We start from the raw sequence: 71,177 nt of genomic DNA on the forward strand, positions 1-71,177 counted from the left end.
TGAACTTGCTGAAAACAGCAAGTACCTTGAATTGCTTCAGTTCTAGATACACTTGTGGAAATCAAAAAGGAAGCGCAGCCTGTGGGGGAATAAGTCCATTGCTAGATTGAGGAAGAACAGCTTTCTTCCAGTGTTTTCTTTAATGGAAAGTATGACACCATGCCACTGAAATTCTGCACAGTACCAACTTTTAAGTGGCAGTCAGCTGGTGGGATAGAAACCTACTCTGAAGACCTTTTGGACAAGTGCTCCAACAGGAACTCAAATCAGCTCTGGTGTCTGGGGACCGAAGTACTGCACGCACCTGCCTGGCTGCCGGAGCAGCCTAGCCACTTAAAAGCAAATTTAACTAATGATTTCACAAAATCATTCATATCCAAATACGTCAATGTGGATATCAAACATACCTGTTTATGTAAAGCACCTGTAGGAGGAAGTAGTACCTTTCCTTGTAAGTCCCCTTATACGAAATGCCTTTTTGTCTCCAAGGGCTGCCCTACCTCTAACAACTGTCACCTCCTTCCACTCCAGCCCCCCTCACAAAACCTGCAATATGTGCCTTTCAGCACATCCATGTTGCACAGCAACATGAAATGAAATACAGCCAGCAACTCAGGACTGAAGGCTTCTTAAAAGCGGACTCTTTGACACTGGAACTTTTGATTTATTAGTGGGTTATGCTGTGCTGTGAAAAGAGTCAAGTAGTTTCAAGTTCTTCTATAAAGTTTCTTTGGTCAAAGACTTGATACCTCTTGCAAGCAGATACTCTGAGACTTGTATTTGCTCACTAGAGGGCCAAAGATGGTTACAATAAGGAGAAAAGTTGTGTGTTGTGTTTGCTCTTTCATTATTCAAGATGAAGCAAAGCATGTCCAATTCCTCAAGTGTTTGCTGGTGTTGTATAGTTGATGATGTTCAGGTAAAGTTGTGCTCCAACTATAGGTACCCTTCCTATTGTGATACTCAAGAGACCCAGTTTGACACATTATTATTGGAAAAAATTATATTTTGGAAGAACTCACTACAGAAGGTGACAGAATTCCAAAAATCAAATTACATGAAAATATACATCGCAATTTTCTTTGTACATTAGGTGAGGAAAACTCTGAAGTAGAAGGCAAAGCAGATGAAGGGCCACAGAAGAGAGTAAAGGAGAGAAACTATTTTTGATACCAAACCCAGAAGTTAGTCATTTGAAAGCCTACAGATGTGCATGCTTGAACTCAACCTTGAGAAAAAACAAGCCTCCCCCACACACACCCCACCCCACAAACAGGCAATGAAAAAGGCAAACCAAAAATTTCACCCATAAGAAGCAGCTCATTCCTATCTTGGACTAACTTAAGTCAACCAAACTTCCAAGTGAAAGCACTCAAGTCCTTGGAAGTTAAAAAATCCATCAGGCTGCTCAGGGGTGCTCCATGGCCAGTTTTATTGCTATACCCAATTCAAGAAGGATGAGTAATTGGGTTTAAAAAAGGGGTGGGAGGGGAAAAAAAGCACCTTTGAGACTACAAAGGTCATCATAAAAGAAGACACAAGTAATTGATAGCAAATCCTTTCAGGGTTTAATTAGGAAAATTTTAAGTTTTGATGGGGGAAATAAAAGGGAGCACATTTCCAAAAACCAAAAAAAGAGATACTAAACTTCAATAAGCAAGAAATTTTAATTAAGCCTCAGTGGGTCAAAGGAAATTTAAACTGGGAGGAAAAAAAACCAAAACCAAAAAACCAACTTAGTATCCTAATTGGTTTTGACATGCTTCACAAGTTGTTGTTGTTTTTTTTTAACTCAGGAAACAATGAATAGGGAGAGAAAAAACCTGCTAAAATCTTTAGAATTTACACAATTCTATCCCTAACTACAGACAGCATTATTTGGTACAATGTGTATTTGTGGATGTACATGAACAGTATATATATTATCCGGATCATGTTGTGCTATGTACACATCTTTACAATTCTTCCTGAAGGTTAAAGCAGTTCATTAGATTTCAAAATGCGTAATCATCTTGTGTTGGCACTTGTTAGGCTCTTGTCAGCATTGATAACTGGCATGTTTTATTGCAGCCCAGTTCCAGCCAGTGTTTGCCAACTTGTAACAACAGAAGTCCAGCAATAGGTGGGTAGAGTGCAGGAAAAAAAACAGTGCCATGTTTCTCAATTGGAGACCTGCAAAGAAATCACAGGTATTAAAATAAAACCCCTCCTCACCCTCAATTATTTTCAATATGTTAATTACTTTTTCAAGCTTAAGAAATAACTATTACTTGTTCAAGAACTTCACATACCTCTGGACAGAAGATGGATAAATCCAAACTCATCACCTGAGAAAGACTGGAGTTAGTTCAGCACACCGCATGTGTATCCAAGCTCAATTATCAGACTTTCTGGCTCCTATTACTCATGTTGCTTGTGGAGTGCATAGTGTGTAAAGCTTTGATTATTCACACATAGGGCTAAACACTGCAGATTTATCACTGAAAAGTCTGTGCATTACTTACTGTGAATGGTAGGTACAAATGGCACAGCAGTGCTCAGCAAGCACTGACACCACAGCCCCCAATCACACTGGGCTGGTTTGAAACCAGCTGTGGCCCCTTCTCATCCAATTCCCTGCCCATCGCTCACTTGGGAGGAGTCACCAGGACTTAGAAAAGCTTTCGCCTTCCAAAAAAGCAACACAGCCAATTACTTAAAATATTTGTCAAGAGCATTGTTTCACTATAGCTAAGTTCAACATGGCAACAGAGCTGAGGTTAGTTAAGGATACTCTGGAGTGTTACTCACAGTTACTCCCTTTCTCCAAGACAGGAAAAAAAGAGTCAGCTGCATTAACAATTCTTGCACTCCAGTTATAGGCAGTTGTACAAGACCTTCTGTTCCTTTGCTTAGTCTTTTGATCAATATTAAGCATTTTTCATGCTTAATCTGTACTGGAAAAAGTTCCTTTCAATCAAAGCATTTCTGCAAAGAGAGACTGCAGAACGAATTTGTCACAGATGGAGCCTTCCCCCAACCCCCCCAGTGCTAACAAAAGGGTAAGAAAGGAACTCTCTCCTGTACAACTGTGATGAAAAAAAACTACCTAGCAGAAGAATGTAGTATGCTGCTCTGGTTCAGTCAGCACAACCCCTCTGAACTACATACAGTGCCATATTTCTGTCCCTGTGAATTATGTATGCTGTAGATAACCAGTAAATATGCATTTGGAGTTTTCTAGCCAAATGGATCAGAGCAGTTTATTTGCCAAACCAACTATTAAGAAAAGGCAGCTTCAACATGAAGCTCTGTTTTGCTTTGAAAAGCAAGAGCAGGAAATTATTAGCTCATGGACGAAGTTTTCCCTTGGCATACCCAAGATAAAGTGACCAAAGGCCAGGGATTTAAGAGCCCTGCTTTAATACAGAGCTTTCTATGAGAGGCTATTAAAAAAAAAAAAGGTCCCATTAAAACTGAGATGGGATTGTGTAAATTAGAGTTAAGTATCTTGAGTCAGAAGCTCTTTAACAAGGTGGCATAAAACGCAAATATCACGTCAGCTACTCTCAGGTCAAAACTTGTCCAAGCTCTCAGATATGCCACAGTTCAGTTTCCAAGCAGAACACAGCTGTTTTTATGACGTTATTCCCAAGCCTTCCTCACTAAAAATGTTTTCTGGGCTGCTGAAGAGAACACCACCTTTCCTGATATTATTGACGGGTAATATCTTAACTTGATGCTTTCTGCTGTGCCAGGAGACTTTCTATGAAAACTCCCATAGATACCTGAAGCAAACCCTTCTCAGTGGTTCCTGACAACCTCACTGAAGTCTCATTTAATACGTAAGTGCAACATGCCACCAACATCTGCAAGATAATCTGCAACTCCTGAGATAACAAGACTTTTAAGATGCTTTTAAGATTCTAGCAAGTGTTCTTCAAAATAATGAATCTCAAAGAATTATCACCCCCTTCTATCAGAGCTCCAAGTAACCTTTAAGTGCCATTAATAAAGCAGGATGAATTCTGATAAAGAGAAGTTCAACTTCTGAACAGCATAAAATGCAAGAATACAAGAGAAGTTCCCCAATTTTGGCAGAACGGGCTGTCTAGTGCACTTAAATTATTTTAGTCTTTAGTACTATATACAGCCAAAGAGCTCCACTGAGATCATGCAGCTGAGAAGAAAGGTTTGCGTGTTTCTTTTGCTTTTGAGGGGCGCAAAAAAAAATAGTTCAGCAACACTTAAGCAGGAAATCCTCAACTCAGGTAACTGACTTGTCTTGAGAAGGATACTTACCCTGAAAAAAGTGAAGCTACTAGCTGCTGAATAAGTGTCACTCAAAAGCAGTTTCTTGGCTTTTTCTTACACAGCGGGCAACTTTTCTTTTAAATTCTCCATTTCTGTCTTCTCTCCATTCTTTCTGTAATTGAATAGACAGCTTTCAGATGTCAGTCCTGCAACAGTGTACAAGCTCTAGGAAGACTCTTGGTGTTTATGTTTTCAGACATTAGCCATCTAGTCAACACCTATATTTGCTTACAATCATTGAGATACTCACTGAAAATCTGAGATATTCAGGACTTTTGAAAGTTTGCTCTGGGTTTCTGTGCCCGCTGCTCACAAGACAGTGAGGATGTAATTTTCCCCCTGGATTTTAGGCATACTCCAAGACTAGCCTGGTGGCTTACCAGTATTTCACACTGTGCTAAAATCTATTTGCTTCAGCCTGCAAAGTAGCAGCAAACTCAACCTGTAGACCACAAGCTGTTATGTGTTAATGTCTTTAACTGCAGCGGTGAAAAAGGTACACAGGTACTGTGGAGCCAGTAGTTACTCTATTTTTTTTTTTTTTAGGACAGTTTTAGTTCCTTTCAATCTAGCCAGGACACTCCAGGACAGAACTACAGAAGTCACAGTATCCAGAAGAGGGACAGCAGTGTCCTTCAAAAGCAAACACTTCCTAGTTAGATATGGCTATAAGATATATTGGCTCTGTGAGAAAGACCTTAGGAGAATACTCAGCTCATCTACAGGGCTGGTGTCTGTGACAGGGATCTGATTTCAGAACTGCAGAGATGAAGAGCAAAGAAAAAGATAAGCAGGAAGATAGGTAAGAGGGTAGTCTGAACCCAGAGATGCACACATCAAGGTATCACAAAAACCTACATGAAAAAGTGCAGCCAGGTTGTTTTGTGCCGTGCTCACAATGAGCTCAGATGAAAGCACAGGAGCATCGTGTGAACTGACATGCTGGGTACTACCTTCCAGTCAGAAGTAGTGGGGAAAATACAAAGAACCCCTCATTTCATGAAGTTCTAAAGTTCTTAGTTTCTGATATAAGCAATATATTCTTACTGCAGGGGTGAGGGAAGGGGTTAAAAACCCCCACATTGTTTTACCTGATGCAATCTAGCATACAACACCTTTTCACCCCCACTTGGAGTGAAGGTTGTAGTACACTTGAGTGAAAAATGGCATACCCTAACATTCATCACCTCCAAGATCACTTCAACAATCAGCACACTGGAGAGCCCAGCATGTCTTAAGTCTCCTATGAAAGCACAAATAAGGCTACTAATTAATTTGTTCTTTTTCAGCAATTCATGCAGCAAACATTTGGTTCCTTGGATTGGGACACAGGACAGCTTACACAAGATGGCTTAAGGCCAAGAAAAGCATTGAATTTGTGCCCTCGGAGCTTCAGAGTCTTAGTTTTGGTTTCTACTCTTTATATTTGCAGTTCTATGAATTGTTCAGATTTCAGTAGCAAACAAAGTTTCCTATTTGACAGCTGAATCTCCAAATATGTAATTTTAGGTCATGAACTGTTCTATTTGCTTTTTCAAAATGTATGTTCAGGTTCCTGATCCTCATTTTTCTCCCACTCCAAGAGACAGTACTCCAACACGCATAGTTCATTTTTCCAGAAAGCTAGCCCCTGCTCCTATAATTCTGTGAACTGCCTGTAACACCTTATTCACTAGACTCACTTAAAAGCAGAAATTAATGACAGCAGACAAAGTATCTTATAGGTACTGCCAAATTTTATTGCTGTAGTAAACACAGGAGCTGCTGATTCTTCATTACCCTGATCAGTATGTTTTTGCTAATATGAAGAGGTCTCTGATCCAACAGGAGAAGCCAACTGCTCAAGCAGCACTTTAAAAGTTCCTTGAAACATGTCATGCCACAGTCAGAAATATAGTCTCTAGCATCCAAAGTGATGACTCACTACTATCTTCACAGGCAAATTTGGATTTTCTTGTTCTTTCATGCTGGGCTAGAAAAAGCTGTTTTCATTTTTGACCTTTACCCTAAGGCAAATTCATTTTGTGTCTAACTTTCCTAAGGAAAAAAATAAAAACCCCACTCCTGAAGTAGGTGTCAGAGTGGGGCAAAATACAAAAAGTCTGATGTCAGGAAGGTGACAAGCACAGCTAAAAGCATGTGCTTTCTCCAGGGTTAGGCCAACTACATTCAACATACATGAGTTTGTGAACTGAGGAATTCTAATTGCACTTTTAGCATTTCATTAATTACTTGCTCCTCTCGGTGCTCTCAGGTTTGCCAGCAGGAAATGTCCATGTTTCCTGGGTGTCTGTTTCCACCAATAAAATGACACAAAAAAGGGGAGGTCCAATACTTAAAAAGGTTGAATGAGGAAATTGTTCACTACAACTTTACTTGTTTTCTGTCTTTTTTCCATTAAATTTGTTCCACATGAGTCTGTTCCCATGATGATTTTTCAGCAGAACTCAACCGCCTTTGAAAATACTCACAACATAGTAAATCAAAGGCTCCAGGAAACTACTAAACTTCACCCGCTTTGGGAAGGCATAGCTCGGCTAACAGAGCAGGTTAACATTCCTTTACAAAACTCTGCATCTCACAATTCCCATCTCCTTTTGCCTCACTCCCACAGTTAAAAGAGCTAGAACATGTCTTCTGTGAGAGGACAACAATGTCCGTGTGCAATTCAACAGCACGTTAGTGTACGTCAGATGAGTGGGGCCTGGAGTCTGTTCCCCTACGCCCTTCCAGAACTGAGACTTCTTTCCTCTCCCCACCACAAACAGTTCTCAGCTTAACTGTTAGTCTGCTCTAAACACAGCTCTTCAAGAGAGCTGATAGCTGTGTTCACACATGCACACAGCACAGGCCATGCTCCAGAACACTGTGCTGCAAACGCTTGCATCTCACTTATGCCTGCAGATTCACCCTGGTCTTTGACTATAAATCAGACCATTCTTCCTCACTCCTCAGCCACTCAGACTAGTCTGGGACAACCCTTCCTGCTGAGTTGAAGGCCAGATGCCCAGTGAAGGCTTTGAGCACCTTCTCAGAGCACAGACCTACACAGTCAAACCTACTGCTCTAATCCATGGGACAAGAAGACTGTTCTAGAGAGGTGAAAAAAGTTCCCAAGGGTAATTAGTAGTTCTGTCTGACATCATCACTGCTTTTCCCAATAAAAAGGTAGTTTTAGCCTGTGATAGAAAAGGTTCTTCCCAAAGTTACTGTCTGCTAAACTAGAAACAGAACTCCATGGCAAGGTTTCTACATTGAAGACAATTGGCAGACCAAGGAAAGTCTTACCGCTGCATCAACATTAGCGGGAGAATCACCATTGGGATCTGCCAGCATAGAAATAACACTAATCATTATAGTTTCCACTGTGTGAATGGGAAGCCAGCGTTCCTCAGGTTTTTCATAGCCATATTTGTCTTCTCCAGGCTCATGAAGAATTGAAATGCAGACATCGCCGTTCTTGTCAACTACAAAATAGAACAAGGCATATTTCAGTAATGAACAACATGCTGGCATTTCTTCAGGACAGTCATGGAACTGTTCATCTTCATTCCAGCTAGTCTGAAACACGTTAGTGAAAACACTTCATAAAGAAGGAAAGTAATTAACTATTGCAGAACTTAAACTGTAATAAACAGGGCTTGGTGGAAGTCTGAATGTGCCTGAACTCCTGACAGAGAGGGTACATGGGGAGGAAGGACTCAGTCTAGCATCATGCTGCAACTCTCAAGACTATTTATTTAGACAGGCTTCCACTACAGTTTTTTCTGTTAAGTTCAGCAAACTAGAGAGTGAGTTTTTTCCACAGCAACAGCAGCAGCTGGATATTACTGGAACATACTGAAATATAATTTAAACTGCTGGAATTAGAAAGATCCTGACAAGTACTCTGATATTTCCAGAGCTGAAACTGACACAGCATTAAAATATTCCCTGTCCTTTTGATGGGAGCACTGTCTCCTCCCACCTTTCAACATCTACAGTTTCTGAAGCTGAAGAGCATTTCTCTTTCCCAGTAAAACCACCTTCCATTTTATTTTATCTTCCCATCTAATCTCCAACAGCCTGTAAGTAAATGAGACATTAGGAGAAGTCTCCTTTGGAGGAACTGAAAGATTTCTTTTCATGCTTCACTAGATGAGGACAACCTTGGGCCTTCTATACTGAACTGCCAAGTCAGTAACAGCAAGACGAAATATTTGAAGGTATAACAAAAGGCAGCTATAGAACTCAAGTTTCTCCTCAGACTAGAATTTTGCACTTAGGAAAACAAATGAAGAAAAAATCCTTTAACAATTACCAAGAATGCAAGAACCTACTCCGACTAGCTTCTGAAAATAAGAGTATTTTATGCTCTCAGAGCAGCACTATTAAAAACTCTGCCATTGTTATTAGTTCTCTATTAAGTGAGGATGGCAAAGTAAAAGCAGGGTTTCATATTTCTAACATGAACAGAAATGTATCTATTTGTCTTCCCTGCATTTTAGTTCTGAACTGCAAAAAGAAATTGAAACTTTGACATTTCTTACCATTCGGATGCCAGATTTCTGTGATGAATTTCATTTTTGGCGGCCTCAGTGGGTAGTCTTTTGGAAAAGTAAGATGAGCCTTGAAAACACCACCTTCACTGGGGAATCAAAAATATCTTAGTAGAGTTTCTTGTAAGCTTAAGCTGAAGATCAGAACTTATTGATGTATCAAAACCTCTAAGTTTACACCTCACACAACATCATGTTGGTAATTAACAGTACCAACACTTCCATATGCAATGTAAAGCATTTCTACATTGAGAAGATCCTTTCACAAGATACTGCCAGTTCTCCAACATGATTTTTTTTAGAACTAGGATGATATTCCAGAGGGGAAAAACCACAGGGAAAAAAAAAAATAATCAAAAAACTGCCAAGGAATTTCCCATCTGGAATCACAACTTACATTTTTTCCCTCCCAGTAAATTTATTAACAGGAAAAAAAAAGGTATTGCCAATAACTGCCTTTCTCATGTCCAGCCCAGAAGACACCCATTTTCCTCTGTTAGAGACCTCAGTCCTAATTTTGTGGTCTCAGTCTGCAGCAGTGAGCCCCAGGGAAAAACTGCAGAAAGCCCTGCCTGTGTCTACAGCATTAAATGTAAAAAGACTTCCAATGCTACCTTTCCAACACTAAGTTAAAGGGACTCAGGCATGACAGTGAGGTGTTCTACATTAGTTACCCACTCAACTGGAAAACAACAATAAACAAGAGACATCCAGGTTTTATGTGGAGTTATAAGCCAGGAATAGTCCCTTTTGAAAAATGTGAAGGCCTGTATTAGATGGAAAGGTTTACAGATGGAATACTTTGCTAATGTCAATAATACAACATTTGTCCTGCTACTGTCATTTCCTCTAACTGAAGGTTGTAACAAAATTTGGAATTGCAAAGGCAGAACAAAAAGAGGAACATAAACCTCTAAAGAAGATGGCAGGAGTTGCACAGTGTGGCAAGCTACTCCTCAGCAGCCACTCGGACAAAAGAATTGCTGTAGAAAACTGCTCAGTGCAATATTTTTCCTGTATTTGTAAAGGAGTAGGAATCTCTGAAGTGCACCGGCTACTGAGAAAATAACATGTTTTACCACCACTAACCAAAGGTGTGCAGTTACAGCAACTGTCTCAAAAAAACCCCCCAAACAAACAAACAAAAAACCAACCTCAAAAAGCACTGCATTTAAGTAACTTGGCTCTTTGAAGCAGCTGAGGGGATCTGAACCCACGGCACTCATTTTTCACAAGTTTTAGAAAAGGCAGGCAGTTTCCAAAGAATCCTTCATCCCAGGAAAGGTAAGAAGTCCAGAATTTTAACATCCATAATGTCAACAAAGGAGAGATAGACTGCATTTGTTGATTTGTTGAGAGCCCCAAACTGGTCAAACCCTTTCTTTGTAACTGAGAAAGTCCTTCTTTCCCTTTTTAAAGAAGCAGATCCTAAAGCTACTAGACTGCAGGGCATCCCTGGTTGCCCCATATCAACTGCATATAAATAAAACTTTTAAACTGGATATACATTAGAAATCAGTTAATGAAATACAGCTGTCAATTAAGGGAGATCAATGCCATTTTTAGCAATATTCCTGATAAAAGGGTTTCTCTCAGTAGACTAATGCACTATGTCTAAAGTATTTTCAAGTAAACTCAGAATAAATGAAGTGGGACCAGGAATGAGACTGAAGCTTGACAGTTGGCTAACTTAAACTATTATGCAAGACCATCCTTATCAAACAGCCCAGGGAAGAAGGATTCAGTGTAATATTACCCTGAAAAAACAGCAACTGGGGACTGGAACAGAAGAGAGTTTCTTATCTAAAAAGCCTCAAAAAAAGCTTGGGACCTGTCTTGAGGTGACTTTATGTTGCATCCCATATCACTGCCCATATACATGCCTTTCTATGCCTTTAAACTGAGCCTGAGAGGGGGGAAGGAGAAACTGAGCAAAACTTCTTCAAAGCAGTTTTGCAGCTTTGTTTTCATGTTTCGAGGACACAGAGACACAGACTCCTCTGGCTTCTAACAGCAGCGGCAGGAGTGAGAGGAAGCAGTTTTGTTTTCCAACCAGCTTTCGGCCAGTTTTTCAGCTTCTTTTTCTCCAGAGAGAGATGGAGAGTTGAACTTTTGTTTTTTTTCTCTGGAATTTCAGATTTTTTTCCCTTTTTCTGCTGGACTGCTTCAATATCAGAACACATCAGGAGGACTTTCCACAGAGCACAGAGGGCCTGGCCCTGGGCCAAGTCCCAGTTCCAAGGAGGAGGAAGACCAAAGGGAGGACTCTAACACTTTCCCAGGTTTTTCTCCACAGTGAGAGGTTTTATTATTTAGCAGTATTATCCTTTTCCCATGTGTTTGTTAAATAAATAGTTTTTATCTCTTTCACTTTCCTTCGAGGAAGAAGGTTTTTTTCCCGAACCTGGTGGGGGAGGGGTGGTTATAACCTGCCTTCTCTCAGAGGATATATTTCTAAACTTGGCCAAACTGGTACAGGACCCTATAAAAGTGGAGCAAAAAAACCACTACTACAACTTTTAACACCTAAGATGATGAACAATTAGAGGCAGCATTTCTTTACTGACAGTATTTATAAAATAGCCATGAGAATATAACAGAACCAACAAGACTGTTCAGAAAAGGTCAAGAGAAGCTGGAGGAAACATCTCATGCAAAACATGAGAACCACAGTGTAGTGAGCTTGAGGAAAAGCCAAGCAATTTGATTGCTGGGTTTAAGTACTTATTCAAAGTCTGCCGACAGACATACACAACTTCATGCTGCAACCAAAACTGACCTCAAGTAAATGTCACCAGGCTTTTTGTATCAGTAATTTACTACTGCAACATCTTAAAGAAGATAACAGAGTTCATGTTCAGGAGTACACTTCAAACTGACCTCTCCTGAGCATAGAACCTTTTCCCAGAAACTGGAGTAGATGATCACCCCGAAGTACTCCAGGTGACACTTGGAAGTTCCCCCATCTCAAACTGACAGGATTTGAAGCTAATTCTATGGACTGCTTCGGCTTCCTCCAACTACATCCCTACATCCCGCTTGAGTTGAATATTTTCCTACCATCACAAACATGAAGTTGTAATGGTTTAGCACAGCACTATCAGCTAAACTACAGCCTCCCAGCAGCAACAGCAAATAGTGGATTTTATCTACCCTACTTACATGTGAAAGAAAACAGAAGCCGCCTCTAGGTGTACCTATTCTTTCTTTTCCATACAAGTACAAAGAGATCAGTGTTGCCTTTTCCCAGGGGAGCAAAGCATTTTAGAACTTCTACATAGCAAATCCAGCTATTTACACATATTCTGCTAGCAACAGAAGAGCACTACCTAATTTAGCACAAAGGTTTTGGTTAGCTTCTATTCACTAGGAGCAAACTAGAACTAGTAAATCCGAGTTCACTTAAGTTTCTGTATAAGTATCAGTACTTACTATAGTGTATCTGGAGGACCAATAATAAGGACTTCCCATCGATAAAGATCATTGTCATCTATTAAGCCCGCTGAAAAGCCTTCCACTGGATTTTTGTTGAGCTCTGTGAAGGGAAAAAAAAAATTAAGAGTAACTTTAAGTGTTTATAATACACACTTGCTGGTTTCGCTCGTGTGTCCATACATGACCAAAAAACCCCGTGACATTTAGTGCTTGCTTATGGACTTATGGCCTGGGTGAGTACCCTCAGCTCCCCCACTGCAAACACTTCTGCCAGTGCTGGGACCATGTCTGACCCTAAAACTCTCTGAGTACACCATGACCAGAAGGGCCAGAACAACACACAACTATGGGACATGGTCTCCTAAACTAGATACCAATGAGTGCTCAAGTCAGGAAACAGGCTTTCTAATAATAAAAAAGCTTTCCAAGAACCCCAATGAGTCATTTTAAACTAGAGTCTGCCTTTAACTCTAGAAAACGTTAACAGCAGACCAAAGTCACACAATGTTTTTATTTTAAAGTAACATTCTACTTCATTTAAATGATTTTTTTTTCCACAATCTGAAAGCATTTGAGACCTGTGCCAGTAAATTATGGAGATAATGATTTACTATACTTTGAACTAGTAGAAGAAAACATAGAAGATAAGCTGCTATGCTGTTCTGGTATGGGGTTGTGTGTTTTTATTTCCTCCTTTTACTTCACAGTTTTTTCCTTCAGTGATAAGCAATACAGCATTCTAAGTGTATAGGCTACTTCATACAGTTATTGCAAGATAGAGGCTTCTCTGGAAATAGCTACACACAAGTCACAGCTAGGTCTAGACTCCACTGAACTTCTGTTTTCAGCCTGCTCCAGGAAAAAGACCTGTAAGATTTGGAATTAAACACTTCAAATGAGTTTTGCCTATAATCCAGTGGTGAGAGTAGGAAGGTAAGAACATCTGTTAACTGACAGCTTAAGGTCAGAAATTACATTAAATGCCATATTTATGCCAAATTCAAATTCTTCATCCAGCATTTCCAACAGTACAGACAAAATCCTGATAGATCTTGGGTACTTAGAATATGGGAAGGGGGGGGAAAAAAGTTATTCTTTCAATTGGTCAGTAATTTCCAGATTAAATTAAGAATGGTAGTTATTGGGGAAAAAAACCCCCATATTTATTTTACAACCTGTCAGACACCATGCAGCTCTCATTGTTCTGTTCCACAGCACAGTTTGTCTATATATTCCCATTTTTTAAACCCAAAAGCTGTACTTTGTGTTGTTTTCTTAGCATTACACAGACTTAAGTTCAGAGGGCCTTATAATGCCCTCAGGTACATGCAGTGGAACTTCAAGTGAGAACCTTGTATCTTTCTGGAGAAAAAGCTGCCAGTAAGTTCAAACTGATTTGCCCATAAGCTTGCAATCACTGGTGGCTAGTTAAGTTCTGAACTATTTAAAGTGTGGTTGAAAAAGGCAAGAAGAATCAATTCAAACCCTACACAGAGGAGTCCAACTCCACATGGGGAAAACAAAGCCCTCAGTTCACATGAGAGATCAAGGTCCTGAAGAGGGAGATAGCAGGAATATCAGTTTTGGTCATTGCTAATTTAGTCAAACTTATCCACAAAGATAACACAATTCTAAAATCCCAAGGAACATATATTGGAAGGGGTTTTCCTAGGAGCTACTCAGAGGGGTGTAATCAGGAGGTGAGGTCAGCCACCCAGTCCCAAAGGTGCAGGACAAAGATTTGGGTATTGAGCCCAACCACGTTTTTTCCAGACAACGCCTGAAAAAAAAAAAGGCAATGTCACAGGCTCTCTAACCAAGATGCCAACTTCAAACCCAAAAGCTACAGCATGGCCATGCCTCCTCCAAGCAAATCAGTTTTCAGACTCTGGCATCTATGAAACTTAGTGGAAACAGTTGCACAAGCCAGAGTAACTATTTAATTTTAGCTGAAAGGACAGATAGCTTGGTGAGCATCTCACATTAAGAGAGCGCTTCACCAGTCCCTTACCTCCTTAATACAAAAATTTCTTCAGCATGGTCTATTAAAGGTTCCACCACATCAGTAGTTGAATATAACCTGCTTTTTCACACAGGATTTCATTTTAAAAATTGCCTATTGCTTATGAAAAAAGCCATCTCTGCTCAGGACACTTACACCACCCTTTCGGATATTATCGGTACTGTAATACAGAATATCCACCATAGTAACTACAGAAGTCAGAATGCAAACACTAGGTTTGAGTATCTCACCTAAGACTTTCCAACATAAATTTAAGCCTGTGAAACACAAGTCCCATCATTTCTGCATTTCCGCTGAGAAAAAAGGATTTGTGTGAATTTTGTGTGAACTGCTGTAACTCAAACTGCTCACATTTAGCTTCTTTATTGTTTGCAAGTTATCACTGCTCACTGATAAGACTTTAAAGACTAACAGAACTTAAGATTGAAAAAATTCAGAATGTTTCTCTCTATTTAAATACGCCACACTATTTCCGAAGCCAATATACACATTTTGTTCTCTATTTCTTAATGTGTGCCGTTTCAATTTCCTTCTACATCTGTCTCAGCATCAAACAACTTTATCCCCAAGTAGTTCAAAACATTTTTCGTGTATTTATTCCCAAAGAAAGACAGCGCTTACACTCCGACTCACACCTAGGACCATGTACCACTATATTGCAAGAGAATTTGAGAGAAGGAGTAAGAGTCCTGGATGCCAACTCCTTTAAAGTGGAACATCTGTAAACTGTATGAAAGGGATAAATCATTAACAAAAATTTTCAGTTTAAACAGTTTGCTTAGTGGACGTTGCCTATAAACGTAATGCACACACTACTTCTTTTACAAGAGGTGGCATCAGTGTCTGCTTGTGAAAAGGTTATTTTCCTTCCATGACAGCAATATTGAAGCACAGCTGAAACAGCTGCTGATTGCAGAAATACTCTGAGGAAAAACAGTGAACATAAGCTCATACACCTTCTCCACAAGAGGTATGCAGAATTACCAACAACTTAAAAATGAGCTTTTCCATCCAGATTATTTATGCTAAACTAAACAACATGGCTGGTAGGCAGACAAAAAAGGAAGTCTCAGGAAAGTTCTGCACTGAGATATGAAAAGCATCATCCTTGGCTGCTTTACCATGGATAGCCAATAGCTGCTACTCATTAAAACTTGACAACGCAGAGGCCCAAGGTTTGTTTGGCTTTGTTTTTTTCCCTGGATATAGTCAGTGCTGTGCATCAGAAAAGTTAACTGGTAATACCACCTGTCTCTTGCCTCTCTCTTCACTAGTTGAGCCTCACACAGTAGTGAAATCCATGCACCGAAATCCATGCACCAGAATCCCAGAGGAATAGCGATGCAGGCAGGGCACAAAAGGAATACACACAAACACAGGGCTCAGTGGCACAGGGCTGGTGCCAGGCTGGTGTCACTGCCCAGCGACCGAGCGACACTGACACTGCACCCAGAGCAGGGGACACCTGCTCCCTGCGCCTGTCAGTCCCCACCAACCACAGCACCGAACTGCTTGCAGCCTGAACAGGAGCTTCCCTAGACAAACATGTGGATAAAGCAAAGGATTCAGTTCCCTTCTCCAGGTAGGGAGAGGGGAACAAACTCTTAGTGCAGGTCCTCTACAAAGCCCTGATGAAGAACTGCCCTACAGGTCCTGGAAAAGCAGAGGAGCCAGACACCTACAAAGAACTGGATCCTTCCACATTATTTTTCCAACAGCTTTACTTTCAGATTTCTTGTTCAGCTAAAGATATGCTGTACTTTTTAAACATAAATGAGTACATTAATATATTTCCATCATGTCCATGCCTAACTAAATGCCACTTACTTGCAACTACTATATATTACAATCTGTGGTTTAGTATTTTTGACAACATTTTTTGCATTTCTGATTATTTAATATAATAGGCATTTTTCTACCCAGTAAAAGAAAAAAAAAACCCCGAAACATTCTTACACTCAGTCTAGAAGCAGTTTCAGGCAGAGCCCTTTGCAAACCAAGCAGCAGCTGACAGCCAAAGCAGCACACACCTGGACAGCTGCCAGGCAGCAACATACTTGGAACGGAATCCAGTGTCTGCTTATAAATTAGACATTCAGTTCCTCTAATCCCAGTCCTGAACCTGGGATTAAATCCAATACCTGATTTGGGAGGTGAGGAAGACTAAAGGCCCATAATCCAGTGGAGTTGTTTAAATCAAGAACAGACTTTAAAGCCCCATGTCTCCCTTTTCACATGATCTGCCACACTGTCTGTCCCTTTAGCTCTTACTAAAACAGAACTAAATTACCACTGCCTTAAACTTGAGCCAACACAGTACCATAGGCTGCACTTCCAGTTTCAGTGTTTAGTTTACATCAAGCTACCGATGTTCCCACACTCACTGAAACTGCCTTTATATAAGCCAAGAGACTTCACCAATCCCAAAGCAAAACAGCATCAACAAAAATGACTAAGCAGAATGAGCCCCATAGTTCCATGGAACAGCTATTTACGGCATCCAAACTTTTCAGCCTGACGTCTCACTCAGCCAGCCACTGCATATGAACTCTGAGTATTTAAAGCTCCATTACAGTACAAAGCTTTCAAAAATATGAACTCCAGTATTTTTTAACAGCAGCCTTTTTTGTAAGTTACACAGTGTTGGAGTTTTGTGCAGCCAGTGGATAGAGTACAGCACAAAAACAGAGACTAGGGAGCCCAAGTCCCAGCTAAGGCTTCTGGATAAACCATCTAGCTGGCTTACACAGCTCTCAGAGCAAGCAGGCCATATCAGCACTTTATATCTGCTGCACCTTAAGCTCATGTTGTCTTCGTTGCTTTTTGTGAGGCTCAGAACTAGTTCAGGAGATTCTAACAGCTGTTCACACCGAAAATCCTCATTTTAGACTCTTCTTTCTGTACCCCACCCTGTGACTTCTGTATAGTCCTATTACTTCACTAAGGCCAGTTACAATTTCCAAAACTTGGTTGCCCATAGACCCTGCTGTAGAATCTCGCCTTTTAGAGAACTCAGGCTGAGATTATGACAAAGTAACATGATCTCTATGTGGAGATGTATTTCCCAAGCTCTCCATACTATCTGCTTTCATCATGTTCTGTCTTGCTCACAAGCTCATCCAAGAAGTTCAGACAAAACGTAGCACAAAATATGCACACGCTCCTGATAGCCACTGTGGGAGTAACAAATAGACAACATTTAAGACAGAACAGATTAAGTCTCTGAAGGACATTGAAATTATTTTGAAGGGAGACTAAAGTGGTAAAGACAAACCTGTCTTAAGCAGAGATTCTACCAACCATTTCAGTAGCAGCTTTAGATTTGACTTTAGCCTGGCAACTAACTAATTTCCAGTGCTCCACAAATCACTCTCTCTTAATAAGGGAAGCATTTCAGACTTCTACAAATCAAATTCTCTGAGTTCAGAAAATATGTAAGAAAGCTTGCACAACTAGCATTAACAGGCAAGTTGCATCTCAGTGCAGTGCTGCGCACCTTCGCATACTGCTTCAGTTGCCATCTCCTCAGCTATACCTGTGAAGTCTTCCATAGATTTGCACATTGAAGCAGATTTTGAAAGGACAGAGGACAAGGCTGGAGGTTTCTTGTTTGATTTTTGGTTTTATTCCCAGTCAAATTCCTAGCCATGGCCACAGTTCAGCTTTGCAAACAAGTAGAGAGCAGCACTAGCCCAAAGTTCCTAGAACTGACACTACAGGTATGAGGATTAAGGTACCAGAGAAACTTGAGTAAATAGAGATTGGAACTCTTTTATGAGTAAGGTGTCACTTTATTCTAGAATTAAGCTAAAAATTGAGTTTCTTGATTCTGTATATTCTGTAGCTCCACAGTCATAGGAATCTCGGCATACCTGGAGACAGACAATTGGAAGTTCAGGTTAGTTATTTAGTGGAAAACTGAGTCTTAACACACCAACCAGGAGCTTGCAGATCTTTGGTACTGACTTGGTTCTTAAGGAGTTCCCTGTAATCCCTTAAACCCATGGAGGTGGGCACCAGTAGACATTGTCAATGCTCCTTTAGATTTCTCTCTCATGGGTCTCAAAACCAGCTCTTAGACAGTCTCAACTAGAGCACAGATTACCAGCAACCCAGTTTACCCAGCCCACAGTCTGTTCCTGCGCACCGTTTCACCTGAGAGTCCTAAAGACAGGCAAGAACAGTCACAACCTATTTTGAGGCATTTCCTTTCTGCAGCACTCTTCATACATGGACCCTTCTGTGTACACAAACTCAAACCAGTCCTTTCCCAACATCCCACACTACAGAAGGAAGGTCTGTTTCCCCCTCCCTCAACGCATTTGCCATTAAGCAAATATCTAAACTCAGTAACTTAAGTTACTGTAGACCACATTGTGCCTACTAAGCCCACAAATATTTTCTTTGAAAACAAACATGGTGTTCAAATTACTTTCCTGTCCAAATCACTGGAAATACAAAACATACTCATCTGATGAAAACCTTTAAATGTCATAGTATTGTCTGAAGTTTTGAAAGTTATGCTTCCAGAATTAAGGTTCTCAGCAGTAAGTTCAAGAATATATGTTCAAATCACTATCAGTCACGTGATTTTGGTAGAAATCAAGATAAAATGTTTCCTGAAGAGCCTTCTTTGACTAGACTGCTAGAAGCATGCTGTGTATCCCATCAGACCAGAATCCAGCACCGTTATACCACCCAGGTTAAAATGGAGGTTGAATAAGGTCGGCTAAAAGACCACAACAAAATCATCCCCAGTAAGTTCTGAATTTTGAGAGGAAGTGTTACGAGGAAGGGAAAAACAAGGACAGTAAAAAGAATTGGAAGAACCCTGATTCTGAAACCCACATGTAAAAGGAAGCAATTATGTCACCAGGGAATATTCAGTGCTTTGCCCATCGAGTCAACTGCAGCACAGGGCCACATTCATCTCTCACACTCAGTGTAACAGAAATGCCACCTCCGCTTTGTCCTCCATGTTTGATGCCTGTTTCCACTCTTAAGAGTTAGACAAGCATTCAATGGCCATCTGCATCTGTCTGTACTTGAGATGGTCACCCTCAGCAGCATTCAAGACATCTTATCAGGCTAAGTAGTTTCGGAGACACCATAATTATCCCAAAGCAGTTGTTGAAAACAGGTCAGATGAATCACACTCTACACACACTTATTTCTCTCACCTACAAAGGAGTTTCAGATGCTTACTGCATGCAACTGCTGGAATTCGGGAAGACCAAATTGTGCCATTCTAGGCACCATTAATGTAGCTGAGTTTTTCATGGACAGGAGAAGTTCATTAACTTCTTGCAAGTTATTTGCAAATTACCAACAGACTAAAGCTAAGAAAAAAAATTCCATCCAAGTATCTTCTGAGCAGTCATACAGACGTTAGTCATGAAACAGCACTGCTGCACAGAGCCAAGGATTCTAGGATGTATATGGTTCACAGACAAGAACAGAACACCATTAGAAATCCACTGAAAAGTCTTTATGGCATGCCTATGCCACACGGAGACGTTAACATCTGAGGAGTTCATCAGTAGCTTTCCTTGTCATACGCGTAAGTTCTTGTGCAAGTCAAGGACAATTTTTCAGCTTGTTTTCTCTCCTGCTTATAATATGAATAACAGGTTTGCATACCCTAACTTGAGCCACATTGTTATTCAGAATTGTTTTAAGACATTCCTTTAAATGACTCTTGACAGCACCATCTTCTGGATCAGCACCAAACGCCAGCTAGCTAAAAAAACAGCCAGCTCGACCTATGAGGTGTGTGATGACAGCACAGAAATAGGTTTCCCTTAACAATCCACACAGAGACTGTATGTGAAAACCTTGACGGAGGATTTCTACCAAAAGTCTTTACTATTATTCTAAACCTGGGCAAAACCTGCTAACATTTCTGTCCAGGAAAGTAATTTTTATGGAACCCTATTTCAATTAGATTGCTATACTTAGTGTTCTTACAAGGTCTGGATATCTGATCTCTGCTCCAGCTGACACGCCTTGAACTTGAGAGTAGGAAAGAAAAGTAAATATGAACATTTACACTTGCACGGTGGCCTAAAGCTCAAGCCTGCTAGAGGCCGTAAGTGAAAGATCTCACCAAGACCAGACACTGACAGATATCCACACACCACTGAAAACTGAAGCACAGAGCAGGCACAGCTTGGTGAGAGCAAAGGCCTGCATGTGAAATGTTGCCCTGATTCCATTCCCATGCACTGGAACAAAAAGTGGACAGGAGAGTTTCAGGAGTCACATGTCCTCTTCCTCACGGAAGCCACCTGCTCTCCTTTTTCCAGGCACCCAAGTCTGCACACTCATTTTAGTATTTGGTTAGTTCTTGATTTCAGAACAGCAGCCATCTTTCAGTTCAGTTCCACTTCATTAGAACCCCATCTCTATGCTGGGAACAAACTGTTTGGTGTATTTTAGATCAAAACAGAGGTTGATTAAACACACTACAGGAAGAGAATTTAGCAGAATGCCTATTTAAGGCAAACAGGTTTCATCTACAAAGGTCATTTATTTCCAAAATGTTTAACATAGGGCTTTGAGGGAACTAAAAACCAACTTGTACCAACCACAGAAGGGACCAAGTAATCCTATGTTAGTTGAATATGCAGATATTGTTCCAAGTCTGCCCTGCATTAAAAGAAACCTCAATAGCATAAAGAAAAGTCAGAGCAGAATCAGTTCTAATTACACATGGTTTCACCTGAAGACCATTCACTCTACATCAGTTTATCTTAAACAAAAAAAACACATATATAGCAAATCAACAAATCCTTAGTTAGCAATTCTGGAGCAAGTAACCCCAATACTGGATTGGAATCAGTATCAATCACACAAGGCAAGACATCTTAGTTGGTTTTGCATGATTTAACATCTCCAAATGAAGCTCTTATCAACAAAGCAGGAATTCTTCTGATGAAAATATTTTCTCAAATGGTATTAATTGTGCTCCTCTCAGAGGATCTCCAGCAACATTCTCCCATTGCACTATTCTCCAACAAAACAGGAATAAATCACTCTACTGCCAGATCCTGATATGCCCTTACTTTGGTGTAACTTACAATGCCTTGTTTGGGGCAAGCAGAGAAGGAAAAGAACTCAGAGTTCATGGTAAGTTTGGTTCTTTCCCTGAAAGATTAGTAAGCTGACTTAGGCAGAGCCAAGGCAGTGACTCCTTGATGAGGCAGCTATAGTAAGTTTATGAAGCAGCTTATTGCTTCATCCTGTTCAAGCAACTGGTTGAGTCATCAAGCCCTTCCATTCTGAGGTTTAGCTAAACCTCACTTTCCAAAACTGCCAGCACCCCTGAAATTTTGCTGGTGGCTGCTGTTATAAATATTCTTTTCTTTGAAGATGCAAAGTTCAGATAATTTCTGCAAGAGAAGCATTTGGAAAACTAACACGTAGCAGGCAAAGTTTGCCATTAGTCACATTTATCATGTTATTTACAGTGCAACAGAAATTCAGGCTGCTTGTGCTGTTGTAGTGACTGGAGTCTGAGCAAGATCTGCGTTTTAGCAATGATATTGTCTATAAAGCCATCTTGAGCAAGGGAGCTTTGATAATTTCTGTCAGCACAACCTCACAAGAAACGGGATTATCTCATTTGCTGAAACAGGGCCCTACACTGCCAGGGGATTAAGGAGAGTGCTACACACATGCTGTACCTAAGTACCCCAAAAAAGCATCAGACCAAAAAATTGATGGTTATCTAAAAACATGAAAGAATCTTCTAAAAAAAATATGCAAGGCTGCTTTTAATTTCAGGAGCACTTCAGATGCTAAGTTTGACATCTGCAGAACCTTGGAGTCTTAATTGTTGGGGATAATACAGAATATTACTGTCCATATGAACAGACCTTCACAATGGAGGTAACACGGAATCTAGTACCAAATTAATACTTTACATCAGTGCCACTCAAATATCTTATAGACAAACTTACTGTAAGCCAGTGCTCAACTGTAAACAAAGGTTTCTTATACACCAGCCACCCCAGAAATACACATCTCAGCTTTGATGTATTAAGCTATCTTCACTCCACAATTCCATCTCCATTTACTATTCAAACAGATTTTTTAGAAAGTAAGTCCTATCTAATTGCCAAAAATTCAACTAGCTCAACATTACATGGCAAGATTCTTCCACAGAAGAAAGTAAAAATTGTTCTACTGTAACATTAAGTATTTAATACAGTTTTCCAACTTGTTAATTTTTAATTAGACATTTCTGCTTTGAAATAGAAGCTGCATACACTTTAAACTGAAATAATGCCATGTTTCTCATGTTTAAGAAAAGCATTAGTGTGACTTTTTCTGTATCCTAAATTGGAGATTATTTACAACCTAGCACAACATCAGCCAACAAAGGCATGGTTATTCCCATTTCCAATGCTCCATGTTTATGTTAAAGAGAACTCGCACTTCTAGTTCCACTGTGCGCTACTGATTTAACTGCATCCTCCCTATGTGATTCTGCTGGTTGAACTAGACATGTCTGCCTACTCTAAAGTCTCTGTGTAAGCAAGAATTTGGCAGAAAGATGAAATAAAAGTATTCAGAGAAATACTTCAGTCTGTAAAACCTTTGGGCTTGACAGCTCTGGAGACTGGAAGAGAAGTTTTACACCCTGTTGTCTCCATCTCCTTTTAAAGAACATAAAGTTTTGGGGCTGTAAAAAGAACAGTTTATCCTCCACCAGCTCCCCTGGGGGGTGAACTCTGCTAACCCAGTGCTACACCAATCTACGTACTTGCTGAAGACTTTTTTTTTTTTTTTTAAGTTCAGAGGCACTTTTTTTTCCTTTTAGTTTTTCCTGCACCTTGCCTGGAAGAAATGGACAGGTCATGGCTTCTATTTCACATTGTTACCAACCCACAAAGTGCCCCTCTCCTTAAGAAAAAAAAAAAAAGTAAGAACAAATATGTTTGAATTTTAAGATATTTCCAGAAGCTGCTACAACTTACAATTAAGTTGATTTGAGATGGAACAGCATTTAGTTTTACAGATATCCATAGATACTGCTGATCCTCCAGCTCTAGTTAGACTACCCTTTTTAAATGGCTTTGGTATTAAGAGATCCAAACCCATCACTTCCTTATCACTTAAAAAAACCAAAACAAAACCCATAAAAACTACCTGAAGTTCTTACTACCTTGAATTGTTCTTGTGCCTAAATGGGGGCAAGCACATGTCAATATAAAAACAGCTACTACACTAAGTCCCTGGGGATCCAGCTCAATATTTCATTAGCAAAGGCACTGTGAAGCCACACAGAATTTGGGAGATTAAAAAAAAACAACCCACATCTAACTTGAAGTTGTATTTTGTGACTGTCATTGAATGTCCCTTCTCTCAGAGCACTATCAGCATCCAGAATATGCCACTGAAGCACACAAGCATGCTGTACATGGTGCTGTGGTACCAGCTCCCTGCTCAAGTTACAAGCCAGCTTGCTTTAGGAAAAAAAAAAATATAGGAGCCTGTCTTCATACACTTATTGGAGCAACTTACTTCAGGTTGTGTTCTGAAGTTTAGCTCTGTTTGATAAGACCCATTGTTTTACATCTCACTGACAACCAGCAGCCTAATCGGCTGACCTATACTTTGACAAAGTACTCAGGAATTAAAACAGCTCATTAAAGTGCTCTGTGTCAGACACCTTCTTTCCCCATAATTAAGAACCAAAGCATATGGGGGACCAAACAGGTAGCCACTCTGAGAACTACTGTTTAACATTCCTCCCTCATCCTGCCATTGTTTTTTCTTCTCAGCATCAAAAAGAGATATCCAGGGTCTTACCATTAAAGACTTTCTATATTCCTCAACTGCTCCACCATTATACAGGTTTCAGATTCTCGCTTCAACCTCCCTCCATTTCTGGATGTCTTGCTTCAACTTCAGATCTCTTGTCATTACTGAAGCACAAGTGAATGATCTAAAGCAATTTAAACTAGCTTAGATCACATGACTCATATCAACTGTTTACTGTCCTCCAAAACCCAACTACCAGGTACAACCCCATAATTCACCACACTGGATATAGGCAATGGGAGCAGAGAGACTGAGTATCAGTCCCACCAGGGCAAATACCAGTGGTGACTCTTGGTTTGAGGTAGAAAAAAAACAGTATGGGTATAAACAAAGGGACACATTGGAGCAGCTGAGACTTGGAAGAAGATAAGTCAGCAGTAGGGAAGGAAGATCATGAACCTCAGTCTCTGCACTGTGACTTCAAGCAGCCTGACACCAGAAAAACCAGTGTCAGTCCAGTGCCAGCTCAGTTCAGATGTCACATAGAAAATAGTTTCTTCCATATGTGATAATTTTCTCAGGTCAGTTATTCCACGTAGGATTTTTGAAGAGTTCAAGGCTCTTCTTCAATGCTCACCACACTTCATGCATGCTCAAAGTCACTTTTAATACCGTTTCAATTTCTTTTAATACATGTAAAGGGATACCACAGGTATTGATATTACTTAAAACACCATCCCCCCACAATAGCTGCATGGTTCAAGCAAATGGCTGCAGTCAGTACAGCTGAATCAGTAACAGGGGCAACTGGAAAAGCTCACCAGTTTTTACCAGTACATGAGAAACCTTAAGAAAAGAGTGAGAAGAAAGTTAAACAGAAGTTAACACCTAGATCTAGACAGAAGTCTACAAATCTACCTACATATCCAACCAGTCTGTGCTTACACAACATCTTAAGACTTCACAAGACAAAAAAAAAAAAAAGAAAAAAAAAAGAAAAAATACACCACAAAAGCTGAATACTTACTATCAAAAGAAACTTCAGCTAAACTTTCAACTTTCTTTTGCAGAGCACAACTAGTAGATTAAAAGAGAAATTTCAGACAGCTGAACAACTATTCTGGATTACCAAATGCTTGTTTTTATCAAGGGAGAGAGCAACTATCCTACAGTATTGTTTCCCTTAAGGGATCATATATAGGAGAGAGAAGCTTCACGTCACATCCAGTCTGCAGCTCCTGCAGTTAAGCTCATACTGAGGCGGTATGAGCTTATCTGAACGTGCAGACACCTCACTGAGTGTCACTAATAACTTCAGCAGTTACCAGGGAGGGCATTAACAGGTGCATGCTGATGTTCAGGACTAAGGCCACAGTACGAGATTTTTAGCCACGGTACTAGGTTTTTTGTTTTGTTTTTAAAGAGCTTCACCTTAAAGGGGTAAAACACTCTCTGCTAGTAATTAACGATATTGAAGTTTCTCAAACTGGTCATCAGCCAAACCCAGAAAACAGTGCTGGAGATGCAGAAACATACCATCCAGCTTGCTATGCCCGGTTATGCAACCTCATCTCCTTACTGCTAACAATGCTGCTTTCCACCTTTAGGCTTTCAACGACATTAACTGAAGTCTCGGGCCAAAATCTTCCTCCGGGAATTCCCGTGCCACTCAGTGACCCTGTCCCTTTGTATGGCTAGTCGGCCAACTCCAGCCAGCGCTGTAATTGCCCGAGTTTAGGTACACCTAGCACACATTTCCTTATCTGGGTACGAAGCAGTTTTTACGTAAGGGGCGAAAAAGGCGACCCGATTCTCATAAGGTACCGGGCGGACCCGTGCGCTTCCTCGAGTGGACCGCCGTATCCCGGCCCAAGAGGCAGAGGATGCGGCGAACATGTGCGAGTGGGGGAGGGAGGAAGGGAGCGCTGCCGGCTCGTTTCCCTTTAAGTGTGGCAGCGCACACATGGAGCCGCATTGTGCGGCCCCGCGCATGCGGGTCCCCTCGGCGGGGCCGGGCCGGGCCAGCTCGGCCGCCCGCCCGCCCGGGGACAAAGGGAGGGGGCGCGGCGACACCGAGCCCGGCTGACACCCCGCTGCCACCCCGCTCCCCTCCGCCGCCGGCTCGGGCCCAGCACCCCGGCCCTCTCCGTCCCCCAGCCCGGTCCCCAACTCCTCCTCCCCCGCGCCCGTCCCGCCCTCTCGCCCCCGGCGGACCCCCCCGCCCCTCCCCGCGGATCCCCCCGCAGCGGTCCCACCCGCCGCCCCCCGCTGCTGCCCGGTCCTCTCCCCCCTGCCGGTGCCTGCGGAGCCCCCGGCGCTTCTCCTGACAACAAAGGGGGCAGCGGCCTCCCCCTCCCGGGCACGGGAGGTGAGGGGGAGCCGGCGAGGGGAGGCGGGACGAGGGCACCGCAGGTCCCCGCGGGAAAGGGTGCGAGTGCGGGGAGTCAGCCTGGGCCCGGAGTGCCTCGTCGGGAGGTGGGGGAACAATCCTCCTTCCTCCCCTTCTTTCCAGCGCCTCACAAACACCCCCAAACATCATCCCGCATCCCCCGCGCTGCGGGACGAGCTCCGGCTCGGTTCTCCCCCCGCCCCAGGGAGACGGGGCCGCAAGGGGAGGGGACGAGGAGTCCTCCAGGCTTGGCACCGGGGGGGTGGTGGGGGTGGGGGCCGACGAGCGCGGCTGGTGCCACCCCGCGCTCCCCCGGCGGGACGGGGGCAGCCGAGGGGACGCTCCCCCGCCGTGCCTGCCCCGCTCCCCTCCCCCGGCTCCCCTGGCAGCAATCGCCGGCCGGGCTCCCCCTCCCCCGCTCGGCCTAGTTCCCTCGGCTCCCGGCTGGGCACAGCACGGCGAGGGGGGGCCGTAATCTCCCCTTCCCCCTCACACACACACACACACTCCCGCCCGCCCCCTCCCCGAGCCGGCGCCCCTTCCTTCCCCCGCTGCGGGCCGCAGCCCCTCCGAGGCCGCCCGGCCGCTGCTCCCCCGCGGCGGATCACCCGCCGCCCTCCCTTCCTTCCTCCGCCGCCAGCCCAGGTACCTGCTAGTTGTCTCCGCAGTAGCAAGGCGGACTGGAGCTCCGTCATTCTCCCCCGCTCTGCCCGGGGAGGGAGTCCCAGCGGCGGCGGGGACGGCGCGGCTCCTGGCGCTGCAAGAGGCGGCGGCGAGCGTCCCTCAGCCCGTCCGCTCCGCGCCCGCCGGGGGTCTGGCTCGGCGCCGGCCGCCACAGCACGCAGGGTCCCGGGCAGGGCAGCGCGGCCGTGGCTCCGAGCCGCCCTCCGCCTCCTGCTCCGAGCCCTCAGCGCCGCCACCTCCTGCTCCCCCCGCCAGGAATTTCACCGCACTCGGGCCCGCGCAGGCGCACCCGGGCCGGCCGCCGGCCCTTCCGCGCCGCCATCTTGAGAGCGGCTGAGGGGCGGGGAGGAGGGAGTCGCGCTTGGCCGCCATGTTGGGAAGGTCGCTGCCGCCCCTCCCCGAGTCAAGCCTGAGTTAGCGGGGAGAAAGGGAGAGCGCTTCGTGAGGGGAATCTCCTCACGAAGGACATTCAGGGCCATAAACTAAAGCACAACAAGTTCCACCTCAACTTGAGGAAGAACTTCTTTACGTGAGTGTGGCAGAGCACTGGGACAGACTTGTCCAGGGAGAAATGCCGACCTCACCTGGACCTTCTTGTGTCACCTGCTCCACGTGACTCTGCCTTGGCAAGGGGTTAGACCGGGCGATCTCCAGAGAGCCCTTTCAAACCTAACAATTCTGTGATCTGCAAAGGCCCTCATGAAAGACATTATTAGGAAGGAATGCTTTCTTCTTCAAGTGGTGATGCCCTGGCCCAGGTTGCCCAGAGAAGCTGTGGCTATCCCATTCCTGGAAGTGTTTGAGGCCAGGTTGGACAGGGTTTGGAGCAACCTGGGATAGTGAAAGGAGTCCCTGCCCATTGCAGGGGGTGGAATGAGATTCTGCTGAGATACAGCAGCCCCCGAGACACATCTGCCCTCATCACCAGGCTGCACAGGACTGTCAGATGCAGGCAGTATGTAACAACAGTGTCTGTGCCCAGAGCTCTGCTGGCCCTCAGGCTGCTGCCGTCTTCCAACCCACTAAAAACAGGAGGTTTTGAGGAGCAGCTAAAAAGAACAGCTAAACAGAACAGGTAAAAAGAGTTACCAGCTGCTGGGTAAATGTTGCTCACACAGGATTGCTGCAAAATGTACATTTTTGTCTGTGCGTGTGGTGGGCATGCTTTAGAGTTGTGTGCCACTGCACTGAGGATGTGCCCAGGGAAGAAGAAGGGAGATAAAAGGCCTAAATCAACCCTTACACTTATGAGGCAAAGGGATTTTCCTGCATTAGTGTATCCCTGAAGGGCAACCTAGGCTTGGGTTTGGATCTCCAGCAAAAACCTTCAGAAAAAGGGCTTTTGAAGGATGACTACAAGTCTGAAGACAGGCACTGCAGAGGAAAAGAGCTAAAAATTAAGATAATTTATCCCAAGGAACTAAATAAATGGCCAGGAGAAGCCTGACAAAAGTATGAGTTGTCTGTAGGCTCACGTGTTGACTGTGAAAAATACACTGTGATAAATAGGTGTATGCAACTCTAAAGTAAAAGGTATGGGCTGCTCTGCTCCTCTGGCTTTAAGCATTTCATTGGATTCCCTAATTTTACATTTCAATTCACAAGTAAACGCAGTTTCTGGCTAATTGGATGAACCGTTATTACCAGTAGTAGAAAGCAGGAAACTCCCTGCTCTATTGCAGAAATAAATTACTACAAAGGGATTTATCCTGTATCAGTTTGCCAAAATGTTCAAATCCTTTATAAAAAGGAATTGTTTTAATTTATTTTTTCTACTACAGGGGCTTTATTTTGTGAACACCAAAACTGGCTTGCAACAAAAGGAAAGAGAATGAGCAATGGTAACGTCATTTCCTGTGCTCCAACTTGGAAAGCCCAGTATAGTCTGAGAGTTTCATTACTGTGCTAGTACAATTAATCAGAATACTATTCCCAGATATTCTTGCAGTTCTGATTAATTATGTGTCCTTTTCAATGATTAAACTGAGATGACAGAAGACATCCCATAGTGTATGATACCATTACTGAAATTCACCTCATAAGGGTGTCCTTAGCCAAAGAAAGTCTTTGTGAAAGCCTTTCTCCTTTGTAGGTTTACTCGCATTCCTAAATGTATTTTGTATTTGTATTTTGTATTGCTTCAGTCAGGTTCATTCAATCTTAAAAAACAAGCTATCCATTTAAACATAGGAGGCTATCATGTGCAAGTGCATTTTGTAAACTTATTATGCTAAGAGACAGTCACCCAGATTGGAATTCAGGCGTGTTGATGGGAAGTGACACTATTGTGGATGGTATTTCTCTTTCAGGAATAAAAAGTAGGCTTTGTTCACAATGTCAGTTAAGCCAGCACTAAATTCACTCACTCAACTTTCTGTACCTGATGTCAGTTCAGGCATGAGCACACTTTCTGACAGTTCTATTAATAGAGGACCTAACTACAGCACTGAAGACTGAAAGGTTATATGAAACAACTCTATTTCTATTACATTCCGTTAATCAAAATCATTCTGTATTGTTCACGATTAGGTCACTCAGTGGCAATTACCTGACTTAAGAAAGGAAGTTTTCTGTGGTCTCCTATACTTTGTGTATTATTTTCCTTGTCAGGCACATAGGAGACTGTAGGTTGGCAAATAAAATATTCAGTTTATGCTGGCACAAATGACCTGCATTCCTTTATTCTGGCGACAAATTCAACCCTAGTTTATAAAAGTAGTATGTCTCATTATGGGAAGCATTGACAGTTTGAAGTGCTCTAACCCTGCTCTGTGAAATCACCTTGTGTGTAGCTGCAAAATGTCCAACATGGTGGTGAGGGCAGGTGTGTGACTGAGGCATAAACTAGTTTAGTGTTTCCTTGCAGCAGTAAAGACTCCGTGGAATCCCATCATGAAAATGGAGCTGTCATGCCACAGCAGAGGGGAGCTCTGTTGGCTTGCATCTCATGTTGCCTGTCCTTAAACACACCAGACTGTCTGAAAAGAGGGAGAAGCCTTTCCCTGCTAGATGAAGTGATCTTTGTTCTGTTAATATCTACTTTCTGTACTGCTTATGCACAAACACCTTGTCCTACTGTTTGTTGAGGCAACATGCACCACATTTGAGGAAAAGATTTCAAGATAGGAGAGATTGTTTTTTTGAATTTGTTTTACTGTCCCTGGCATGCAGCCTCTCTGCAGCCATCTCCCCCATTTCTGCATTGAGTGGAAGGGCAATAAGAATTTAGATTATCTTTTCTGAGACCATTTCTGGTATAATGACTGTTCAGTTCTGACAGCCATTTGCTGTGGTCCTTACTGCATTAATCTTTCCCTTGGCAAGGGTGTATTATCATCATAATTCATCTCATGATTAGAATAGGAAATCCTGGCACTTTTTCTGTCACCTTAAAAAGGATCAAGGCTTCACATTCAGCATCTTACTTTTCTTGAATATGATGTCTTTCGTTTGACTTTCTCTCCAGTTCCTCCTTCACAACACAAATCACAGATTACACTAGTAGATAGTTTCTGTTCTGTGGAGTCTTCCAGCTGGATTCACACTGTTAACATCATCTGCTCCCCTACTTCAGCTTCTTGGCAAATGCAAAAAGCTGATGGTAAGATAGACACAGCTCCCTGTAACATGTTCTGCAAGGTTCCTCTAATTTTACAAGCTAAAGTCAGTGAAGAGACATTTTAAATGGTAGCATTGTGAAGTGTCAGGTTTTAGGCTTAAAAACAGTTCCTGTTAGGCAAAAAGGGACCATTTATATGCCCTTTATAGCATTTGCAGGCTTGGGTTTCTTGCAGTTTATATCTAGCGAACAGTAAAGGCTAAGTGTTTAAAAGGCTTATGTTCTGGATCCAAGTTGTCACGAGGAAATAATATCAGTTTGCTGAACAGTTCTGTGTTCCTGTCTACCCCCTAGCACTTGGTTTTGCTGTGCTTTTGTCAATACATAAGTAATTTGCTCTAAGGAATCTCTTTTTTTTGAATAAGCCTTGACTGAGTTTACTTGGGAGTAGTAAAATCTAAATTATTTCTTCTTGTATTGTATGTAGAGGTAACAGTTGGCCATTACCATGGATATGCATCATAAAGAAAAACGCTCTGAAAACTCCTTGTGAAGAGAGAAATTGGGGAAAAGGAGATAGCAATTCATTGTACTTTTTGTTTGATTCACAGCTCCTTGCTGGCTTGAATAAGAGCATAGCAAGGTCTAAAAGCTGTTTTGTTCCCAATCTGGTGTGACCTATAAATAAAGCGGGGACTAAACCTGGGCCGAACACATCAGTCTGGCCTCAAGTATTTGTGCTGAGTTCAAGGCTACTCCTACAGAACAGGTTCAAAAGTTTAACTGTTACTCAAATGTTGTCGGGCTCACGTTTCACTGGAAGTGGGTGTGTGTGTGAAGAAATGTGATTTCCTGGAAAAATATGGACCAGTGAATCAGTAGCATGGCAAACAGAGAGAAGCCTGGTACAGGAATTGCTGCAGCTGCTACAATACATCTCTTCAGAACTTGTCTCCGAGCAGGGCATGATGAAAATATTTACATTGACTTGTATTGCAGCAGTGCTCAGCTTCTCCAGCTCAGATCAGGGTCCTGCTGGGTTAACACTAATCCTTGAGGATCTCTTGTAGAGGTAAGAATCTCCATTCTTCCCTACCAGTCCACATAGTCAGGATGGACATGTATGGCAGTCCATGGCGCTAAATTGTCTTGCCCAAGATACCAGAGCAAGCCCTGGAGCCAGAAATAGGAGCTAATCTTGACTTAACATTCCCTGATAAACGAAACCACAATGACCCTAATGTTCAAACCTCACCATATGTCTGTCTGTCACTCCTTAATAAATCTAGCAGTATTCCCTCTAGGTCACTGACCAGAGATAAAGGCTTTAGTTGTGGCATGAAGTGTGGACAATGATTGCTTGAGCCAAGGAGAGCAGATGTACATGTAGACAAAGTTGTTCACTGAAGGGTGACACCTAAACAAAGTGTTTTCACCTGACTTTTGGGTAAGATTTCTGGTATGATCAGGCTTGACAGGAATGGTTATGGTAAAACAGTCTCTGGAACTGCAGGAAATCCTTATGGATTCTTATGGTGGTGTTGATTCAGGCTTTTGGCAGAAAGGTGCTGTTTAAGACCTGGGTAAACCAGAATGACCTTGTTCCAAACTTTATTTGTATAAGCTTAAACTATTACTTAAACTGATAACGTTCTCAGCTGGGAAACAGACATGCCTAGCCATTAGTGGTAGGAGAGTGTAAAATGACCCCTGAGAGGTGTTCACTTTACACAGCATGGACATAATTTATTCAGAATTGGATGTCTTTCCTGATTATTAGTAAAAAACAACATCAAAATAAATCTGCAAACAAAATCAGTAGTTAATGATGAAAGACTGTCTTAAATCCAAAGTAGTTATGGGGAGGGTTAAAGTAAAATGAAAATTGCAATTTTCTAACCCATATTTCTAAAGAATTGAGTGTGAGAAATCTTTGCTCTGCAACCTGAAAGCCTGACCTAATTGACAATCAGTTTAATATACCTGATGGAAAGCAGTCATGAGATCCACTGCTGTGTCAGTGTTCGATCCTTGGAACAAACACAAGGATGTGAAATATGAAGGAGGTCATAATTGATTTGCCTTTTCTGAAATGCTGGCATGTTACTGGAAGAAAATAAACATAAGAATTCTTTCTCGAAGAAACAAGGACATATACTCGAGAATGGTTATTTGTATGTAAATTTGGTGCTAGAAGTTAAAATACTGGTTTCACTGCTTCCTTTTTCTATTGTTGGTTTAAACAAGATATTTAAATAATTGATTCATGGTTTAAAATGGCAAGCTGGAAATACTAATTTACATAATTTATTTTATATTTAAAATTTTTAATTATGTTTTAAAATAGTGGATTCCAGGTGCTTGGCACAATGCTACTTTTTGACAGTCAGTAGGACTGGAGTAGTCATTGATTTAAGATACATGAACATATATCTTTTCAAACTTCTGATTTTGTTCTTTAATCCATCAAGTACTATTTTGTTTATTAGATGCTGTGAGCTTTTAACTGATTCTTTCTGTTAAGTAACATTTGATGGGATTCAGTTAAAATGCACAAAGGAATCATTAAAAATGAGAAATGAGAATTTGTTTTTATCTCCCCCCACTTCCAAGATATTCATACTACCAGATCTCATCCTCCCACAAGTTAGATCTAAGCATCCCACACCTTGATTTTGCACAAAGTTTGGAAAAGGGAAAATCAAACTGGCTGCTTTTTTCAAACCGTGTTTGGTTGCCATCTCTTAATGAACCAGGCATCAAAATGAACTTGTTGAATAAACTCAGATGAAGAAATTTCTTTCTGCACTTGCAGATGAAGCTCTGCTACAAGGAGCTGGTTCAGCACTCCACATGCTATTTCCAGCCACTTACTCAATAACACCCACCAGTTCGGTGTTTTGACTTTCTCTGAAATTTCTGCAGCAAGCCTGAACTACTGGTATATTCTGTACTTTGTGATGCTGGATTTCATGGTGTGTGGGCTGCCCTTATTTCACATTTTATTTTAGATAGGGCTGTTTTTAAAAGAACATACACACTTGGTTTAAAATAAAGAATTACACTTTAAAAATTGTTCTTCCTTTTAACCTGCTAAATTCTTTTGCTCACATTTTATAAAATATATCCCAAAAATTCATTTTGCAAAATCTATCCCAGTTGATGCCTCTTACCTCAAATTGTGGCCAGAAATTGTTGATTATGAGGTATATAAAATGCTTGGCAACAAAGTTAATTTTTCCCTGGAACAGTAAATTTGCAGTACTTTGAGATATGCTCATATTTGTACCTGACACATTCTGGTGCCTTTGCGAGTACAAATTTAGTGTAGTGCACAAAAGGGAAGGAAATATGTCTGCAGCCAGGAAGGTATTGAATAGAAATTGCCCAGAGATGAACGGAGCAGTGAATACAAATATAACCTGCACAAGGGCTCTGTGAGAGCACGAGCAACACGACCTGTACTGCACAGCTCAAGTGCCAAATCCCTTAATGTGGATGCACTTAGACATGTTACGTGAGGATTAGTCCCCTCAAGGAAGCAAAATAGGTTAAGATAGTGTAAGTCCAGCCATCAGTGGGCTAGAGTGTTACCATATAATACAATATTTGCCTCTACTAGAAAATTATGCAACCACAATTCTTGTATTATACACAGGAACTGTGGAACTGAATTTAATTTCAACAGAAGCCCAAAGGAAAATCTGGGCTTTGGAGCACCAAGCAGGTCTGCTGTGCAAACAGGTGGACAAAAGGGATGAATGGCTTGGACCTGTGGAGTCTGGTGATCTCAGTGTGTGGCCGTGTAGGACTGCTTTGGTTTTCTGTCAGGACTGAGAACTTGCTGGAGGAGGAGAAAAGCAGGAGGGGGAATGGAGGCAGTGAAATCACAGGTGGCTTCAGTTATATTTGGCTTTTTGAACGGATTAATCACTTTGCTGATTTACACTGCCCTTATTCTGTACTTCTAAATCATTTCTTAAGGAAGCATTTTAATGAACTAAGCCAGAAGATATTCTATTGACATAAGCCTTGTTGGAAGGTACAGAATTTTTTTTTTTTTTTGGATAGTTTTGAAAATCAAGTGATTGCAGTTCTTCCATGACTGCCAGTTAAACTCCTGCAACCATTCTGGACTTTGAAACAAAGCCTCTTCTTAGCTTCATTTAAATTCAGGATTTACAATAATAAATCTCATAACACTTTTTTTTCAAGCAAATGTACCAGCTGAATTATGCTCTATTATGAAAAGTATTCAAAAAGCTACTTTGAAGTATGGAAAAGAGCCTTTGCTGGTTGGTGGCTGGTAAGAATAAAGAGAGAATAGTTCTTCCACTTGTACTGAACTTGCCTTAAGCAAAAGTAGCTTCTAAAATTGTGAGAATAAAATTCTTTTTTATTAGCAGCCTGAGAGTCTTATACTTTATCAAAAGTGTGTAAAGTGTGCAAATGCCAGCATGACTCCAGGAAAGAAAGAAAGGCCAGAGTTTATTCATATACCTTATGATTTTATATGTAAGACATTTTGAGAGCATCTTCAGAACAGGTAAAATTTCTGGTATAAAGAGTGAATAGAAGGAGGTTGTGAATGAAATGAATAGAAAGAAGTTTAATTTCTATCTTTTTACTTTAATATTGCTAAGTGATTCATATAGTAATTTTTTTACTGTGGTTTTAAATTTTGTAATGAATACTGTATGCAAACCAGAGCTTTAAGAACCAAGTGCTGAAGCCTGAAAACATCTTGTATGTGTTAACAAGAATCAGATGTTAAGTAGAACTGTGTAAGTGTTTCAAAGTTTTAATGTTTATTGTTTCTTTCTCCCTTTAAATTATGATGGTACCAGTTGCTTTAGGACTGCAGGCTTGGCCTCCCTTTGCTTTAGCAAAGGAAGTTAAGTAGCAGAGCAAGGAGTTCTTCCCAACTCTTCTCCCAGGTTACCAATGTAACTGATAGACAATCCTTTCCACACTTCACTTTTTTTTTTGTTTGGTTGGTGTTTTTGGGGTTTTTTTTTTTGTTGTTGTTTCATTAAAAGTAGATGTTTGACTTGCCAAGATTTTTACAGACTTTTTTATCTCTAGTGGATTAGTATCAAACAGAAGATGCCCAGGAAAAGAGTGACTCTGGCCACTTCCTCCATTTGTTCTCTTGTTGGACTGGGAGCTGCCCTCTGCCTAAGGTGGCTACCTATCAGTGATAGTATAGATATATTTTAATCCCAATTTCCTATCTAAATTGCATTATAACTTTAAGAACTTCCAAATATTTGCATAATAACTGTCATAAAAATCAGCATCCTGGGGGTAGTGCTTTAGAATGACCAAGCTTTTCTTTTGTTGCTGGCAGAATTTGTTTCACAGTGCTATCAATTAAGCATGGCTATAGTGAGTTCACATACTTACCCTTCCCAAAAGGGTGCATACAGCCTCACTTTGCCTTACTGGAAGCATTGAGAGTGACAGTAAATCTCTTTGTGCAGGACTTATTTCTGGGAAATAAAGGCATTCTCAATACTTAATTAGAATATTTTTAATTTAAATCAATTTTTAGTTAACCCTGACCTTAACATTCTCTGTAGTGATTAAAATACTGTGTTCACTGCAGAATACTCTTCCCTTTCAGTCTGGAGGTAGTGAGGCTGGAAAGAGAGAGGCCTCATAGGGAAAGGCCTCCATTTTTGTTCTGTCAGTGCTTGTCTGTTTATCATTACTCATAATAAATGACTCTTACCTGCTTTGCTGTCGTCTTAATTAAGAGGACCCTGGTGTATCACAGTGAAGACTGCAGTGGTCAACTAATAGTTCCTCTGGGGATGAATGTTTCACTGTGGTAGAAAGGTCAAAACATAGGTTAAATAGACATTTAATTCCAGAGTTTTCTTCCAAAATCCAAGCAGATGTCACAGCCGTTTTCTGCTCTAATTGTGTCAGAAGTATCCAGAATCCCAAAATGCGAGAAATTCACTTATCAGCTACACCAATAAAAATAAGCTTGAGCTAAAAAATGGTCAAGGCTGAAGCAGATAAACTGGTTGGTGAAATAGTATCTTTGGTGCACATTAACTATAATTCCTCACTTCTCTTGACATCCACGAGCTGCTCTGTGCTTGAATAAATCTCAGCTATAAGAGGAAGCTCTGTTCCAGCGATGTGCAGCTTCCTCCTTTGTCTGATGTTAATGCAAAATGTTCTCATTTGCAAAGGAGGTTTTTGCTTTTCTTTTTGTTTTCCCAGAGAAGAAGGGAGCAGCTAATAGAATTGGAGTGTGTTCATCTTTTGCTGCTCTGTGATTATGTGCTGGAACTGTAATTTCTTCTGCTATACCTTTTGGGACAGAATTATATGGATACAACCAAGGAGAATGTTACCTGTGAGATAAGTTATCTAGGTAAGCACCCTAAGAAATTTTTTGTAAAGCTTCAGTTTGTTTCCTAATTTAAAAGGTGTAGAGAAGAGTCTAAACTAGCTTCCCTGCCCAACCAAAAGCATGATCTGCATTCCAAGAAGTAGGAAGTTATATAGAGCTAATTGTCAGTAATAATGAAATAGTAGATTTTATACTTCAGTTTGTGTAAATTTTATTTACTGCTGTCACAGCACTAGAGTATGTTCCAGTGAATCCACACTGGGTTTTGTGCTATTACTCAGGCAACAAGAAGGAAAGCATTTCAGATGGAAATTTAGGGTGAGGAGGTAAAAAGGATGTGGTGACTAAAAATGTAGCATTTATTGAAACTCGCAGAATGAGAATCTTCCTAGCAGATATTTTCTAATTAAGTGTACAGTGGATCAGGTGGTCCAGCTGGTTTTCTTGAAGTTTTTCGTAGTAGTGGACTACTGTAAAGATGATTAGTCTGGATGGTTGAGGCTGTTGCAGCATATTTGTTCCACAAGATATGGACAGAGACTCAAATTAAATAATGGTTCACACATCTAGTTCTGCCTGCAAAGGTGAAGAAAAACTGTTGGCAATCTAGTTTTGATTATTCAGGTATTAAATTTCATGTTAAAATACAAAATATTTCCTAACAGCTTTTGAAGTCATTAGCAATTTCTACCTGAGTGTTAATCATGGCTAATGTAGCTGCAAGCACCACATACAGATAGAGCAGATTCAACAAAGTACAGGTGCAGAATTTCTCAAACTTCCCTCGGAAGGAGAGTGCTCGGGCTCCCTCCCTCTCAGCTGTGTATTCCATGGCAATAACAGCTTGGCAAATGTACATCAGTCTGGAGGGCTGAAAGGCAAGAAAAATATACACGTTAGTAGATGAGTCATCTCTGGAGTTTTGTAATATGGTCTTGTATGAGAACAGGATCAAGTGTTGATTCTATAATAGATCTGTAACTGAAAATTATGCTACTTTTATACGTGGTTACATTTCTGCCCTCCTGTCAGGCTGGTCACTGCTTGGTTTAAACTGTCAAACTGCTGCCCCTGCAGACGTGCAGCCCAGGTGTTCGTGTCTCAGTCCAAGTCTGTCTTTATGTTTTAGCACTGCAGACTGGGTTCAAAACCAAAGTGAGTTATTGTGCAGCCTTGGTACAAGTAGTGACAAACCTTAAACCCCCCAACCTCTTACCTGAATCTCTGTCATTCTGCAGCTTTTTTGCAGTCACTATAATTGTCTTTGAATCTCCTTGGAGTGGAATATTTCAGGTGGGTCTGGACATGCATTTATTGAGCTGTCTGTCTACTAGAATGATGTTAAATTTCACTTTTCTGATCTTGTCAGACACTAAAATTATTAAGTTTTGCACCAACCCAAATTTCAATTATTTGCAGAATCTCATGATTTATGAATTTGCTTCCATCACAACAGGCTTAAAATACATACACCTCAAAATGCAGACCAGTCTTATGTTCTGCATTAAATGCTTGTTGGTCTAACCTTATTGAAGCAATTAAATATATACTTGCAAAAACAGACAAGTATGTATTTTCTTGTGGTTACTTTATGTTCTCTGTCTGGGTAATGCATGAGAGAGATACCAAAAGCAGCTTATTTCTTTCTTCCTAAAATCAGTATTGTTAGATTTAGTCAACAATTAATATTATTTTCATATTTAGTTTTCATAGATTTTGTTGCTGTTTCCTGTTCAGTGGCTTAATAAGCTTCTTTTTGTTACATGTATGGAAATGGTTTGGAGTTAATCAGGATAATAAAATATTTTCAATGTATATCTGTCTGACATCTTGGTTCACTATTAATGCCCCTTCTGATGTAGCTTTCTGGGAAAGCTCTGGCAAACCTCCAAAGCTGTTCACAGATGCGGCAGCATCCACCATTAGAGGTTATTTGGATAAATAAATACATTCAAAGGCATTTTGTAGTAAATACTTGGAAATCCTTTCAGAGAAAGCTGGAAGCTCTCGCATCAGTTGTGTGTAAGCAGTCCTGTCAGGATTCAGGCATGGCACATTTCTTGGCGTGCTGAGGATCAGCCAGCCAGTTTAACTATCACCAAACGTGTGTGTCCATCTGGGGGATCTCAGTTGCCTCTGTCAGGTTCAGCCATCAAAACAACTTTTAGTACCACAGCCAGATTCCAAATGGTGTAAGAAAATATGTTGCTCTGTGTGTGGGCTGGTGCCAAACATGAGAATAAAGAGGTTCTGACTTGCTGCTCTCATGGGAGAGTTTAACTGCATGGCACAGCTATGAGATCTCATGCTCAAATGAACCACCAAGAGAACAGAGCTTCTGAAGGAGTATGACAGGGATAAAAAGCTGCCTTTTATATTGCATGGGCACCTGGCACCGCCAGGGTAAGCTGTGGAAGCAAACACTGCACTTCGTTCCAAGAAAGGAGCTGCCTGACTGACAGAACAAATAAAGAAAAAATTTAATTTTCTATAAAGAAATGAGCTGTGATCTTGCCTAACAAAAGTTGGCTTACATTGTATAGTGGCATTCTATATGCCCACAGTGCAAAAGTGGATTGCCACGAACTTTTGCTGGAAGTTTTTGGTGCAGTGTGGTCTGGATAAACACGAAAATTGTGATTGGAGAACGGCACAAGCATGCAGTTAAGGCAGGGTGGCTATCAAGGAATGATGGTTGTCAAGGAATGATGGCTATAGGAGCTGACAGAGGAAGGCAAAGTCACAGGGGGCCTTTTAAAAACCACTGCGGACTTGTACCCAGCAGTGAAAGCCGGAATGGGTGGAAGGAGGTGGCTTGTGACACTGAGGGAAGGGAGAAGGGGGATGTGTACACAGACGCGATGCCACCAGTGGCCAGGTAGTACAGCAACAAAAAGCATGAAGTGGAAGTGATATCTGGAAACTAATGAAGGGCAAAAATGGAATCAAAAGAAGTGTTTAGAACTGATGGGTTTGTGTTTGTGAGGAACATCTTGTTTAATCTGACTCTGTCTTTGGAAAATTTGGAATTTGGAAATGTTGGGTTATAAAAGCAGAATTGTGTTCTTGCCACAGCAGTTATAGTTAGAAACCTGCCTTTGGCTGTCTCAAAACATCAGGTCCAGCAGTAAATGTCAGGAGTTGAGAGTAATATAGGATGCGCCCTGGGTACTCCGAGGACGCTTGGATCAAGAGACGTTTAAACTATCCAAAGTGAGAGTTAAACCATGATGAGCTGCCCCGTGAGGCCTTCTCCTTACAAGGTCTGAGCGGCGGCTGGGCATCAAACACGGAAAATATTCCCGGGGAAGGATACGGAGGCCGGACGGGAGCGGGCGGGGCGGCGGCGCCGCGCCGGGCTTGGGGCGCCACCCAGCGGCGCAGCGCCCGGGCGCCGCCACAGCCCGCCCGAACTCGTCTGAGGCATTGAACCGGCAATGGGAATAGGTGCTCCTGATTTTCCTTTGTCCTCGGCTGGGGTTGGAGGGAAAACTTCTAATTGCTACAAAATTGTGTTGATTCTTTATTGCTTCCAAGAACTTCCAAGGAGCTCTTGACTTCGCTGGTTTAGTTAAGCGCTGGGATGGTGTGGATAACGTGACGTTGCTCAGAGAACATTCTGTGGTCTATAGCAGCGAAAAAGGGAGAGAGATAAAAGAAAGGGAAGATAGAATGAGCACGTGGAAGCAAAGGAGTCTGGATTTTACAAAAGGGCCAAGAGTGGTAGGTGCTATTTTGTTTTTTAGTTAGTCTAAAGTGTGAAATACACAGTTCTTTAAAAAAGCCCAACCACAGGCTGGTGTTTTCATGCATGAGTCATAAACCATAAGCAGTCCTCATTCAAATTAGCTGCCTCACTCTTAAACTCTTAGAGTTTGCTGGTAATTTTCACTTTAAATTTTCTTAACAGGCTGCAAAAAATAAATTAGCTTCTGAAGTTGGTAATCCACAAAGTGGCTCAAAAGACAGGTGACTGAATACTTCTAAAAATGTGAGTGGGCAGAAGAAAGAAGGCAGATAAAGGTGTCTTCATGTGCCAAAAGAACAAGAACGCCTTCCTATACCCTCTGCTCCTCCCCTTTCAGAACTGTTTCTTGAGGGTGAAAGGGAAAAAAATCCCTTTGAACAACTCAAAACTGTGGAATGTGCACTGTTCCAGCAGCAGTGGGGAAGAGTGGTTTTGTTTCCATTTCCCTTTCTCTGCTCAGTGTAGCGTTCTGGATTGTTGGTTGGTTGGTTTTGTTTCATATTCCTTCCCTAAAACACCAAATGAAACCCAGCATGTAGTGTGGAGTGTGAGTCTTCTACTGATTTGACCTAAAAACTCTGGAACTTAGGGGGAAGGATTTTGTTCTGGGAGTATATCTGGCCAAACAGGTGGGCGATAGCAAGGAGCAGGGAATGCTTAGGTGGCAGGACAAGGCTATACAGCCCTGTTTTAAAGGACACAGTTTGTGTGTGGTGAGAACCTGAGGTGCAGAGAAAGCAAATGACTTGTCACAGAGTTGCACAAGAAATCTGTGGTAAAGGAGGGCTCGAGTAAAAAAAATAGGTACTGGTCTAGAAAATTAGCCTTTCTTTTTCTCTCTTTCTCTCTTTCTCTCTTTCTTCTGTAGAAAGACTATTTTTAGCTTTGGCAACTCACTGACAACAAAGAATATTGTTATTTTGGTATTTGTAGTTTCTGTGATATCACTGCAGAGTTGTGCACTTTTATTTCTTGGGTGCACAATGGATTACTTTGCTTTTGTTTACATTTACTTTTCCTAGTCTTCAAGGCCGTGGTCTTCAGCACTTTTGCAAAACACTGCAGCTTTTTTGTTTGCAAGTTCTTCTGACTGCAAGGAACATTTCATTTCAGTTCTTAGTGGCTGGGCTTCAGTGCCGGAAATGACCATAGTGATTGAAGTTCCTCATAGCCCCAACACATCAATTTTGTGTGAGGAAATGCTTCATCATCCCTGCTGAGTGTCTGCACTGGAAACATGCAACCCCCCTGCGAACATGAAGACACAGGCTTGCTGCTCCAGCCACTGCTTGAGGGACAGAATTATGGAGCTGCTGCAGCAGATGGGACACAATGTCCATCAGTGTCCGTGTCAAGGAACAATCCAGCAAAGAGGGATTGCCTGGTAGTTGCCGTGCTGTGCTTTGGGAATTTAATAAATTTCATTGACTGGTTCATTGTGCCAGGTGAGAGCCCATTTTCCTCTTCTAAACAAAAAGAAATGTAAGTTCTTAGCAGTTCTGCGAATGTTTCTAAACTCTACAAATGTTTCTAAAGTAAGGATATTTATGTCTTTTTACTATTTCTCATTTATCTGCTTTAGCCTGTTGATCATACTGTTAATGAAACTTCCAATTATAAATCTGGAAAAACCTAGAAGTGATTTATTGGATATTAATAGTTAGTGGAATGCTTATAAAAATAATATAATATTTTAAAATCTAGGTCTCTTATAAACAGACTTTAGCATACAGAGCAACTGGTCCATTTTTGTGGCTGGGTTCTACAGAGGTTTGACTAAGGAGCTTCTCTTTACTGTACCCAGCAGTTTCAAGGCCTTCTTTTCATCTAGTAGATTCTACATGGTATTCCTTTATCTGAAGAACACTGATGCTATTCCCTCCCTTAAAAGTACAAAAACTATGTCATCTTTGTGATAACTTTGTTATCTGTGTTAGTTTGCTTAGGAGAGGCTTAACTTCCTTGTGAGCTGCTGGCAGTTTTGTGACTTCTGCAATGAAGAGTGGAACATGATTGTGAAAAAAGAATAGAGACCCACTTCCTTAAGCCTTCCCCTACCCAAGTTATGACTTGTTGTCTAACAAATAATATCCTTCCTCCAAAATGTGATTTTTAAACTATTTTTTTTCCCTAGCTGAAAACAACCAAGAGTTGCTTATAGTAAACTGGAGGGAAAACTGTGGGTTTTTTCTCCCATGTAAATTGTGGTCTGTGTAAATTCTTCTATTTAGTAAAACTCCTAAGCATCTACCATGCTTCCAGGCATCTGATTTAGAAAATAGGGGAAACACTTGTTGTGACCTTGCTATATTTTACTTCTGAGTGGCCTGGGAAACAGCAATGTTTTATAACCTTGAAAAAACCCAAAGGATGGACTATTGAATTTGGAATTAATACCTAGTTACTGTACACAAAGGAGTTACTTTGCTACTTAGACCATTCAGAAATTTAGGACATTCAGTCAGTGTCTTTAATAATGGAGAGCATAGTGGGTTTAGGAGGTTGAGCTTGGTTTTTTGAGTACTTTTAAACAACACAAGAGGGAAGGAAGCAAGTAGGAGTAGGAGTGCAGTAGGAGTGCCTGCTCCAGTGAATGACACTGCAAGGCTGTTGGTGAAAAACTTCTGTGTATGCGTTCTGTTGTCAAGTAACTTTCCTTGGAGAAGGGCAGAGGACAGAAGAGAAAGAAAATATCTTCAAGGGAGAACTTGGATGCTAGAAGGGTAACCCCTTTGGGGGGTTAAGTTCAAGAAGCCATTTGGCTCATTCTAGGCTTTGAACTATTCAGGGGCTCCTGTACCTGCTAAGAGCTTAAAATTTCCCCAGCATGCTCCTGTGAGTGAGGTACCTTCAGGGACACGTAAGAATTCAAGAGCAGAGGTTGGGATAGTTCCCAGGCCTTTGAAACATCTCCTTTAATTACACTGTATGACTAAACCACTTTTTACTTAATCCTATGTCTCCTGGGCCATGGAGGAAGTCTGTAAGCTGAAGTTTATACCATAGCAATATACTGTTCACCTGCTATAATTCCGTGCCACTGCAGAATTCTTGCAACACTTTGCTTTGCATTTGAGTTTGGCTGTCCAAGTGTATGACCATGTTGTTAGGTATCAGCTAACAGGAAAGAGAGGAAGGGGAGGTGTGAGTATCTGCTTAGAAGTAAACTAGCAGTAAACTGGTAGCAGTTACAAAGCTGTGGTTTCCGGATAGTTTTGCTCACAGGCTTTGACAGCATTTGCATCACAGAAAACAAGCTCTTCCTCTTAATTGTCTGCTGACTTAAATTTGTTAAAACTAGTGACCATGCAGACCTTTCCCCTCTTTTTTGTCACCAAGCTGTTCAAATCAGTGCTTTGTAATTTGCCAGGAACGAGTAGGATCAGTTATTTTAGTTATGTGGAGGGGATGACATTTTAATTGTGTTCAGTGTGAGTGTTAGTTTGAGGTGAAGTTGTGGTTCTGTTCAAGTCTTGTTAGCTGTGATTTGTTCTAAATAATCCATGAGACCAAACCTGAATTCGTGTAATACAGTATTTCTGTGCGTTGATCACTGGCTGCCAGAAAGATACAATTGATTGTCCTGTTTTAATGATGCAAAATGTTTGAATTAAATCACCCATTTAAACTTTTGAAAACATTAGGAAATCCCTAAATGTAAACTATGTTCAAGAGTCATTGAGAAACAACTGTAAATCTCTGGAGCTGTTGTTAGGCTGGACCTTGATCCACACTGACTTGAAGTCACATCAGTAAATAGTGAGTGGACTGATGCTGCAGCCATGGGGACTGTAGGAGAACATGGATTTAGCTTTAAATTAGCTGGTCCCACACTGCTTTTAAGTGGCTGGAGCAGTATAGTTCATGGCACAACATGTAAAACACACTGTGGGAGAAGAGGTGCCTCTTGCTGACCTCACCCAGCTCCCTTCTGCTGCAGACGAGCTCCTGTGAGCACAGCAGGCAAATTACACAGAACTTGTTCTTGTAAGTGGTGGTGGTTTCATCCTCTCAACAATGCTATGACTTTATCTATTTTGACAAAACTAAAGTGGTATGAGAATAAATGTCTTTTTTAATTGGTATCTTTCAATACTGGAGTACAGGTATGCTTTTTCAAAGCAGTACCTTCTATTTTTGATCGTTTTTCAGCAATGTAAATTGGAAATACAGTATAGGTGAGATGGAAGATCTGTAGCCCTGGCATAGTATAGAGAAGAAAATGACCTTTTTGTCTTAACATCCAGTGTTTTGTTCCACATTGTGTCCATTAAACTTTGAACTCTAAATTGTTCATGTACTTAGGTGCTAATGGTGCAAAAGAAACAGAACAGGTGTGGTTGAAACAGTGGGTAAACTGACTCTCATAAGACCCTTATAGTGGAAGATCATTAATTTTATTTATAGTGATAAGAATTTTCAATTTTCTGTGCATCTTGTGCTTGTGGCAGAGTAATGGCTTACATCTAAACTAGAAAATGTGCTGCAGTTCTTGCAAGCCCTGTTTTAGAGCTGACAGCAGGATTGAGCAGGATACTCTGCTGTCGTTCAATGTCTGCCTCTGTTGCAGGGATCCTTTTGGATATACAGAAATACTTTGGGCTTAGTGATGGGAAGACAGGTCTACTGCAAACAGGTAATAAAATTTCCTTATTTCAGATGGTTGACTTTGCCTTGCCCCTTTGTGGTCTGCTCCTAAAACACAGTCCAGTTACTTACCTCTCCTAGTTCCTCCTCGTATGTGGTATTGCTCACTTCCACTTGTGGGCAGGCTGACTATAATGCAAAACTGGAAGGCAGACTGGAGTTGAGTCCTTCAAAAATCCCACAGTATGGAAACCACAAAAGATGAAAGGTTTCGCAAGAAATAAAGAAGTTAAGTAATTCACATACATTTTATTTTTGTATAAGTATTTTGAGTCTGCATTTGTCTTTTTCCAAATATCAGTCCCCCTCCTAGTCCTACAAACTCAGTCTGCCTTTAACCCTGCTCTAAAAATAACCTGAGTTTATCTGAGGGGTGAGCAGCACATATGACAAAAATAATTGGATGAATATTGTCTTTGTTGATTGTTGGATTTTCAGTCTTCACCTTGTGTTACATGCTGGCTGCCCCCATCTTTGGATACCTCGGAGATCGCTACAACAGGAAAATCATCCTTGGGGCTGGTATTTTCTTCTGGTCTGGTGTGACCTTAGGGAGCTCATTCATCACTGAGTCGGTATGTTGCTTTTTTATAGGGTGCTTTGAAAACAACCTGAATACATCTTGCAGGACTTGATAGGGTCCTTCTCTAATCACATTTGCAAAAGCATCAGTGACCACTCCTTTCCCGAGCCTTAAGCCTGGACTAAATGTACTCCATGCAGGAATGCCTTATAGGGCACTGGCGTCCAACCCAGCCAATAGAGAACCTCCACATTATTGTTGCAATTGATGGGATTTTATTTTTGTCCTGCATGTTTGTTGTTTATGACCTTACGGTGTGGCAGCTTGTTGGGCAAGCTTGTGTGCTATCCACCCTATCCTGAAATGCCCTCTGGGTGTCACTCTGAGAAGTCACTGCTGTGCAGAAAGAGAAAGCCCAGCAGTGAGATGTGAGGGGAGGAGGTGTGAGTAGAGGGAATACAGACATAGGCAAAAGGCAGTTCAATTCTGATTTCCTCTGGTAGATTTGATCCACTAAAATGCCCCTCTTTAACAGTAAGCTTTCTTTCTTGCATGGCCTTTTTTTGACTATAATATGTCTTTTCCCTGCAGCATTACAGGATATTTGTTCTTTCACGAGGACTGGTTGGCATTGGCTCTGCCAGTTACTCCACTATAGCACCTACCATCATTGCAGACCTGTTTGAGGAAGGAAAAAGGACCACAGTGTTATCTATCTTCTACATCTTTATTCCAGTGGGAAGGTTGGTTTTGCTAGTGGCCTTTTGAAATTCTGTCTGACCACACCTGCAATTCAATATACCCTGAGCCCTAATCAGATTTATTTTGATATATTTCTGCATTGACTCTTGCAAAGGGATTTGTCACTTCCTTAGCAAGTTTGAATAGAGTTGATTAGGTGTATTTCTCTACTTACCTTGAAAAAAATTTGCTTTTTCTCCCCAACACTTTTAGTGAGAATCAAATTCTGGAAACTCTGGCTTTGAATAAAATATTGAATCAATTCTAAAAGAAATATGTGCATGAGAGTATGTAATTTATTTCTGTGTTTTGGAAGACAAAAGCTTTTAGGTATTAGTTTATTTGACAGATTTTTCAAGAACCCTCCATTACATATCTCCCAAGGAAGAGCTGGTACTTCCCTCTCCTCTTTTAGTTAAATTGACATTGTGTCTGAAGAAAAGGAGGAGAAGGGCTTTTCAAGTGGTTTAGAGGCATACTCTGTATCAGAGCAGGCAGCCAAGGCTGGGCCCAGAAGGCAGATTAAAACTAAAGAAATTCCTGCAGGGCATAATTCCTGTGACTAGCACAGAAGGGAGTAGGTAATAAACCGTTTTATGGGCTCTTTGACCAGGGTTTGCAGGGTCATTCTACAGAATATGTATTCCAAGGGGAATCTGGGACGTTACTGTCATTGTCTCAGGTCTGCTCTGAGGAGGTTAGACTCTCTTTTTAATACTGGCTGGCAAGTAGAGTAGCACAAACCATGAGGGTTATTTCTGTTTATCCCTTTGGAAAACTGACAGAACACTTCTGTGTGCTCTCCTCAGCTGGCAAGACATGTCATTTCAGCCATCCAGAATTCATTGGTGCTTACTGATCATTCCTTTCTGTTGTTTACAGTGGCTGTGGTTACATGCTGGCAGCTGGCATGGCAAAAAGCACAGGTGACTGGCACTGGGCATTCAGGGTGAGTCACTCATTTTCATTCACCGTAACATCAAAATCATCACTGGGGTTTGGATTCTTTAAGTTCATTGTGTTAAAGGTGAGCAGTGGAAGGACTTTCTACCTTCTGACAGGTCAGGAACATTGTGTTTAGGAGAAATTTTCCTGCAGGACAAGTGGCAAATTTCTGCCTAGAAACTTCTTAGGTGTAGGTGAAAGTGTACAGCAACCAGAGCAGGTGCTGATGTTCCTCTTACCTGAGGGCACATTTGGAATGGTTGCTACTGCACCAAAACCTCCTCAAACAGAAAATTTGAAGGTAAAATGATCATATACTGGTAGCACCAGTTTTCTGGAATGCTGTTGGGAACAACTTCTATTATTTGAGGGTTTCAAGAAAATAACCTCTTCTGTTCTGGTCATGTCATGGTGATGTCTCTCATTGCGAGTGCTTTGGAAGCACTTTGTCAGAGCCTCATGCCTTGTATACAGAATCAGCTAGCACATGCAGAGTAGGGCAGAATATTTACTGGAGTGACACTGATGTTACTCAGGTAACACTGGTGACTGCATCAGTGATTCTTGTGTTTGTTGCTGGAGTACTACAGTACAGTTTTCTTTCTTCACATGTTTTTTCTTTAAAATCAGAGGGAGAAGCGATCATGTATCTGTATGATGGGGAGGGAGGATCTATTATCTTTCTTCCAAAGTCACCAAAGTCACTGTTTTTCTTTACAAATATGACCAAAACCAGCACACATCTATTTCTGAACATATTTGCAATTTTCTGATATGTGGTTCTAACACAATTTGAATTGCTGTGGAGTTCTCTCTATAAGAAAACAGGTGTCTTTGATCTAACCAGCCTTGTGTCTACAGGTAACTCCTTGCATGGGAGGACTGGCACTGCTTCTCCTGATTCTACTGGTCCCTCACAGGATCCAGAGAAAGACAGCAGCACACAGAGCACTGAGCATCTCCGGCACGATACAAAGAGCAGATGAGAAGCCAGATGTACATAGAACTGCCAAGACTACTTGGTGTCAAGATGTGGGATCACTTGCCAAGAAGTAAGTGGTTTGAGCTACAAAGGTTCCCTCTGTTGAGGAGTCACCAGTCCATTTTAAGAAATACGTCTATTGAATCCCCTTCACGCCTTTGAGCCACATGCTCTATGCAAGAGGATGGAAACACCATTAGTAAAAATCTTTCTTCCACTTTTTTACACAAATTCTACACAAGAGATAAAAAATTTATTTGCTTCTTCCATCCTCCCGTTTTGAGGAGGGGGAAAGGGGCAAAGTTATGATGGCAGTTTGCTCCTATTTAAATCCAGCTCTATTTTCTACTAAATTTTCACTTCCCTAAGGAAGCTAGGTTGGTAAAAGTGCATAATTTTCTGGTGTAAATTTGTTTATAACTCTTAGTGCCTGAGGAAGGTTGGATCAGCATGTCTCAGGCAGTCTCTGTAGTATTTGGGAATCTGCTATGCATGAGGTCAGAGTTTGTAGGACCCCAATATGGTTTGTAAAGTAATTGTCCATGTATTTTGGTGGGCTGAGCTGTGGCTGGCAGGTGACATCTTCCTTTTAACCACACAAAAACTAAAGATGCAGCTGACCTGCAGGACGAAGCAGGACTGGAGCAGGTTCCTCGCTCCGGTGGCCCCGCAGTCAGGCGGTGACCGGCCCTGCCGGGACAGGACGAGGAGCTGGAGCCGGTTCGGGAACAGCAGGTGCCGCTGTGCAGCTGCGCCAGACCCGGCTCCGCGCTGCCCGCAGGCTGCTTTCCCGAGCCAACGCTTTCCGTGTAAAGACTTGCTTTCCTGGGACCTTGTCTGTCTTGGACTGTTCTTCCACACGATCCAGCGTTTTCTAACTGCCCACTAAATCTGCATCCTCGTTACATCCTGAACGGCAAGTACACTAGCGATCAGTTTTGTTGGATCACAATTTGTAGGCACTACATCCTGAAGTGAATAAAAAAATAATTTTTCCTGAGTCAAAAATGGACCTTTCTGACATATCAGCAACTAGACTATCTCCAAAGTTGCTTTCCTACAGAGATTTTCCAATGTAAAAATATTTTTTAATCTTCTTTTCCTTTAGCAATTAAGTCCCATTTTCTTTTCCTTGGGCAATTGATTTCCAAAGCATAAAGACATACTGCCAAAAAACTATGTGGTTCCACTTTTAATCAAGTCCAAGAGCACTTTATCTTTAGAAGATGGAGAATTGGGTTAATTTCTTAACAAATCCTCTAGTCTGGTGGTCACCTGGTCATTTGCGGCAGTCTTAAGATTTTGTATGTCCCTATTGACCTCAAAGGGGGTTTTCTCCTGAACTATTAATGACAAAGAGTCTGGCAAAAATTTAATTTTCTCCTAGAATAGGGCAGGAAGGAGACAAGGTTTGGACAGTTTTCAAAAATGCTTCTCCTTTTGTCCAAAACTTACTGTGGAGATTGAGAATCTATTTTTACTCAGGTGGAGTTAAGGAGTGCTTCAGCCACTGCAACTTCACCGTTTGGAAGACCCAGATGTTACTCTCATTTATACTGGTTACAGAATCAACTTAAAAACCGAGGCATTTAGACTTGCAGATAGTACCCTTTCCTTTAGCTACAAAGCCTTTAAATTCTTTCTCACTCTCTATTGTTGTATTTCTGCTATCAAAAATTCACAGCAATTGTTTTGGCAGAAGTTGGCGATGAAATCTGCAAGAGACTGGGATTTAACATGAAATCAGTAGGTCGTACCCTTTGCTCTAATTAGTACTTTATTGTTGAATTTCATGATAAAGCCTGATCAGAGTTCAGATATTCAAGGGAGTGGATTTTGATTCTAAGACATCAGAATGAATTGTTTTGCTATTGCTTGGAGTCCTGGGTGTTGCAGATGGGTTTTCCATTTTTCCTCACACACCATTCTTTCTAATATCTCTCAGCTGTTTTCTTTTGACTTTCAGCGGTAGTTTTGTCTGTTCCTCTCTCGGTCTGACTGCCATGGCCTTTGTCACTGGAGCCCTGGGGATGTGGATGCCACTGTTTCTGTACAGGGCTCAGGTTGTCCAGGGCGTTGTCCCACCATGCCTCCAAGAATCGTGCAATTCATCTAACAGGTGAGCTGTGGGAGCATACCTGGAAACACTGCACGGTGCTCAATCACAGCTTGTTTCCAAAGGCAGAAGGGAGGATGTGACTGAGCACTTTTTGTGAAGGCAATGGGGTGTGAATGTTAAACTAAATTGCTTCCAGGTATCTGAGACACTCCCCTTTGTTTGTTTGTTTATAATCACTCAGCTAACTGGAAAGATGCTGCCAGCCCTATTGCAGTAAAGTGGGAGGAAGCAGTAATAGGAACACCTGTGGGGAAAAAGGAGCAGCTTTAGCAAGGAGTTTTTAGTTGACAAATGACTGTGCGTCCCAAGCTACTTAAATACCCATTTAAGTATATTTAAATCCAGTGTTTTAGTAACCTGTTATCTTCTTGTTAATCTGGTTTTGTAATCCCTGCCATGTTGGTGAGTTCATTGTGGCTCCCAGCTTGAAGAAAATGTGATGATTTTGATGTAGTATTATATCATCATGTCAAACTAGGATCTTGTGAGTAGCTGCCAGCAGAGCTCTGCTTACAGAGCATGTCCAGACCAACGAAGATTCATTAATAGTATCAAATATTGTATAAGAAGGGGAATTTACACTAGTAGAATGCTTTGAAGTAGTCATAACACACCTTTTTGTAGACCCCTTTTCCCCATATAGGAAGGGAAGTTTTTCTTCACAGTGTGTTGTCCAGAATACAAATATGTGTTCAATGTTCCTCTTGAGTCTTCATGGCTTCCCTCAGTAACAGGGAGCACTGGGACTGACTCTCTACCAGTGGTCTCCATACAAGTGTCCCTTTCTCTGGGAGGTATCCCAGATCTCGTTTCAGTCTCTGCTTTTGTAATGGATTTCAAAGAACTAAGTGCTTTCTGCGTGGCCTTTCCAGGTAAAGAAAATTAAAGGGAAAAGCAGTAATCACATCTTGAATATGTCCTCTGCTAATAGGATTCTTCTGTTTTTCTGCAGTGGAATAACTGAGTCAACTCAAAAGTGATTTCTAAGTTGTAGCATAACCACATGGACTGAAGAGTCATCCCAAAATCCTTCAAGAGGAAATGAATTGTCCTTCCATGGATGCCACCATTGGCACATTATTTATCAATGAACAGCACTGGGAGGGGAGTGAAACACAGGAGTCTGGCTCAGGGTAGGCAGATAAGGGAAGCTGAACAGTTTAAGATGCTTGGCTGTATCTATTCACAGATGCAGTTTAAATATTTCCTTTGTGAAGTTGAAGGTGTTGGCCTCTAGTTTGTTTTCTAATCCACTTCTGAATTATTATTCCACAGTAGTATTGTGAGAGCAGACATGGTTTTCAGGGGAGTGAAACAGAGCATCTGATAGTTTAACCTCATGTACTGCTTCTTATAGGATGCTTTAAATATAACCTTGGCATAAGCTCATGCCAGAAGCAGCATAAGGCTGGTTTTGGACTGTTATTCCAAGGGGATGTAAAGAAACAGAATATAAACTACTGTGTCAGACCTGATGGTGTTGGAGGAACTGCACATTACCAGACCTGCCCAGGGATACTTTAAAGATATTTTCCCCTTTGGCTGTTGAGCAGTTTCAGAGTTTGTTTAAGGATCAAGACTGTGTGACTTAGACTCCTTGGAAACACAAACTCAAATGGCACCACAACTGACTCAAGTCTCAATCCTTTCAAGGTAGATAAATAGGCAGTGTGAAGTTTTTGTTCAGGTCTTTGTGCAAACGCTTTCGAACAGTTCAGAGAGATAAGTGAGCATTCTCAGACCCTTAAAGATCCCATAGGAGCCTTTCCCCAGGACTAGGCTTCTGTACTTTCCTACTCTCTGTTGACTGCACCGTGCTTGGATTTAGTTTTGGCTGTTCTCTTTTATTCCAGCTGCAGGTTTATTTCAACTACAGTTTACAATACATGAATATTCTAAACACAATTCCATGAATGCTTCAATCAACTAATGTCACCTTGGAACTTGCCTCTCCTGAAGAAATCTTTGATATTACTCTGGCTAGTGACAATCTATAATGTCACTATCGAGCTATAGACAGTGATGGATCAGAATCCTGAAGAACTTGCAGGGAGAGTACAAATTTGCTTAAAGTTTGTTATCTTGCATAGCAATACTTTTTTTTTCCTTTTAGAATTATTGAATTCTTCTTAATTAGCCAGAAAAAAATTAAGAAGTGGATCTGCTGTAGTTTAAAGGAACAGATCATATCCCAGCTGGTTACTTTGCTTTACAGTTAGAGAAAGCTCAGGAAAATGTACAGAACTCACCATGTAGCACTCTAAAATATTCAGAAGCACTTGTGCTCAGAATACATTTGTCCTGTCCCTGTTTGCCTTCAGAGAATGATGATGCACTAAACAATCAGTGGCACCACTGATCTTGTGCAAGAGACTTGCTTTGTCATTGAGGGGTCTCATTTGGGACAGAGATGAAAGCACACATGGAAGTCCCTTTGCAAGCTGAATCTTCTAAGCTATTCAGACATATTCTTTTAAAACATGAACTTGTGGTTCCCGAAGGACACATTTGCATTTGCAGACACACAAAGCTGAACGGTATTGGAAATTCTGTGTTCAGAAAATGCTATGTGGACCTGGCAGTAGTTACCTATTCAGTACTCTTTGAACTCTTCTGGGAAGTGGTAGGTGTTTCCCCTAGTCAGAGAAGTGACTCATCTCAGCTGTGCTAACCAGAGGGTTATAATTTAGATGTATATCATTCCACGTGCTAGGATCTCTTCCAAGACAGCAGATTGTGATACAGAGTTACTCCATCTGTGTTTCAGGGATGACTGGGTAGATTGATTCTCAGGGTAACCAGGATGACTGTGTCTCCTCTAAATCACAGCATGTCCAGGCCAGATCATACTGAGCAGAGCCCTCCTTGAGCCTGGGTGCATAACACCTGCTCTGTAAATGGGAAAATATCTTCTCCACAGGATACAGCCGCTGTTGCAAAGCCATAGCTTCAGCTGAGGCTTGGGATTACATCCATTTAGAAGGAGTGGGAGGGTTACATCAAGTGGAATAAAATTCAACTTCCCCATTAAAGATTCCTCTGAAACTGCAGGTGCAAGCTAACACCATTTATTTTTCCACGGTACAGTCTTACTATGCTCTGCTGAATCCTTTGCTTTGTCACCAGCCTAATATTTGGAGGCATCACCATTGGGACAGGAATCTTGGGTGTTATTGCCGGGGCAGAAGCCGCAAGACAATTAAGGAAGATAAACAACAAAGCTGATCCTCTGATCTGTGCCACAAGCATGTTTGTTTCTGCCCTGTGCCTCTACACAGCTCTGATGGTGGCCCAGATGAACATCCTTTCCACTTTTGTAAGTGACAATTAGCAAAATGTCTTCTGGCATCCTAGGGAGAATGGGAAAGGGGAGGAGGAGGTGAGGGGTGGCTTTTGTAGAATTTTCTGCAGTCTTCTAGACCATTAAGAGGTTTCAGTGGCTTGTGACAAGGTATCCAGGTAAGCTCAGCTCTCCCTTAGCTGAGGTCTGTCCTGTGAGAGCCACACTGGGCAGTCCTTGGTCCAATATAAAGGGTAGACAGAACACAAAAGCTGGGCCTCAGGACCTGCAGAGTGCCCACACTGAAGAAGAGAATAGTAACTATGCATTTAGCTGCATGAAACTTGTCCCTTATGCAGAAATGTAGTTAAAGCAAGTCTCAATCTTATGTTAATGTTTTGTGGCTAATATAGTATTCTTATTTATTTTTGCTCTCTGAATACTTAAATATTGGTGTCATTGGGACTGTACAATACACACAGTTCTTGCTAAGAATAATTTAGCCCTTACCTTCAAAGCCCCAGATCGCTACCTGATCTTTGAAGTCAAGCTTTTGGCCATGCAAACTGAAGTATAAATCACTTAAATTCTGTTCTCAGTAAAGGGGAAGACAGAAACTTACTAGGAATGGCAAAAAATCCCTGTAAGAGGGAACCGAGTGTAAACCCCATTTCAACTATAACCTGGTAACAGCTAGGGGAGGACTCCTGTGCTTTTTTCCTGTGACTCCCAGCCAAAATCACCATGATTAACATAAATAAGAGGATCCAAGTAAAGTTAATTACAGTAATCAACAGTTCTCTGCAAATGGGCACTTTTGCAGGTTTTTTGCTTCTAAGAATAACCCTTGTTCAAAGAGGTTTTCCTTCTGACTCCTCAGGACTGTGTATTCCTGTGGAAAAACACCTTTACACCAAGAGAAAACACAAGTGGATTTGCCTGAGTGCGGGTACCCAAAGCAAAATGTGAAATTGAAGATTATTTTTAGATCTAAGAGTAGGGATCTGTGTGCCCAGAAGAATTAGCCATTTTCTTTTTCTGCTTCTCAGTCCCCCATAGCTCCACTCTGAGTGTGTTCCTCAGGGGATTTTTTGTCATTAAAGGTAGAGAGCAACCGTTTACTTTGCCAGTCTCTGTGATATGAGTGAATCAATAATATATTTGGTTGGAACTACCAAAATGTACCTTTTGTTAGAATCAGAGAATCAGAGGTTTGGGTTGGAAGGGACCTAAAGGCTCATCCAGTTCCATTCCCCTGCCATGGGCAAGGGCATCTTCCACTAGACCAGGTTTCTCCAAGCCCTGTTCAACCTGGCCTTGGACACTTCCAGGGATGGGGCAGTCCCAGCTTCTCTGGGCATCCTGTGCCACGGCCTCACCACCCTCAGAGAGAAGAATTTCTTCTTTATATCTAATCTAAAGCACTGTGAAGGAAAAGATGTCTGGATAATGGTCTATACTAAGTATCTCAGTGCTTCAAGGAACTTTTTCTCCAAACTGGTTTGGAGAAGAAAACAAATGAACAGAACAGACAAGAACCACAGAGGAGCTATGGATATCCTAGGTCTATGATCTTTATCTATTACCTCTAGGATATCTATAGATATCCTAGGTATACTAGGTCTAGTTCTCCTTAGGAGAATGTAAGCCATCCCTCCAAAAACATCTGACAGTTTGTCACTATGCCTTTCCTAGACTGTGTTTTCATCAACCAGGGACAACAGCTTGGCCAAGACCTTACCAAACACGATGCTGGCACCTGTTGTAACAATGTGCCATCAGTGTGATTAGTAGATAAGAATAATGTTCCAGGTGCCATGTGACTTTGTGGCCTGTGTTTCTGAAGAGATCCTGCTTTCTAGCACTGCTCCACCTCAGTGGTGTAACTTTAATGCTTTCCTCAAGTCTCACTTAGTCTGGGCAGGCTGCTTCAATCTGTATCCAGGACTGGCTGAAAGGGTTAATATTTCCTGAGACCACAGCTGTAAGAACTGTTCGGTGCCCTACCCCTTTTCCTCATGGCTGGGTCTCCATCTGTGATGGATTAGGGATTTCCCACAGGACACCAAGGTTTTGAGACTGCCTGTTCCTTGGAGTCCATTCCATTTTGGAAGTTCTCTCTCCAAAGGAGCCCTCAAGAGTACTTGCACTGGCACAGAGGTGCTCAGTTGGCTTCATATGCATCCCTGTGCACTTTCTAAACTTGCACTGAATGTTTCTCTTCCATGGATCTTGCTTTTCTCTTCTTGGGTTCAGTAGTTCACAGCAGTTAATTTGGGAGGGTGGTATGTTTCCTATTTTGGCTCTTCTGCTGAGGATTTGTGATTCAAATACCTTCTTTGGTTCCTTTCCCCACCTTTAAGATGAAGTTAGTGTTTGTAAGCGTAGACAGAGGTGTTTAATTTAGAAGTAATGGGTATGTAGGACAACTCTTACATAGATAAGCACAGTCAGTGAGCTTGTCTTACCTTCACAGCCTAGAAGGGCAATTCAGTGTATAGTAACAGTAATAGTAACAGTAATAGTAATAGTATAGTCACTGCTTTCTTCTGTTTTGCAGATTTTTATTGCACTTGGAGAATTATTTTTGTCTGTAAACTGGGCTGTTGTGACAGACATACTGCTGGTAAGTGTTTGTGAAACTATTTCCTTATTTCAAGTTTTTTTGTCCGTGTAATATTGTTCCTAAGCCTGCATCTTGGTGGCTTTCTGGGGACAGATGAACGAACTCCTACTAAGAATCCCCTTATTGGTATTCTGCTTGGAATCACTGCCACAATGTACTGCTGGGCAAGGATGCCAGTGGCAATAAGGGTGTGATGGTGCAGTAGTCCAAGTTATTATAATCCCAGGAAGATGTCCTGATTTGGATGGAACTCGTGCACGTGGGACTCTCTAGTGCTGCCTGTATCCAGAGTATTTTGGGCTTTGGTACAGCTCTGTGTTGTCAGATGTCTGCCAGAAAATGGTCTGCACCAGAAACAAGGTCATTTTGTGTCTATAATCAGGTTTCCTATTTGTTTTCCAGAGGTTTGAGAGCATGATGCAAATGAGGCAAAGCTGATAGTGCATGATGTATTAGCAAGTTCCCTTAGTCCAGAATACAGTGCAGATGAATTCCAGCGCTTGCAAGTCCAATTCAGAAGTGGTGCTACACTGCCAAAGCATCAGGCCAGCAGTGATGCTTAAGGGGCTCTTGGGGATTGCAGGACTGACACCACAAGCCCGACGAATAGCAGTGCATGATTTCATTTGGATTCTGTTGTCAGTAATTTCTTTAGAAAGGAGTGATGTGAAAAGCACACATCTTGTAACACAGTTTGTCTAGATTGTGATGAGCAGCTTCTTTTTATCATTTCAAAGGTTTTTAGATTTAATTTTACTTGAGTTTTTACTCTAAATAAAAATTTGGCAACCTTTCATCTAGGTTGTAGCTCCACAGTCACTAATAGATGTCTGTGTAAACCATGGGACAGATACTATGGTCGCTAAACTACCCAGGTTGTTAGAGTCTTATCAAGTAGTTTATATTACCTTTTTTTTTATTATTAATTCATAATATGAGCAAGTGAATATGGTTTATCAGTGCAATAAGCGAAGAAATGCTCATAACTGATAGTCAGACTGCAAAAAGCTGATTTAAATACCGAAGTTATTTATATGACTGACAATTCTTTTGTTGCTACCCATGGGCATAAGACAAAATATTTAAATTGACACTACAGTTTTCTATGAGGAGTAGAGTACTGTGTCACACAAGGGACCCAAACTCTCCACTTTGGGATCCCTGTGCTGAAAAACTGTGGATGTGATGGTAACCTAAATATTTCAAGCAGGAAGCTCCTTGAGAGACAGGGACTGTTCAGGCAAGTGTGGTGCAGGCACAGTGCTGCTGCAGTTGGCACTGAAAGTGGGAAAATTGTGTAAAGCCATCAGGACAAGTGAGAGAAGGCACAAAGTTAAGGGACAGCAGAACGGAGATGTTTGACTGTTTCTTCCGAAGCAAGAGTCAGGTGAGCATTTCTCATTTTGTGTAATAGTGTTTCATTCTAAGGGAGCTGAAATCTATTTGCAGATTGCTGCTGCAAACTCCATAGTCATAATAAATCTTTCATTTAAGAACCACAGTGAGTGCATTCATGTGTAGCACAACATGCAGTGATGCACAATACCAATTCTCAAGAGGGACAGTAAAAAAACCTTGCAGGCTTTGGCTCCAGTGGAACACAGGTCACTGTCCTTTGCTATCACAGGAACTGGAAGTTTACCCCTGAGGTCACTGTCACTGTGGTCTGAGTTGCTCAGATATACAACTTGCTTGGTATCTCTACTGGCTAACTAAACGCAAGTAGGGGACAATCTGAGCAGAGATAGGAGTATCCCTATTACAGAGTCTGTGTAAAAGGATGAGAAAGTATATTACCAAATGCTGAGCACTGTCTAGTGACCAAAGGGACCAGCTGTGAAGCACTACAGAGCTCTCCTTCCACTGCCTGACCTTGCCTTGACATGTCTGTTTATCTTTTTATTTCATGTTGAAGAACCTTTCTTTACATTCTGATTGAGATGAAGGAATGGAACTACTTACATTTCATGGGTCTTCAGCAAAGTCCTGCTGACACTGACTGTGCATTATGTTCTCTTTCACGGTGCTGCTCTCTACACATGTCAGTTTTCTGCACTCTGGAATTTTAATAAAGTAGTAAATAATGCAGTCAGCATTAGTGAATTGGCTGCTTGCTTAAAATCTCAGCCAGCAGCCAAGAGGGTTTTGATTCTTATTCGACTCTCGCAGAATGGTCAGAAATGATTATCCTACGAGAAAAGAGCTGAAGCCTTAAAGCAGTGAACAGGTGCAGAAAAACTATCACTGGTCCAGACTGACATTTTTACTTAGATTCTGTTTCAGTTTATTTTGAAATAATTGGGGTTTTTTGCACCAGAACCAAGTGTTAATATCATTGCCATTGTTTTTATATCAGTTGAGGCACCAACTTTTTTAAGTTTCTCAATTTACTTTTCTTTGAACTCCTACATCTGCATTTTAATTCTGTCTTCTGTCACGGTTAAAGAGGGAGGTGACATCACTGAGTTAAGTAGTGGTGATACATGGTGAGGAGAGTGAGGCAGATGGTTGCTGTCAGCTCTTTCCTTCAATTCCTCCCTGAACCCAAACTGCAAAGCCTGCGGGGGCAGGGCTTTTGTTCAGTTCCATCACTGCAGTCTCAGGGAATGCTGTTCTTAGGGAATGCTGCATCACATTGCAGCCTGCAGAAGTCTGTGGGGAGCATCATTGCCATATCCTGCATCCATGTAAATTCAGAAGAGGAGGAAGTTCTTGTCTCCCAGGTGACCAACACCCCTAATTTCCATTTCTTTTAAAATACCGTGGGATTAGTTACCAGCAATATTGTATCAATTGGCAACAAGTGGAGAGGTGAAAAGCTTGGCATAGCAGAGCTCTGTGGTGCTGTGTTCCCCTGATGTGTGCCCCTGGGGGCAGACATCCAGTTTATTACCACAAATGTGCTTTGGGTTGGATCTCTTGAATTCTAGATGCTACTAATTATTTTATCAGAAAAATGATGGAATTGAGCTGAATTTGTAGATGTCCGCTCATTCAGTAGTAATCTTACTTGGGAGTTGTGTTTCATCCTGTTGAAATCCCATGAGTTCAGCGTATCACTGCTGTTATACTGACTGAAGGGTGCCATAGATAACAGCAGTAATTTCTCTTTTTGCCTTGTTTCCCATGTGAACTGGTAGAATTTCTGATAATGTAGCTGGATTTGCTAATGCATGTTCTTATTTTGCCATGAAAATTACTTTTCTTTCTTCCCACATGGCACTACTAGCCAGACAATGTAACTAGGAATTAATTTCTCCTGCGACCTGCGGAGCTGAAGACAAAGGAAGATGCTGACTGAATGATAAGGACTTCCTCCCTTTGTGGCTGGTGCATCAAGAGGCATTGCATGTAGCCACCTTTGTGCCTCCTATTCAGTGTAAACACGAAGGTATCTGCTGTACAACTACAGTCCTAATGTGCAAGTGGAGATGTGTTGTAGCTGCCTTGCTGGTTTACTGGGAGGCTGTACTTGGAGTGTTCCTTATGAAATATGTTTGCCATCTGTGAGGTTATGGAACTCTGTCTTTTAGGTTTTTGGCAGCTAATAGTGTAGGAGATACTGGAACTTGAAGCCTGTATGGGGTTTGGGAAGGCTACCAACGTGTCCCTGTCTTTGGAAGTGCCCTCAGAGGTACCGAAGTGTTCACCAGCGTGTGTGTTCCATCTGCTTATTTAGCTGACAGCTCTGTGGCAGAGTCTTCGGGGGGATCTCTGAAACCTGCAGAGGCAGCTCGAGGGGTCTGCAAACTGTACCTGTTTGGGGCACCTACTTCTCTGTCCAGGCATCTGGGCTGGATCTCCTCAGAGGGGCAGTTTCCAGGACGTTACCTGCACTCCTGCCGTGGTGGGGGGTCCTGGGCAGTCACTGTGGCCAGGCAGGACCCCATGGCTACTCCAGAGTCTCTGTGCAAGAGTGTCTTTTGTTTCTTCTTTTCCTAGTGAATCCCACAGTGCCTTGAGCTCTTGAGTACTGTAGGGGGATTCCTTGTGGAATATAGGATACCCCAGGAGAGCTTGGGCATCCCAGGGCTGTTGCAGAAGTACCCCTGATGGGGCCTCAGGCTGAAAACAGGCTTGCAAGGCACCTGCTAGCTGGCAGCCTTGAACAGCCTTGGGAAAAGGTATATACTGGTCAGCTCCCCCGCTGCTTAGAGGCTTTCTCATGGGAAAGGGGTGTGAACTTTGGAAAAAGTATAACTTGGGGTAACTGAACAATAAAACTGGAGCACGATGCTCAAATCGTATCGGTGTTCCTGTCGTGACTCTGGCTGGATTCCCCTGCTCCCAGGACCCCCCCCCGCTACAGAGTACAGTTTCTGTTGTGCAGAACCTGAGTAATAGCACAGGCAGAGTTTGTATGAGCCCTGAAACTATAGGAAACATCCTATTCTTCTCTTGTATTTTTCTTGTTACAGCTTTGTTCCATCTGTCTCTTGTAGTTAGAGATATGGGATATTAAATAAAGGTAGTAAGGTGCAGGGCACTGGGAGAACCAAATTACATTTAGCTTTTCTCATGCTTTCAATGCCCACAATATACTAAGTGCATAACAGTATTTGATTTGCATTTCTCAAACACAGCCTGTCATTATCCATAAAAGAAATTTTGAGTCTGGGACAGATGACATGAAATCCTCAGAGAGCCAAGAGCTGACAGTCTCCAGTCTAGTACAGTCTGTCATAGCCAGGTCTGCTTCCCAAGCTTAGAGTTTTATACTGTAGTTTTTTAGTCTCTGTGCAAGAAAGCCTGTTCACAAACTGTGCATGCTCATCATCCAGGCAGGTTCTGAGAGGGAAAAAAAACCATGGGTAGACTGCACACACTAGGCCATAGTGTGCTGTGGCCTCAGTGAGAAGGAGCTGTTGGATTGTTCCTTCATCCCATGGGTGACAAGGATTTCAGAGCAGCCAATCTCACATAACTCTGCTCTTACACTGTCATGGGGCTGGATGCAGTGTCGTGGCAACATGACATCACAGTGGTTTTCTGTAACTTTGGAGAGATCTCCAAAGCATCCCTGGTTTAATATTTACTAGTGTTGAAGCATTCTACCTAAATATTCCTAATGAAAAATAAATCTTATATCCATGCTCAGAAATATCTGCTTTGGAGGAACTAGGAATGGAGCAGGGTATGCGTTAGCTGCACGTGTGCAGAGGAAGGAAGGAGGTTGTCTGCTCTAATCCAGCTGCTCAGAGCTCTCTTACTGGGTGCAGACATGCTGGTTTAAAAGTGATTTGTGTATCCAAGGTTGAGTGGAGTGCCTAAGAGGGGCACTGCCAGTGTTGTCTGGTTCTTTACTGAAAATGGTTGCAGTATATGGTAAGCAGTACCAAAACTCTAAATTAAATGTGAGAGCAGGGTCTTTTTTAGTTTTAAATCCATCTTACCATGCATGTTAATGTTTCCTTGAGGGCAGTGATGGAGCCACAGTATAGGTCATACACGTTGAGTTTGTCCCTTGGTAAAAACCACCAATCACTCTGTTAACTAATGTGTGAGACATACTTAGTGACATTTAGATGAGTTTCAAGAAAGCCCCCCAAACTGTGGAATAGAGGACTGAGAAAATATTAAGCATTTTGTTTCTGATACGAACAAGTGGTTGGAAAATGAAGCTATGAAGGTTTGAAATTGCTTCTGAAGCATTCTGACTGTGAATGCTTTTTGCATAAATGTATTATTGAAAGACTTCATCAGGCACAGTTGATCTTCAGTAGCACAGGCAAAGAGCTCTTATTACCCCCAAATTCGTATATTTCGTTTGACAAAACAGTTCTAATCTATGCAATGCTTTGCTGTGTTCTGGATGTACACCACATCTTCTTCTCCAACTCGTTATTTAAACTGTGTGCACTGAAAAACAAAATCAGTGTGAGGTGTTGTTACTACAGTATCTTGTGTCTCAGGTGGTTCCCAGTTACAGGCAGTGCCATCAAAGCATCACCAGCCACCTTTTGGTCTGGCAGGTTGGGTCCTCACCCTCAGTCTTCAAGGGGTCTGCAAGGCCTCAGCTGACATGCTTTACATCTCCTCCAGGTTCCAGGTACCCCACTTTCCCCCAGCAGTCTAGAGCAGGCCTGCTGACACAGGTCAGAAGATATTTTTCTGAGGGACCATCAGTGCTGAATCCTTATAAGCAAATCATTGTGACTGCAAGGGATACTGGCTGGAGGCTTCTGTTGGTTGCACGGCCAAATGGATCTGTACAAGCTGCTCTGAGTCTGTATGGAAGCAGAGGAGTCACAGATTAGCTATTTTATTGTTATTTTCTCCTGTGTCTTCCTTTCTTGAATGTTTTTTTCCTCAACAAAACATGCAATGTACTCTTTTGCTCAGAATAACTTCCCTGTCTCCGAAATTGTAAACAGTGTTTGAATATGAAATACATAAAAGTTGCTATATCAGTGTCTCTGGGATATTCTAGAAGCAGCTGGTCACTCATGAAGTTCTCTGTGTTGATGTTTCCTCTCCTGTGGGCTGTGCTTTGTTTCAGTATGTGGTGACACCGAGGCGACAGTCCACAGCCATCGCCCTGCAGATTTTGGTGAGCCATTTGCTGGGAGACGCAGGCAGCCCATACCTCATTGGAGCTGTAAGTGAATTCTCTCCTTATTGAGCTTTCCTTAGGGTAAAACTCACAGAAACTGAAAGACAGAAACTCACAGAATCATAGGCACTACCTGGTCCAAAACCAGAAATTACTCAAATTGCTGGCCCTGAGTCTAGGACACAGAGACATTTTTCTAAATGTTTTTACTTGCATGAAGCACCTGGTCCTGTGACACTGCTTTTAGGTGTAAGTACTTCTTTGCAGTGTGTAGAAATTTACTTTTATTTTAAATTTGCAGATTCATACATTTTTGAAGGCACGCATTTTTGCAAAGACAGTGTCATGGGATTTAAGCACTTTCTGCTAGGTTTGTGAGGAGTTTCATGGAAATTAATTAAATGTGTTAAAACCCAAGACTTAGTTCAAATCTCGAAGTTTGAAATCTTGCAATTAGTCAGTGGTCTCTTAAAAATCAGAACAAAAGTGGTGCAATGGTTGTCTTTACTTGACCTTTAAAACTCTGGTCTCAAATCACCTTAACCTTGAATTCCCATATTCCTTGGGACCTGATTTCTCTGCCCTTCCTACATTTACTTGATCTTAGGTGCTTCTGGGCAAATCAGCCTCGTACTGCTTTCTCCGTGTAGTTCATTATTTTAGTTTCAGTGGACTATTATCTGTCAGTCTCATTTCCTTCCTTCATTCATTTTAAGACACAGTAGCTAACAAAGCACCCATTTGACTTTTCTGCTTTACTTGACATGGGAGATTGAGTCCTTGTTGTTGCTTTGAAGTTGTGTTTGTATGAAAGTTTATTTAAAGAAGTTCACCTCATGTTAACAGTGTCAGGGTTAGACAGGGCCAGCAATGCCCAAGTGAGCTGTGCCTGCACAGCTGCTGCTGGCCCAGCCACACAGGAGGTTCCCCTTGCCCTCAGCCAGATGAAACCCAGAGTCTCAGCTGTGTAATCTGTCTGGCAGAGAAGACAACCTCTCTCCCTGAGGGATTCCCCCTGCTGACTTCCTTTTTACTTGTTGGTGTTAGGAAACTCCTGCTCTCACACTTATCTGACTGTATGTGTGTGGGAACACAACCAACATCACTGTGGAAAATGGCTGAAATGGGATGCAAAAATGGGAGGTACCCCAAAAGCTGAAATATGTCTTGTTCATTCTCTCTCTTACCAATCTATTCATTTAAGCTTTCTACCTGAAAGATAAAACTGTGCCTCTTGCCCGCTGTCCTTTGCCCTCTTTGGGGCACGGGCAGAACTGAGGCTTTGTGCTGCATCCTGCCTGTCACTGTGTGCAGGACCTGCAGAAGTCACCTTGGAAAGCAGCTCATCAAAAAGAGTGAAGACAAAAAAAAGCTTATCCAGATGAGATTAACATCAGGTAACCTTGTAACTTCAAAGAGAACAGAGGCAATAAACCCAGGAATAAAACTGCCGTGTGTCCAACTGTGTTCCTGTGTACTGAGCACCCACATTGTCCTCTGGAATGTTCTGTGAAGCCATATACCAGCACTTCCCATGACTGCTGTTGGTTAAACACCAAATCTGCTTTCATATCCTGATAGTGTTTCCTAACCTGCTTCAGCCAACATTTTAGTTTAAAATCTGGCTGAGGAATCAGGGAGTTTTCTTTCTCAGAGCCTGTTTTTCTTCCCTCTGCACTCCAGAGATTTTTTCACTAAGCATTTTAAAATTAAATGCATTGGGTTTGTATTGCAGCCATTATGCTTGCTGTAGTCCCTAGGTGCCCATTTAGAGTTGATCTTGCTCTTATCTTTCTAAACTGTCATAAATAATCATAGAAACCCAGCAAAGGTTGAAGAGTCTTGTATTTATGCATTTCAAGTCACACAGTGTATTCTAACCATCAAGAACAAATGTGGGAATAAAAATGACAGCTTTCAACATTTATCTTTTTGTTTATGCTAAGAAAAGATTTCAGGTTCCTGGGTTAAGTGTTGAATCTTACTGAGTTTCTGGAAATCAGATTTTCCTTCTGTCTTCAAAATTAAATTCACGTGTATCATTTATATCCTTTACAACCTCATTCTCCCTCCAGTGCAAAAAGCACCTGCCTGTTATTTTCTTCCTCCCACTTACTCACAGTGTCACTCCATAACTCCTCAAAAGCCTTTTGGCTCTAAAGCAGACCCCACTCTTGTCTCAGGTTAATTTCCATCTCTTCCCTGTCTTATGAGTCTTGCTGCTTGTGCCTGTATTGCTGCTTGACCCCCTGTTTCTATCCACTGGATGCCAATAAGGGAGGCAGAAATTTACTGAATAGGATCAAGAAATGCTAAAGGTCACTGCCAAATGCCCATCCTGTGCTGGCAGTCTGGAGATGGGCTAGGAAATGGTGAAATGTATTTCCTGCCCTTGTGACTGGAGGCACTGAAGGTGTAAAACGACATGAGATTCCTTGGCCAGTTGGCAGCTGGAGAGCAGTGGAGTACAGGTGTGCTGGGTACTGGGTTTGACAAACTTTGGGAGCAGGCTCTCATCCCTGTCTGACTCTTATTCTTTTCAAGGCCCACACTGTAAGCAGGCTGTTTAAAGCAGGAGAGGATGGAGGTGTTATCCCAGATTAATGGCAGCCTTGTTCACTCCCCAGATCTCCAACGCTATCCAGGCCAAGAACATCCCGTCGTTGCAGTGGAGTTTCCGGAGCATGCAGTACAGCTTTATCATCTGTGCTTTTGTTGGGGTCTTTGGAGGAGGCTTTTTCCTCCTGACGTCTTTCTGCATCGAGGAAGATCGGAAAGAAGCACAAAGGCTCTGAGGTGTCTGTGTCTTTATAACTGTTAAACCTGGATGTGGTGGCCTGTTTGGACACCAGCCACAGAATTATCTCTGTAACCTTAAACCATGTTAACGTCTGCCTTATGGTAATGCCGTGTCAATCTCTATAAAAAAGATAAGGGCAAATCCCAGCAAAGTCTCAGATTAAAGAAACCTTCCACATTGAGTAAAACAGATGACAGAGCTCACAAGCAAAATTGCTGTTAGTGCAGAATGCTGCAGTACATGGAAATAACATCATTTACTGTAATGCACCCTTGCAGACTTCATGGAACATGAGGTTCTTTACTCTGATCTTTCTCAGCCCTGTAGAACCAGTCCTGTCTCTCTGTAGCACTTCCCTCTTCCCTGAAAGAAATTGTGTTCAAAGTGTAAAAGACTCCGGAAAAAAACTTTTGAATCGGACAGAGCTCTGTCCTCAAGCACCTGGGTTCTTACAGCCTCCTTCTGCTCTGACTTGTTTTTCCAGGTACCAGCAATGAACTGTCCCTCAAAGGAAGATGAACTCTGGGGTGAGGTTTGCACTGAAGAAAAGAATGTCCTCCCTTTTTTCTTTCCTTTTTGCTTAATCAGATACAGCTGGGGAGAAGGCCAAATCACAATTCCTCCATATGGCAGAAAATCCTGCATACTGAGTTTTTTGGATGCTTTTGACTGCAAGTCAAAAATTGCTCATGCACTGGCATATGGCAACCCTCCTCCCCCATCCATAACCAGGTCCTTGTCCTCTGTGGGGCTGGAGAGCTCCAGAGGGTGTTCTACAGAGCTGTCACCAGCACAACTGCTGACCTCAACAAGGCAGGAGCTTCTGAGGCACAACATCTCTTGGAGATTAGGGAGGTCTCGAAGTTCTTAGCAGGATGAGATTTGCCTGTAGAATTTGGAAAATGTAGATAGTACAAAGAGTGTTTTAAATTGTCTGAAATGACCAAGAGAAGCAAAAACTATCAAAGTCATGTCAGATTCAAGACTGGAGAGTTGTGGTAATTTTATATGTAACATGTTAATGGCCTCTCCCTAATACTTTGAGGCTCTTCAGTGTATCCTCAGGCCTTGGGTAAATATCTCCTCTCACGAGTGAGCAGTAGCACCACTAAAATATAACTGTTATATTTAAGTAAAACCACTTAAATATAACTGTCCATTTGAACTCTTATCTCCAAAGTGAAGGGCATTTGGGATGTGATATCTGTTGTCACAGTATCATGCCAGGTACCAAACAGGACATGACCAGTGTGGCCAACTTCCATTGTTTGTCATGGTGTAGTTCCCAGTAGCACCTTAAAGCCAAAGCCTGAGGAAGATATTGGCAAGTGAATTGTAAAGTGTTGTGAATCTTGCCTGATTCTCCCAGTAAATAATAAGGATCATAAAGCACAATATTCCTGTAATGACTGTGAATGTCTAATGTCACTGTAAATAGCATAATTCAGCTACTGCGGGCTTTTGTTCTTCCCTCTGTCTACCTCATTTTTAAAAAATCTGTTCTGAAGTCTGACTTAAGCCCAGGTAGTGAAATGTGACCATTGTGGGAAATAATAGAGAAACTTTGTGATACTCAGTGTAATAATTGTCCTTAAAATAAAGGTTTGTATTCTGAAAGACTGAGCAACTTTTTCTGGTTGCAAAAACTAGCCATGGCCATTGTAACACTGACCTTTGGGAAACTCCTGTGGTGCCAGAGAGCCCATGTCCAAAAAGAGATTTTTGCTATTGGATATGAATGCATAAGCTTGCAGAAGTCTTAAGTGCTTCAGCCATGGCAGGATTTCAGCAGCTCCATGTGCTTCTCTATCGGTACATTCAGGACTTGCCCTGCAAACAGTTGAGCAATTTATCACTTTTGTTATGTCAGCATTAAATTCCTTTTTAAAAAATTCACTAGAAGGTGCATCTGGCTCACTGTGCAGGCATGTATTTGGCATATGAGCAAGAGATGCCAAATGCTGTTCTGTAAATGGTACAAGCAGTCCGTGACAAACTCCTTCCTACTCCTACTCCAATCTCCTCTGTGAAAGTCAGTGCCTAGAAATGAGCAGGATCACACTGACTAGTCATTCCATCTTTTCAAATACCTCTCTCTTTTCGTTGCAAAGGATGTGTGTTTTTGTTCTTTTTTCCTGCATTTAGCAGGACTAACACTCCCACCAAGCAACTGGATAATCTGAGCTGTGCCTGGGCCTCCCTGGAGCTGCCCTGTCCTGTCTCACTGAGCTGCTGACAGCGGCCATGGAGAGATGCAGCACCTGCGTGGAACAGCCTGGGGAGCCTCTGCCTCCATGGCAGGGAAGTTGTTTCCATCACCTGCTTGGTGCTGTCTCTTAAAGATGGAACTTCCTCGCTAGGATTTGTAAGAGGAGTAGAATTTCTTAACATTTTCTGCATGTCTTGATTTTGCTTCTTAGTGGGTGTCACCAAATTCTGCATGGAGAGGTTAACGTAGTGCTGGAGGGGGCTGTGCTGCACGGTAGCTATTTCAGACATTACAGTCTTCATGCCACCAACAACCTGCATTAGAAAAAGTCACAGAGTCCTGGCACACAGCCAGTGAAGGAGCTAAGGTTTTCAGGCCTCAACTGAAATACCAGTTGTTTTCTATGGTTCCAACTAAGTATGAGTAAGAGAAAAATGGAGGGCTTTAAAAAGTTATTAAATCAGATGCTCTGTCTACATTGGAAAGAGCTGCTGCTGGAAGCTGCTGGTTATTGGGATTGTTTGTTTTGCAGCATTCCTGCTGCAGGGAATCTGTGTCCCTTGCAGCAACTGAATGCTAATCAAACAAGTTGTCAAAATGTGCATTTTCTGTAATTGCTTGTATATTCTCCTCCTACCCTCAACATTTGTTCTTTGCTCTTTCCAATCAAAATAGTGAGTAAGATACACATTGAAACAGCTCCAAAAGGTGGGATTTTATAAGTCCATTCAGGTAATCCTTTTGATCTTTTCCTCCCCTTCCCTCATTCCCAAAGCAGGGACAGGTGACCTTTACTGCTGTTTGTGGATATTTTTTTAACAAGTTTTAGAGCTCTGCTTTGCATAAAAATTGCCTTCAGAGCTGTGATTATTTCTAGGTTCTGCCAAATGCCTGTAAAGGCACCAAGTGGGCAGGACATGTCTAAGTCACAATACCAGGGTGTGTAACCACTTCTCCAGAGGGTTCACTTCTTCCACCAGTGATGTGGCGTGACGTTCCTGTCAGCAGAATTTTAATTGCCAAAGATGTTTCATGTAACTGTTTCTCTCCTTCCCAAACAAGTAGCCCTGTGCTCTGCTCTGGAAAAGGATGTCACAGCACCTCAGGAACTCCCTGTGCTGTGGCTGAAGGTGCAGATGGCAGAGCTTGGCCTTCCAGGCGACAGATTTGGAGATGCTGTCTGGGCTGCTCTCTCCTAAGAACATCTTGTGTTTTATTCCTCTTTGCCCTCATTACTTCTGCAGCTGAATTGTCTTTTGCAAACTGTTTTGCAGAACAGCTGTGAACGTTATAACGCTGCTGATGTAGCCATGGGTGTCAAAAGTGGGGAAAAAAGGCTCAGGGGGTGGTTCTGAGGGGCCTGTGCTGAGCCTGGGTCAGTTGTGACAGCTCAGAGTTGCACCAGCCCTGATGGCTGGGTTTTTGCTAACTCATTCCTAACTTCCACTGAAAAAATCAGCACCTGCACAGGTGTCCTGTGTCAGTACTCCAGCAATGAAAATTGGTGTTTGCCCCCATATTCTATTTCAGAATAGATGGCTGAATTCTGTCTTGTTCCTCTCCCCTGCACTTGTTTCCCCTTGTAGCCCTGCACTGCCCAGTGGCTGGAGCTCAGCTGGTGCCTTTACCATTAGGTACATATGTCCTCTTGGCTTAGAATCTGTAGAATTCCAGTATGGAAAGTAAGCTAAAGGAGATAGACACTCTCCACCTAAGAATAGCATCATATGAGTGCAGAAAGGCCCAAACAGCCAAATTTAGCTGATTTTATTTTTTCTTAGCAGTAGATCTATCACCTCTGCTTTTTCTTTCCCTTCCCCACAATGCAATGCCTGTGCAGTGTCTGTTGAAATAAATTCTGAAATAACCAAGAAAGCTAAAAGTCCTCCATTATCCCCAAACTTTTATGGCAAAAGTTTTCTTGAGAGATCCTTCTGCTGGTTTGCAAACACTGTTCACTCTTCAGGCCTCCTTTGAGCACTTGGTTCTCCCATCCTGCCTGTGAGGGTGCCTGGGACTGGGGAGCAGTCACCTCATCCCTCAGAATAGGCAAAAAATGCATGAAAGAAACAGTGTCTGTGAGGCCCTGCCAAGTCAGGCTGGCACTCAAGTAGCTACAACTGGCTGTATTTCATTACAAGAGAGCCACTGGATTCATCTCAGTGCTATAATTACCCTCATTGTAATCCAATAAAGCCTTGGAAAGGTTCTTAGAGAGCTTTTGGCTTATAAGAGAAACAAGGGTTGATATGAGGAGGCTCTTGATCCTGCTGCTGTGTAGCTGATCAAATTGTGTGGGTCTCACTCTGTGTCATTTAATATTTCCTAGCAGTTTTGTTATTAGTATGTAAATTGCCTACATACCCTGCAAGAGTCAAATAGCTCTAATTGGAGAGATTAATGTACATGCTGTCAAATCCCATTGTATGAAGGTGCTTCGTAAATGCCCTCTTAAGTGCCCAGATTTGGAATGTGTCTGTATCCCAGCAGGCCTGACCCTGCCAAGAGAGCTGGAGCAGACTTGGGAAACACACCCTGTCTCCCTAAAACCAGGAGTCTGTGCAATGACCAAACCCGACCTGCCCGGGACTCAGCTCACACTGTGGCACCACAGTCTGACTGCATCTGCTCATACACTCTGGTGGGTCTTTTCATAGTATTGTGAAAAGGTCTTTTAAATTGAATTCAGAGGTAAATTCATGCATTCATGTATGCAGGTATAATTTGCTTTTCAGTGTCAAATGTGTTGGGCAGTAGGCTTGAAACTGATGTAAAAGATGGAGGGAATAATTTTTGAAAGTGCTGACTTCAAGCTACCTGTTTTATTCTACCAGCATGTACCTTAGGAAGGGGCCTGACTTCTTCCTTTTTTCATTCCTGTTTTCCCAAGAGCCTCTCATCCCTCAGTTCCTAGCGAAGGTGTGCTGAGTCACTCTGTGATCAAT

The 71,177-nt window shown here is 42.0% G+C and overlaps 2 protein-coding genes across 5 annotated transcripts; one reads left to right on the top strand and one right to left on the bottom strand.

Annotated features, from left to right (window-relative positions):
• Positions 1–985: 985 nt before the first annotated feature.
• On the bottom strand, positions 986–27,399 carry UBE2G1 (ubiquitin conjugating enzyme E2 G1). Of its 3 annotated transcripts, XR_004243981.1 has the most exons (7): positions 27,096–27,399; positions 12,264–12,366; positions 8,823–8,920; positions 7,582–7,760; positions 4,282–4,405; positions 2,292–2,327; positions 986–2,172 (listed from the first exon to the last, which is right to left on the bottom strand). XR_004243981.1 is itself a non-coding variant. In XM_032130034.1 (6 exons), the coding sequence occupies exons 1-5, from the start codon at positions 27,139–27,141 to the stop codon at positions 4,319–4,321; spliced, it is 513 nt and encodes a 170-aa protein (XP_031985925.1). In that variant the 5' UTR covers positions 27,142–27,397; the 3' UTR covers positions 986–2,172; positions 4,282–4,318. The 3 variants fall into 3 exon arrangements, 2 of the variants coding, with proteins under 2 accessions (XP_031985925.1, XP_031985926.1); XM_032130034.1 differs by lacking the exon at positions 2,292–2,327 and having other exon boundaries at positions 27,096–27,397; XM_032130035.1 differs by lacking the exons at positions 2,292–2,327; positions 27,096–27,399 and having other exon boundaries at positions 8,823–8,915.
• Positions 27,400–40,473: 13,074 nt separating this feature from the next.
• Positions 40,474–67,640, top strand: LOC116454087 (protein spinster homolog 3-like). 2 transcript variants are annotated; one of them, XM_032130260.1, is made up of 13 exons: positions 40,476–40,782; positions 41,921–42,252; positions 45,378–45,443; positions 45,893–46,029; positions 46,569–46,720; positions 47,601–47,667; positions 48,525–48,715; positions 50,612–50,764; positions 53,891–54,080; positions 56,605–56,670; positions 63,170–63,268; positions 65,851–66,019; positions 66,508–66,672. In XM_032130260.1, exons 2-12 carry the CDS (start codon positions 42,045–42,047, stop codon positions 66,016–66,018), a joined length of 1,497 nt encoding a protein of 498 aa, XP_031986151.1. In that variant the 5' UTR covers positions 40,476–40,782; positions 41,921–42,044; the 3' UTR covers position 66,019; positions 66,508–66,672. The 2 variants fall into 2 exon arrangements, with proteins under 2 accessions (XP_031986150.1, XP_031986151.1); XM_032130259.1 differs by lacking the exon at positions 65,851–66,019 and having other exon boundaries at positions 40,474–40,782; positions 66,508–67,640.
• Positions 67,641–71,177: the final 3,537 nt, after the last annotated feature.

This window comes from Corvus moneduloides, chromosome 20 (assembly GCF_009650955.1).
Source record: "Corvus moneduloides isolate bCorMon1 chromosome 20, bCorMon1.pri, whole genome shotgun sequence".
Taxonomy (NCBI): Eukaryota; Metazoa; Chordata; class Aves; order Passeriformes; family Corvidae; genus Corvus; species Corvus moneduloides.

Excerpts from the sequence above, each read along its gene's own strand:
- UBE2G1 (XM_032130034.1), bottom strand. The coding sequence starts at position 27,141 with ATGACGGAGCTCCAGTCCGCCTTGCTACTGCGGAGACAACTAGCAG. Across the intron at positions 8,921-12,263 it reads GGTCCTCCAGATACACTATA|TGAAGGTGGTGTTTTCAAGG; the intron begins GTAAGTACTGAT and ends TTGATTCCCCAG. Across the intron at positions 7,761-8,822 it reads AGAAATCTGGCATCCGAATG|TTGACAAGAACGGCGATGTC; the intron begins GTAAGAAATGTC and ends TCTATTTTGTAG.
- LOC116454087 (XM_032130259.1), top strand. The coding sequence starts at position 42,045 with ATGCAACCCCCCTGCGAACATGAAGACACAGGCTTGCTGCTCCAGCCA. Across the intron at positions 42,253-45,377 it reads TGACTGGTTCATTGTGCCAG|GGATCCTTTTGGATATACAG; the intron begins GTGAGAGCCCAT and ends CCTCTGTTGCAG. Across the intron at positions 54,081-56,604 it reads TGAACATCCTTTCCACTTTT|ATTTTTATTGCACTTGGAGA; the intron begins GTAAGTGACAAT and ends TCTGTTTTGCAG.